The sequence below is a fragment of the Ceratotherium simum genome, chromosome 32, assembly GCF_057802395.1.
Source record: "Ceratotherium simum simum isolate JZ-2026a chromosome 32, ASM5780239v1, whole genome shotgun sequence".
NCBI classification, from domain to species: Eukaryota; Metazoa; Chordata; class Mammalia; order Perissodactyla; family Rhinocerotidae; genus Ceratotherium; species Ceratotherium simum.
The window spans coordinates 20,861,693-20,933,781 of record NC_141931.1 but is presented as its reverse complement, the minus strand read 5'-3'; the positions used below and the strand labels follow the sequence as shown (position 1 = coordinate 20,933,781).

At 40.9% G+C, this 72,089-nt stretch overlaps 1 pseudogene; it reads right to left on the bottom strand.

Moving 5' to 3' along the window:
• Positions 1-39,092: 39,092 nt before the first annotated feature.
• Positions 39,093-66,967, bottom strand: LOC147912978 (phytanoyl-CoA dioxygenase, peroxisomal-like; annotated as a pseudogene).
• Positions 66,968-72,089: the final 5,122 nt, after the last annotated feature.

The window sequence follows — 72,089 nt, the reverse complement described above, 5'->3', positions numbered from 1 at the left end:
TAACATTTCTAAAACCTTTCTGGTTTTTTATTTGCCTGTGAAAGACATTCACTTCTCTAAGCACCTAGCCAGAGTGTCATGGAGCTTCTTTATAGCTTTTTTCCACCACATGCCACAGGAATATTATCAGTCCCTACGAAATTGGTGTCTAGAAGTCGCCCCGTGAAATTAAGTTTTCACGGGCGATGTCTCCATTCACAGAGAATCAGCATCACTAGTCTCATGTTCTATTCCCAGCTTGACCAACAACTTCCTTGAGTTCATAGATGAAGTTATAAACCTTTCTCTGTGCCCTACTTTCCCCATGTGAAAGGAGGCCAAGATATATGTGTCTTCCACCAAGAGCACTAGAATATATAGCTAGTTAGCTGAGAAAAGCCTTGAAAAAGGCATAGAACCGTCTGCAGCTGCATAGAGTACTGCCATGAGATCACCCATATCTGGGTTCATATTCAGCAGGCAAGCATTGTTATGACTATACAAGTTACTAAAATTAAAATACTTACTTATCAGAGGGTAAATAGCCACTTTACTGAGCCATCTTCCCGATGCCCTCTCCTGCCCCAGGTGCCCCATCCTCTCCCCCAGGTCCCTCACTTTCCATAATCCATTATCTAAAGGGGTGATGCTTGGCCCAGTGGGGGAACTTCCAGAACCCTGCTCTACTCCCATAGCTAGCTTTATTCTGATTGGTCATTGTCTGTCCTGTGCCAGCTAAACATATTTAATATCACTCTGAATTCAGGGGTTTCTTATTACTCACTGATCCTCTGAACTTGCCTTATATTTTTCCACCTCTTTGCTGCCTCTTCTGTTTCCCATATGACATACTATCCCCAATCCCCTTTAAAAATCTCATACCTATTACAAGATTCATGTGCAAGGAGGTTTAAAGTACCTTCATTTACAAAAGTGAAAAATTGTATTTCAAATCCAAACAAAACAGCAGGGCACACATTATGGTATATGTGTGAGAGAAGAGTATGTATCTATTGAAAATGTTTTCAAAGACATGGAACATGATGATGTCATAATGGTTGTTGACAAGAAGAAGCACAACAGTGTAGGCAGCCGAATGCTCTACCAGAGTGGGGTCCTACTGTAACAGGTTCTCTTGGTTTGCTGAAGAATCACTTTAGAGTAGGGTAGCGTAGAGTAAGTTAGTGATGTAAGGGAAGAGTAAGTTGGCCCCATTTTTCTGGAAGAAGATCACCTGGAATGGATAGATCTTCATTGTTCTGAAAATGAATCACTTTGGCTGGTCTTGGGAAAAGTGTGTGAAAAGATCTTTACTGCTCTGCATGACCAAAACCAGCCTCACCCTTTTTAGGAGGCGGAGGGTGAGGAGGGGTTGAGGAGGAAGATGAGGGGATGGAGAGGTGGTTCCAGTCACTGAGGGAGGCCTTGGGGAGGTCCTGACCCAGCATTCCTTGGATTTCTTATCTGTGGAACCAGAAAGAGCTGATCACTTAGGTTTCTGAGATTCATCATGCTTTGAGCTTAAGACCCTAGACTGAGAGAGTCTTTTTTTTTTTTTTTAATTTTTTGTTTATTGCAGTAACATTGGTTTATAACATTGTATAAATTTCAGGTGTACATCATTGTACTTCTATTTCTGCATAGATTACATCATGTTCACCACCAAAATACTAATTACAACCCATCACCACACACATGTACCGAATTATCCCTTTCACCCTCCTGCCTCCCCCCTTCCCCTCTGGTAACCGCCAATCCAATCTCTGTCTCTATGTGTTTGTTTATTGTTGTTATTATCTATTACTTAATGAAGGAAATCATGCGGTATTTGACCTTCTCCCTCTGACTTATTTCACTTGGCATAATACCCTCAATGTCCATCCGTGTTGTCACAAATGGCTGGATTTCATCGTTTCTTATGGCTGAGCAGTATTTTTCTCTAAAGAAATTAGGTAAAGGACCTTTGCTCTACTACCTGTGGTAGCAACTAGAGCAGAGCACTTGGCTACCACCATCCAGCCTCTACCTCTGGGGTCTGCTGTGCTAACATGGCAGACTGTGCCCCTCTCTCTAGGAACCTGAGTCTTCTGATCAAGACTCACTTGTTCACACCTTCCTCAGCAGCCTCTTGCCTCTTGACGCGTGAGACTGAACCACTGCCCATCTCCTGAGCTGCCCCAGGCTTTGGGAGTGGCACTTTGGTGCCCAGGTTTATTGGTGCACCATAGCCCTAATCTCCACCGCTGGGAAGTTGACCAGTCAGGGATCTAAAGAGTGGCTCAAAGCCTTTCTCCAGAAAATGCCACTTGAGGGGGAGAAGCCCACTCTTATGGATTCACTGCTCTAGGAGATGACAACAGCTTAACAATTGGAGCCACTTTAGGAACTGAAGTCTTGACCCAGCTTGCTGACTTGGACATGAAACAGCACATAAAGCATTGACCAGTTTAAACTAGTTTTGCTTCCTTTGCACATGTGCCAGGTGGGAACCCATGGCCACAGGATGACCCTGGCCTTCAATAAGGAAAATCTGGCTTCCAGCAGCCCAAGTAGCTTGATTAGCCGTATATGGACTAATTCAAGACTAGCCCATCAGCTTGCATGGGCCCAGCTTCAGCTTAGTAGTCCCTAACTCCTTAAATTTTGCCCCAAACCTTGGATCAGAGAGACAGATTTAAAAGCTTTGCCTCCTGTCTCCTTGCCAGTCGACCTCGCAGTAAAGCTCTTTCTTTTCTCGAAAGCCAGTGCCATAGTATTTGCTTCTGGGTGCATCAGCTAGCAAGCCCTTGCTTCATAACAGACACAGCTCACCGAGGCCAGGTTCCAGTGCAGAGCTCAGTCTTACCAGGCCACGGTCCCAAGACCAACCTCCCAAGATGCAACCAAGGTGGATTGTACTGCTGCCCACACAATCCCTGACGTATAGCAGGGGTGAGACTGAACTTCTGGACTCTTTGATATTGTTATCAGATGGGGGAACTCAAACGTTCTCACTCTTGAGATGGATGCAGGTGCACTGGCTTTACTCTAGAGGGTCTAGAGATATAGTTCTCAGACTTGACTGCCAATTCAGATCTCCTTGGTGCTTTAGAATTCCAATGCCTGGGCCTCAACCTTTAAGATTCTGTGTGTGTGTGTGTGTGTGTGTGTATAATTTGAAAAATTCATATCTGCTGATTAAAAAGTTCCTGAATCCTTTTATTTTTTTCCAGCTTTATGAAGGTAAAATTGACAAATAGAAATTGTATATATTTAAGCTGTACAACTTGATGCTTTGATGGATGTATACAATGTCAAATAATCACCACAATCAAGCTAATTAACCTATCTAGCATCACCCCAACCTCTAAGGTTCTTATTCAGTTTCTCTGGGCTCTGGGCATCAGTATTTTTTCACAAATATTTGAAGTTATTGTAATGAACAGGTAAGGTTGAGAACCACTGGTACAAGTATGTATATACTGATTGTGCATATTTACATTTGCATGTGTGTGTATATACATGTATTTGCATGTGTGTATATATATATATTCACAGACTCATCCAAGTTTTTATTACAAAATACATATATGTGCATTGAAAAAAAATAGGGGCAGCCTTTATTTTCTTCCTTTAGTTTTTTTTTGTGTGTTGTTTTGTTTTTTGTATTTTTCAAGTTTTGTACAGTGATCATGCAGTCATTTTATAATCAGGTGGAAACAAGCCAAAAGTGCTATTTTTTTAAAGTAACTTTACCAATCCTTCTAGATCCAGCTCAGCTCTCTATGAGCCATTCCGTAGCCACTCCAACACCCAGCTGTCTTCTCTCTTCTGAATTCCTCCTGGCCTGTGATCATTTCAGTGCATCTAGTGCTTCGTGGAGACTAGCAGATGCTTGCTCTTTGTTCCATGGTGGTATCTGCCTCCCTGCTAGCCGAGGAGTGCCTTGAGGGCAGGGTCTGGCACATCTTTGCAGGGACAGAGGTATTATTGATAACCTGGGCCTGAGCTGGTGCCTGGAGAGTTGGCCATTTCTCTGAACAAAGGCGCTCTCTTTCTCTCTGGAGATGAAACACAGAGCTGCTTTCTGGTTTCAGGATGGGTTGTCTAGGGGAATGGAAAGGAAAGGATGCATTGGCAAGGCCTGTGGAAGAGTATATAAATGAGGTCTGTGGGATAAGAAGAAGTGAGAGCCAAGCTGGCTGGGGGCCCTGGCCATCCAGGAATCTGGTGAAGGTATGGCCTATATTCTGAGTTCTCCGGAGTTCTGAGCTGCTGGGCATGGCTTGAGGTGGGCCCAGGGAGGAGAGGAGCTGAGTCACCTCAGGAAGCCTGGGCAGGGGCTGAGCTGTGCCAAAGGAAAACAGGCACACAGACCCCTGTCTTGGCCTTCTCATGGCGATGGCTTTGAAGGCAAGCCTATGTGGGGACTCTGCTAGGCTAAGTCCTACACGACAGGCCTCGGGAACCAAAAGGACTGGGAAATGGCAGGTATGACCCCTGGCCCTCTTCATCCTAGTAGATGCCAAAATGTGTCTTACTGGAGGGAAAGATCGTCATCCTGTGTGCCTCTCCAGTTGCACCCCAGCACTGGGGAGTATATTAGGGTGTAGGTTTCCTAAAGTCTAGACACACTAGTACTACAAGATGCTCCAAGATCAAAGGGTTCCAGGGTCAAATAAATTTGGGAAATACTACAAACTATTTCCCTCCTCCCCACCAGATTCACAATGCGCAGGAACATGTTAAAGGCTCTGACAGGTCCTGCAGCTGGGAAATCTGTTTTTGTTTAGTGTTTTCCAAAATAATTGACCATGCCATCTTTATTCATGGAGTATCTATTTACATCCCATGGCCTATTTTGAGGAGATCTGAATTGGTCATTTTATGGCAAGAGAGTCTATAGCTAGAATGGTATTTGTCAATAATCCAATTCCATTTTCAGGAAAAAGCATAATTTAATAAGTATTACCTATTTGGGCTGCTGCCCTCAAATAATATACAGTCCAACTGGGGAGATAGTACTCACTGGAAATAGTTTTTTTAAATGATGACATAATAAACTGTGAGAACCAAGGGCATTGACAGAGACAAGGAATTGTCTAGGAAAGAGAGTGGTCAGTGTAGGCAGGAAATGTTCTAAGAGAGCCCTGGTGTAAAGGAAGACTCGGGTTCCTGAAGGATGAACACAGTGTGCCTCGGGAGGGAGATCAGGGGAGACATTCTAAACTAGCGTTATTGGTCTTATCTTTTGATAAAGCAAAAAATCCAACAAAGGAAGGGTGAATATACATATGGACACATGAAAGAAAGAAAATCATGTCTCTCATGTGTCCAACTTTGGGCCAAATTGGAAACATTCTGGATTCAAGGTCATCTGTTCTGACTAGAGGGAACTTCAGGAAAATTGGTGTCTTGTGCTATGACCTAGTTAGACTCCGATTAGCATCATTTTGACAAACAACCCCTCTTAGGGCACGGAAGCTCAAAGGTCGTTCGCCATTTGCCTATAACCAAAGCCTAAGCATATAATAAATCTGTCCTAAAAACAGCAACCCTAGGCACCTCATTGCAGAAGCGCCATTCTTCACGTCATCAGTTCTCCTGACGTCCCTTAGGACTCAGGGCAAGTGGCAACCTCTGTTGCCAGGGCAGGCTCATGTGCCAGCTCCGTGTTGCTGCCTGCTGGACAATCTCCAAGAAAGGCTGGCTGCCTTCCAGCTCAGGAACTCAGCTCTTGTTTTGATTTGATTTGGTTTTGGTTTTCAATGAAGTAAAGCAAGGCAACGGTTACTCCAAGATCTTACAGTGCCTGAACAGCATGGGTTGTCAATTCTGGTGAAATTATTATAATTAAAAAAGAAAAAAGGCTCCCAAATGCTTGCCACTTGTACCTTCTGGCACAGCTAATTCCAGGGAGGGCAGCTAGTGATGGACAGGCAGAGAAGCAGCCATTGGAAGGCTGGGCAGGAGAGACGCTGATCTTTGAGTCTCTCCTCCTTCTGGAAATAGCTGGGGAGCAACAGAAGCAGGGACTGGCTGTCGTGTGGCATGAAAGGGGTGGACAGAACTTTCCAAGCATACGACCAACTGTCAAGGAAAAAGATGAGAGGGGATCTTGATTGTTTGAGATGTCCCAGGACCCGAATTACCACATCTGATTCTCAGTATAACCCCACGTGGGGATTATCACCATTTTAGAGATGAGGGAAGTGTTGGGGGGCCCTCTCTTCTCACTGGGGTCCAGGACAAATTAAAGAATAAAAGAGAGTAGAGGGTGAGGTTAAACTGTCATCTTTATGACTCAAAAGCTAGAGTGTGAGGAGCCAGCACTGTATAAACAGAGTTCCAGTGGCTCTACACCTTCACCAGCATCTGGTGGTGGTAGGGTGTTTAATCTAGCTGTTGAGTGGGTATTATTAGTATTACGTTAGGGTTTTAGTTTGCGTTTCTGCATCTGACGACTAAGGATATCAAACACTTTTTCCTGTTCTTATTGCTCATTTGTATGCATTCCTTTGTAAAGTTTCTGTTCAAGTCTTTTGCCCATTTTTTATTGGTTTGTCTTTTTTTTTTTTTTGTGAGGAAGATCAGCCCTGAGCTAACATCCGTGCTAATCCTCCTCTTTTTGCTGAGGAAGACTGGCTCTGAGCTAACATCTATAGCCAATCCTCCTCCTTTTTTTCCCCCAAAGCCCCAGTAGGTAGTTGTATGTCATAGTTGCACGTCCTGCTAGTTGCTGTATGTGGGACGTGGCCTCAGCATGGCCGGAGAAGCGGTGTGTCGGTGCGCGCCCGGGATCCAAACCCGGGCCGCCAGTAGCGGAGCGCACGCACTTAACCGCTAAGCCACGGGGCCGGCCCTGGTTTGTCTTTTTATTATAGGTTTTCTATGTTCTCAGTATAATGCTTTGTGAGATATAGAAATTGTAAATATTTTCTCTAGGTCTGTGGCTTGCCTGCTCATTTTCATAACTACGTCGTTTGACGAGCAGCAGTTTTTAATTTTAATAAAGTATGATGAGTGGGATTTTTTAAATGATTTGTACTTGCTATGTTCTTTCTAGGAGCTCTTTACTCCAAAGTTTCAAAGATCTTCTCTATGTTCTTATACATGTTTTATTTTAGATCTATGATCCATCTTGAATTGATTTTTCTGTATGGTAGGAGATAGGAGTCAACATTCATTTCTTTTCCTTTTGGATATCCAATTGTTCCATTTGGTGAAAAAATTTTCTGCTTTGATGTCCTTGTCAAAAATCAGTTGACCTTGTCTCTGTGGGATTATTCTGTTCCATTGATCTGTTTGTCTCCCCTTATGTCAATACTGCCTTGATTTCTGTAGCTTTATGGTAAGTCTTAGAATCACATAGTGTCAGGCCTCCAACTTTGTTCTTCCTTTTGCTATTCTAGGTTCTTCCGTATTTCCACGTACATTTTAGAAACACTTCAGGAAGATGAATTTGGGGAGAATTGCCATGTTAACAACAGTAGGTCTTCCAGTCAATGGGCATGATCTCTCTCTCCATTTATTTTCTTCTTCTTTCATTTCTCTCAGCAATATTTTATCCTGTTCAGTTTTCATTAAATTTATCCCCAAGTATTTTATGGTTTTTCAAATGGAATTTAAAACTTTTATTTTCTAATTGTTTGCTGCTCATATATAGGAATGTTATTTATTGTTGTGTATTGACCTTTTATCCTGCAACCTGGCTAGATTCCCTTATTATGGTGGTTTTTGTAGCTTCTTTAGGATTTTCTATGTACACAGTCATGTCGTTTGTGAATAAAACAGTTTTCCTTCTTTCTTTCTAATCTGTATGCTTTTTATCTATCTTCCCTTATTGTAGCAGCTAAAGCCTATAACGCAACGTTTAATAGAAGTGGGAGAGAACCGTCTTAGGGAAAAGTGTTCAATCTTGCATCACTAAGTATGATGTTAGTGGTGGGTTTTTAGCAGATGTCCTTTATCAGAATGAGATAGTTTCCTTCTATTCCTAGTATGCTGAGAGGCCTGTTATTGTTATTGAATTTTGTCCAATGTTTTTACTACATCTATTGAGATAATCATACGATTTTTCTTTTATTCTGTTAATGTGATGAATTACGTTGATTGACTTTCAAATGTTAAACCAACCTTGTATTCCTGGAGTAAACCCTACTTGGTTATACTGAATTATCCTTATTATTTACTGCTGAATTCTACTGCTCATATTTTGTTTAGGAGTTTTGCATTTATGTTCAAGGATGTTGGTCTGAAGTTTTCATGTAATGTCTTTCACTGGTTTTGGTATCAAGGTGATGCTGGCCTCCTACAGTGAATCAGGGAGTGTTCTCTCCTTCTCTGTGTATTGAAAGAGTGTGTATAAGATTCATATTATTTCTTTAAACATTTGATAAAATTCACCAGGGAAGCCATCTTAGCCTGGAGTTTTCTCTGAGCCTGGGGTTTTATGGGAAGTTTTAAATTACAGTTTCAATTTCCTTAACAGATATAGGGCTATTCAGATTTCCTATTTATGCTTGTGTCAGTTTTGGAAATTTGTATTTTTCAAAGAATTTTTCCGTTTCATCTAAGCTGTCAAATTTACTAGCAGAAAGCTGTACATGATGTCCTGTTATTGACCTTTTCCTGTTTCTGTGATGTGTATTGATGGTTCCCTCTTTCATTCCTAACATTGCAAATTTGCATTTTCTCTGTTTTTCTTTCAGTCTTGCTAGGTGTTTATTGACGTTATTAATCTCTTAAAAGAACCAACTTTTGTTTTCATTGATTTTTTTCCTTTTGCTTGTCCATTTTCTATTTAATTGACTTATGCTCTTTATTATTTCTTTTCTTTTACTTATTTTTTATTTAATTTGTCTTGTTTTCTCTAGCTTCTTAAGAAGGAGGCTTAAATCACTGATCTCAGCTTACGTCTTTTTTTCTTTCTTCTTTTCCACTATAAACATTTAAAGTCATAGATTTTCCTCTCAGCGCTTCTTCAGTTGCATATCACAAATTTTGATATGTTGAGTTTTTACCGTCATTTGTTTCTAAATGTTTTCTAATTTCCCCTGTGATTTCGACCCATGCGTTTTTTTGTATTGTTTAATTTCCAAATAGTTGGGGATTTTCCAGATACCCCTGCTGATAAATTTTGTCAGAGAATGTTTCATATGATTTCAGTCCTTTGAAATTTATTGAGACTTTTTGACCAGCATATGGTGTATCTTAATAAAAGGTTGGGTTCACTTGTAAAGAAAAAGGGATTTCTGCATTTCTTGGGTGTGATGTTCTATAAATGTCGATTAGCCTCTAAAAGAACCTTGAAAAAGATTATTCTCCTCACACATTTTAAGTTGTATTAAGTTTTGTTACAAGTTTAAATAATTACAAATAATTTTAGGCATAAACACTTTTAAGTAAAATTGTTATATTCCTTTTTTAAATGTATCCAAGGGAATACAAAAACAGTAGTGATTTTAGAGCCACCATCATCCATTAAAAAAAAATACATGAACAGGCTCTTCTTTAACAGTTGGAAATTTGACGTATTTTCCTCTCCTTGAACTCTTATTTCCAGTCCGCTGGGATGAAATAGTGAGTGCCAAGGCTTTAGGGCCTTTCCACTCCACATCTTCACAAAATATTTTCCTAATGCAATATATCTTTAAGCTTAGAAGTCTTTCATTTATCACTCTGTCATACTTCTCTGCCAGTATATTTTTTTTCTGAAACCACAATTCCTAGTATTAAATTTTTTTCTTCTGGATTGAGCTGTCTGTAGAGTTAATATTAGTGCTTAACTGGTCAAACAACATAATCATTATCTATTAAATTATAAACAATAAATGATTATTTATAGATGTTAAATAGTCATTAAACATTTCTTCACGAAATGAGCGTACTTGTTCACAAATTAGATTATATATATGTGGATGACATTACTTCTTCAAGATTCAGCAACAATATTCTCACTATTTTTTCATTTTTTATGTAGAAGAGCTGATGAAACTTTTCTCATAAATAAATGGATGAGGCAAAGAATTTTAGTATAGCTTGTCACTCAATTCTTTGAAAGTTTTCCGAGTTATATGCCAAAAATCACTTAGTGATCTATCATCAAGTATTATTTATAGGGACATATCAGCTGACAGGTCTATTAGATCTTCTTTCAATTTTGATGAAAGCAAAGGATTGGAAACCACCAGAGCTGGAAAAGGATTTGTTACCTGTCATTAAAATCATCTGCTTTCCCAGCTTCTGGAAAATAGAATAAGAAGGATTTTATCAAGACTTCTAAAATTATTTATTATTAAACATTTGGTAATAAAATATTTTAACAAAAGTTTCATCACAAGCATGTCTTACATTAATTTTATCAAACACGGGAGCTGCATATTTTGCTCATTGCTTTAGGGGAAAGTCTGCCCAGATTGCAGAGTGCATTGTATCATCACCCCATCATAAAGTCAAACCAGCCCACACTGGCATTCTGTCATCAGTAGTCTGACTTTATTTTTCGGATTAAATAAATCTGCTAACACACTTCCTGGGACAACCATCTCACTTCTGAATTCTGCTTCTAAAATAAATAGGTAAGGCAGAGCCTTGCCTTGAGTTTGTCTCTGTGATGAAATCAAACCCCTTGCCTATGGCTTGTCTCTCTGACATTCTCTTTGCCTTATTCTCAGCAGACTTTCCTCAGAAGCAGATACCCCTGGAGTTTTTTACTTTCTGGAGCAATAAGGCTCAGAAAGGTTGGGGAAGGAGATGCTGGTCTTTTGTTAAAATGTGGGATGGGGAGAGGAGAACCCACACCTCCAGTCAGGCGCATTCTCGGGTGGAGCAGTTTTGGGAAGAGGACGTGTAGAAGTTGAGGAGCTGGGTCGTGATCCCTTGAAAACTCTTTGTGAGCCGCACACCAAGAAAGACCTCAGGCATCTCCGTCTGAAGTTCTCTGACTTCGAGAATGAGTAGCGAGAGAAGAGAAAAGGTCTGAGGAGCCTAAGGCAGGTACAGATTTAGAGATCAGGGACATGAAGAGGAACCAGCAAAGGAGATTGAGATGGAGCTGCTGGGGGCTTAGAAGATTCAAAAGACTGGTGTTACAGAACCAGGGAGGACGGTGTTCAGAGAAGGGAGGGGTCAGCCACAGGGTCAAGAGCTGCTGCTAATCTGGGAAGATGAGGTGATGGCAGAAGGAGCCACATACATCTAGGGAATGTGGGCGCTCATTCTCAGTGGGACCTCTAAGGGTTTGGAAAGCTCTTCTTTTGGAGAGTCCCGAAGTGGCTTTGCTGAGGTCTCTCAGGTGAATTTGGCAGAGGGGAGTGGGAGTGCCCCTGAGGGACCAGGGCTCACCTGGGCACCCCCCTCTCCCTCATCGTCGTATCTAGCTTCCATCACTTCCACGTCTTAAATACCATCCACTTTTGTCCCTGTTCCCCTGAATGCATTTGCCCTAATGGAGGCTATCATTTCAAACCCTCCGACACTAGTTTTCCCGCCTCTAGTCTCATTCTTCTCAATCTTATCCTGCAAACTGTTGTTAGATTCATCCTTCTACAGTGCCAATCTGATCATATTACACCACCACAAACCTTCCAGGGATGCATGGCACAGTGATGGCGCTTGCCACCCCCTTCTTTGCCAACAGAGCCCAGATTTTGTCCAGTTCTCTGTCAGCTGTGAGCTTCTGGGGCCCCTGGACTCCGTCTCCAGCCCCAGGGAATGGGTATTGATTGGTCAAGCTGATCAAGTAAATCTTCCTGCTAATCATGGACTTAGGAAAGGGCATGTGAGCTTGAGGGATGAGAGGAAGCCTGCTGGAGTGAGGGAGATTCTGGGAAAGGATTCTTAGTTTTAAACAAATAGACACAAGGAAAAGATTCTGAGTCCTGAAAAGGAACCAAAAAAAAAAAAAAAAAAAAAGGGAATTCTTTTCTGCCTCTGGATGTTGTTGCCTCTGGAGGATGCAGTGCCTGAGGCCACTGCAGCCATTTTGTGATCATGAGAAGAGCAAGCAACATGATGAGGATGGAATAGGAAACAGGTGAAAATAACTTGAGTTGTTGATGATACTGAGTGTATTGTGTCCTTACTCTGGGCTTCCAGTTATATGAATCCATTTTGTTTATTGATTAAACATCCAGAATCGCCTTTTTCTATCACTTACCACCAAAAGCATCCTGAGTGACTCACCACTGAATATTGAATAAATTCCACACTACTTTGCATGGCATAAAAGGATTTTCATCATCTGTCTCTGTTGACCTCTCCGACCCCATCTCCCACTGTCTTCCCCTCTGTGCTCTGGCATGTCACACCCTTGCCATGCCATGCAGATTCTCCCTTTCTTCACATTCTCTCTCTGGTAAACAACCCTGTCCTCCTTGCCCACCTGGCAATGTCTTTCTAATCCTTCAAGGTTATTCTCAACCATCCTCTTCTCTTCAATGTCTCTCTTCCCTGACCTTTCCAGGTAGGAGAGACCTTCTCTGCCTGTGTCCTCACTGCCCCTTCTCTCCCCTTTGTCCTCACTTTCCTTGTGCCCTACATCTATTTTAGGACTGGCCTCACCCCATGCATTTAAATTTTTACGTGGTTTCCCTCCCTCCCCAACCCCTTCTCTGGAAGACTCTGAGCTCCTTGAGAGCAAAGACCACATCTTATTCAGTTCTGTTGCTCCCAGGGGTCACGACAGTGCCTGGCACATCACGGTCGCTCAATAAATACTTGTTGAAGGGGATTTATGTGGAGAGCTTGGGTGAAAGCCGAGAGAAGCAGGAACGGTGGCCAGACAGATCTGAGAGAGCAAGGACTGGAAGGCTGGTGTGCGTGCGAGGCTGTGTGTACGTACACACGCGTTGGCTGGTGTCTGGGCTTTTCTGTTGAGGGAGGGCATGAAAGGGTGTGTGTGAACAGAACAAGTGTTGACAAGTGGGTGAATGTGGGCTTGTGTGAGTGAAGTCTTCTGTGTAAGGATGCATGAAAGAGAGCTTGTGTGACTGGGGGAGTCTGAGACTGTTTGGCGTGAAATTCTGAGGGCTGAGTCAGAAGTGTGGAAGGAATATATGTAAATTTTTCAGATCACTCAAAATTTTGGTAGGCTAAGATCTTTTCCTAAAGCTGTCTTTGCCATCTATTAAGTCCTGGTTTCCAACCCTCTAATTATTTCATTCTCACTCACCCTGCCCAAGTTTTCCACATCCCTTTCAAGGAACCTGAATTTAACCAGGCAAATGTCCTAATAATAAGCAGATCATCGCCTGTTATATATGTAAGCCTGGTGGCTTTTTTTTTTTTTAATTATGAGAAGTAAATGGGAACAATCAGAGGGCCTCCAGACACTAGAATGATGGAAAAAATGTGGGTGTGTTTGCTTTGTTGTTTTTGTTTTGGAGGAAAATGCCTGGTCGCATCAGAGCAAAGAGGGACCGATACAAAACCATGGGCCCGTCGGTCACCTTAGCTGACACTGGTCTGGAGCACCTCTGTTCCCTGCCAGGTTCTAGCAACATCCTAGGCATAGTTGTTACTGATACGGGGGTTTTCTTTGTTTTTATTGATACCATGGACCTCATTTTTAAGATCTTTACCAAGCCAAGTCTGAATAGGGTTCTCAACAAACGATAGGAATGGAAAAGAAATATACCCAACACTCATATTTAGTCTTCAACACCACCCCATGAAGCCCCACCTTATAAATGGAGAAACTGAGGTCTAGAGACGTTAAGTAACTTGCACAGTGAGTCAATAATGGAGCTGAGATTTCACGTCTGGCCGTCCGCAGGGGATCCTTAAGGGAGTCCCCGAGGAGAGCTGGGAACTGTGTTGTTTTTGTTTCTTTGGCTCTGTCGTTGGTCTGGGAAATGCCCAGAGACCAGGAAAACTTTAGACCAGGAGGAGATTCACAAGGCACCTGATGAGGAGAAAGCTCTGTTTCCTCAGAAGTGAACCACATCTCCAGTGACCGGACCCCCAGGGCCGAGTCACAAAGCCCCCGGACTCAGTGCTGAACTGTATGCAGGGAGGACTGACTTAACTCTCTGCTTGGGACTGACTTGAGCAGCCGTGGAGTTAACGCAGGGGCCCAGCCAAAGGTGGGTAGGATTCCATCTACGTGCCCCTTTCTAAATCTTTCCAGGTGGGGAGAAGCCTTTTCCGTCAGATTGCCAAGGTTAGGTATATACTTCTTTCCAGTGTCTTATGAAATTTGGATGTGCTATCTTTTTTCTAGATTAAAAAATTTTGTTTTACTTTTTAAAATTTTGGCAAAATACACATAACATAAAAGTTACCATCTTGGGGCCAGCCTCGTGGCCTAGTGGTTAAGTTTGGCATGCTCTGCTTTGGTGGCCCGGGTTTTGTTTCCAGGCATGGACCTACACCACTTGTTGGCAGCCATGCTGTGGTGGCAACCCACATACAAAATAGAGGAGGATTGGAAACAGATGTTAGCTCAGGGTGAATCTTCCTCAGCAAAAAAAAAAAAAAAAAAAGTTACCATCTTAACCAAAACTTTTTAAGTCCACAGATCAGTGGCATTAAGTACATTCACACTGTTGTGCAACTATCACCACCATCCAACTACAGAACTCTTTTTATCTTTCCAAAGTGAAACTCTGTCCCCATTAAACACTAACTCCCCATTCTCCATTCTCCCTCCCTCCTGCCTCTGGCAACCACCATTCTGCTTTCTGTCACTATGAATTTCACTATTCTAGGTACCTCATATGGTGGAATCATACAATATTTGTCCTTTTGTGACTGGCTTATTTCACTGAGCATAATGTCCTCACGGTTCATCCACACTGTAGCATGAATCATAATTTCCTTTCTTTTTAAGGCTGAATAATATTCCATTGTATGCACATACCATATTTTGTTTATCCATTCATCCCTTGATGAACACTTGGGTTGCTTCTGCCTTTTGACTCCTGTGAGTAATGCTGCGTGAACATGGGGGTACAGATATCTCTTTGAGACTCTGTTTTCAATTCTTTCAGATATTTATTCAGAAGTGGAGTTGCTGGATCGGATCCATGTATTTTTTTTTTCTTTTTTCTTTTAATTTTTTGTTTATTGCAGTAACATTGGTTTATAACATTGTATAAATTTCAGGTGTACATCATTATACTTCTATTTCTGCATAGATTACATCATGTTCACCACCCAAATACTAATTACAACCCATCACCACACACATGTGCCGAATTATCCCTTTCGCCACCCCCACTTCCCCCCTTCCCCTCTGGTAACCACCAATCCAATCTCTGTCTCTATGTGTTTGTTTATTGTTGTTATTATCTACTATTTAATGAAGGAAATCATACGATATTTGACCTTCTCCCTCTGACTTATTTCACTTTGCATAATACCCTCAATGTCCATCCATGTTGTCACAAATGGCTGGATTTCATCGTTTCTTATGGCTGAGTAGTATTCCATTGTGTATATATACCACATCTTCTTTATCCATTCGTCCCTTGATGGGCACTTAGGTTGCTTCCAAGTCTTGGCTATTGTGAATCATGCTGCTATGAACACAGGGTTGCATGTATCTTTACGTATTGGTGTTTTCAATTTCTTTGGATAAATACCCAGCAGTGGAATAGCTGGGTCATATGGTAGTTCTATCCTTGATTTTTTGAGGAATCTCCGTACTGTTTTCCATAGTGGCTGCACCAGTTTGCACTCCCACCAGCAGTGTATGAGAGTTCCCTTCTCTCCACATCCTCTCCAACACATGTTGTTTCCTGTCTTGTTAACTATAGCCATTCTGACGGGCATGAGGTGATATCTCATTGTAGTTTTGATTTGCATTTCCCTGATAGTTAACGATTTTGAACATCTTTTCATGTGTCTGTTGGCCATCTGTATATCTTCTTTGGAGAAATGTGTGTTCAGGTCTTTTACCCATTTTTTAATTGGGTTGTTAGTTTTTTGTTGTTGAGATGCATGAGTTCTTTATATATTTTGGAGATTAACCCCTTATCACATGTATGGTTTGCAAATATCTTCTCCCAATTGTTAGGTTGTCTTTTTGTTTTGTTGATGGTTTCCTTTGCTGTGCAGAAGCTTTTTAGTTTGATGCAGTCCCATTTGTTTAGTTTTTCTACTGTTTCTCTTGCCCGGTCAGACATGGTGCTTGAAAATATGTTGCTAAGACCCGTGTCGAAGAGAGTACTGCCTATGTTTTCTTCTAGAAGTTTCATAGTTTCAGGTCTTACATTCAAGTATTTAATCCATTTGGAGTTAATTTTTGTGTATGGTGTAAGGTAAGAGTCTACTTTCATTTTTTTGCATGTGGCTATCCAGTTTTCCCAACACCATTTGTTGAAGAGACTTTCTTTTCTCCATTGTATGTTCTTGACTCCTTTGTCAAAGATTAGCTGTCCATAGATGTGTGGGTTTATTTCTGGGCTTTCGATTCTATTCCATTGATCTGTGTGTCTGTTTTTGTGCCAGTACCATGCTGTTTTGGTTACTATAGCTTTGTAGTGTATTTTGAAATCAGAGAGTGTGACACCTCCATCTTTGTTCTTTTTTCTCCGGATTCCTTAAGCTATTTGGGGTCTTTTGTTGTTCCATTTAAATTTTAGGATTCTTTGTTCTATTTCTGTGAAATAGAATAGAATGTTGTTGGAACTTTGATAGAGATTGCATTGGATCCGTAGATTGCTTTAGGAAGTATGGACATCTTAACTATGTTAATTCTTCCGATCCAAGAGCGTGGGATATCTTTCCATTTCTTTGTGTATTCTTCAATTTCTTTCAGCAATGTTTTACAGTTTTCGGTGTACAGATCTTTCACCTCTTCAGTTAAGTTTATTCCTAGGTATTTTATTCTTTTTGTTGCAATTGTAAATGGGATGGTATTCTTAATTTCTCTTTCTGCTACTTCGTTGTTAGTGTATAGAAATGCAACTGATGTTTGTATGTTGATTTTGTATCCTGCAACTTTACCATATTCGTTTATTACTTCTAAAAGTTTTCTGGTGGATTCTTTAGGGTTTTCTATATATAAAATCATGTCATCTGCAAATAGTGACAGTTTCACTTCTTCCTTTCCAATTTGGATCCTTTTTATTTCTTTTTCTTGCCTGATTGCTCTGGCTAGGACTTCCAGTACTATGTTAAATAGGAGTGGTGAGAGTGGGCATCCTTGTCTGGTTCCTGTTCTTAGAGGGATAGGTTTCAGTTTTTCACCATTGAGGATGATATTAGCTGAGGGTTTGTCATATATGGGCTTTATTATGTTGAGGTACTTTCCTTCTATCCCCATTTTATTCAGAGTTTTTTCATAAATGTATGCTGTATCTTGTCAAATGCTTTCTCTGCATCTATTGAGATGATCATGTGATTTTTATTCTTCATTTTTATTAATGTGGTGTATTACGTTGATTGATTTGCGAATGTAGAACCATCCCTGCATACCTGGAATAAATCCCACATGATCATGGTGTTTAATCTTTTTAACGTATTGTTGTATGCCATGTATTTTTAATAGAGATGTGTTGCCTAATATACAGACTGTCCTGGCCACAGTTACTTTTCTGGTCAGCTCTCTTCCCTGCCCTTGCCTCACCCAACACATACCCCTCTGACCCCCGACTTCCTCCCCCACACCCTGACACACACACTTGATTGAGACTACTGGGCACTGCTAGCATTAGTAAAGGGAGAAGCTGATAATGTTAAATAATCAGATCACAGCAGGGCATCTGATCTAAAGTGAGCCAGCGAGCTCCTGTCCTAGGAATCTGGAATTTTAATAAGAGATTTCATAGTCTGACTGCTCTGTTGGAAAGGGAGGTATAAGCTCAGAACTGTTGGAGAAGCCTATTTCCACGGTCACTTGGGAACCAGGAGAAGCTGATCTGTGGTGAGAGAGACAAGGCAGCTGCACAGAGAGGGGCAGAATTAGGAGCTGTAGCGGGGAATCCTGAGTTCGCAGAAGAACTCGTGTCCCTGGCGAGGAGGCCTGCGGTCTAGCTCTCTTAGATGTCGTGGAGTGGCCCAGTATCCTGATCGTAAATGTCCCATTGTGCTCAGGCTGATTCCTACAGCCAAGGTCCTAGCCAAGTACAGAGGTACACGCAGCGTCGACAGACACGCCCAACTTAAACAGACTTTCGACTTAATGACCTATTTCAGTAGTTGTATCTGCTATTTTCGTTAGGACCAAAAAAACTTCAAACCTCTTTGCTCAGCCTAGTGAAATAACATTGTGTTTTCACTACCAAGGGTAATTTGCATGAACTTTTAAAAATTAATTTTTAATTACAGTAATATATCAATACATTCTCTTTAAAGGAATTAAACAATCATAGATGTTTTAAGGTGAAGTATTGTTGGGTGTTTTTAATTCTGCTTTCCTGAGTAGCAATCAGTAAACTGCTGACACATGTAGCAGCCCAGAGGTCCCTTTGAGCTCAGGGCTCTTATAGCCTGGGGTTGAGTTCCTTGCAGTCAGAAAGAGTGTCCTAGTCATCTTTATGTGCTTCACACCCAGCATATGCCTGGCATGTGCAAAGAGTGTCAATAATGGAATGAATGAATGAATGAATGAAATTGAGGTTGGACCACATGGTCCGTAAGACCCTCTCCAACTCTTATGTTCTGTGTATAACCTGTCCATTTGCTGACAATTGTTTATTAGTGGATCACTGGACGCAAGTTTCTGTACATACAGCAGGATCCCTTTATATCACTGGCTTCCATAAACACAACCAATATCTGTGTTAAAGATTACTCTTACTGTCTGCCACTGTTACATTTCAAGAAATATAAGTTGAAATGTAGTATAGCTGAAATTTGGGAAAAATCTAAAGCTCTTAAATATTATACAGCTAAAAATATATAAACCATGTTATCTGTGATCGCTTAATGCATTATTCCAGTGAAGAAGTGGCAAGGACTCCGGAGCCCAACTGCTGGGGTTCAAATCCTGCTCCACCACTTGCTGGCTGTGTGACCTTAGGTAAGTTACTTAACCTCTCTGTGCCTGAGTTGTCTCATTTGTAAAATGGGGATAATGATTGTATTTACCCTGTAGAGTGTAATGAGAATTAAAAGCATCAGTACAAGTTAAGGGCTTACATTAGTGCTTGGCACGTAGTAAGGCGTAATACAAGTGTTAGCTGCTACTGCTACTATTAGTTGAAGGAGAAATTGATATTATTCAAAAATAATTGACTGCCAAGGTGCCCCCATCTATGGTGCTGACTGGCCAGAGTGGACCCTTGGAGGTACTGACTTTCTCAGAAAATGCCTGGAGGGCCATAACACAACCCAGAGGGGCAAGGTGTCGATGGCAGAGGAGAAGGGGAAGAGCCCGCAGTTAAATTGCTGGAATGCTCGCCCTTCCTCTTCCAGAAGTGATCCGTGGGCCTCCCTGTGAAGGTCCCTGTGACTAAGCCCGGGCTGTTCTGTTGCAAAGCCGTGGCTAGTTCAGTACACACCAGCTGCCTGACGTTTGCCGCCTCCCCTTCCGTGGCTCACTTTCCATCCCTCTCTCCTGTCTCCTGGCATCGCATTCCCCAATGAAGAGTTAGTACATAAGCTTTTGCCTCCACCTCTGATGTTTAAGGAACTGGGGCTAAGATAGACATTTCCTGCCACATATCCTCTAAGTTCTACCAAGGAAAATAAACCACAACCCACAATTTTCTTTGTGATTATGAGTGAAGAGCATCAGCAGGTAATCTGAATGTGGTGTGATAGAAAGCGCCTGGCCCAGGAATCAGAACTCTTGGTTTGACAGGCTCATCTCTTGCACAAATGAACAAAATAACTCTTCTGAGAGTGAATTACCTTAAGATGGAGCAACACATATCTACTCTCCCTACCTCACATTTGGGAGGATTAAGAAGCATTATAACTAGCACTTATTGAATGCCTGCTATGCTATATGATCTCTTTTGATATTCTACCAACAAGCTAGATATTTTTACTTTCAAAGACAGGTCTTATTACTTCTGTTTTTCAAATGAGCACTCTGAGACCCAGAGCGGTTAATTTACCCAAGCTGACACAGCTAGTTAGTATCAGAGCAGGCATTAAATGCAGGTTTCTCTGACCTCCAAGCTCATCGTCTTTCCACTGTAGTATTCTGCTTGTCCAATGAGGAAATGCACATGATAAGATGTTAAACTCCATAAAGCATAGTAACAATGTGCTCTGGGAGTTGAAGACGCTGCTAACCACATTTATTCTAACAAAGGCTGTGTTCTTTGAGGCCTTTTATTCTGGAAATGAGACATAAAAATCAATGACTCAGAGAGACAAAAGTTAGGCTCTTTCATTTATATCCTATTGGCCCTTAACTCCTTCTTTCCATCCTTGCCACAATTTTTAAAAAATTGTCTCAGGCCAATAACAAAGATTGGCTCTCTCTAATCTATAAGAGGTATAAATTATACCAAGAAATACCAATTTTACCAAGAAATAAAAGGACCAGGACGTTGGGAAAATGAACAATATTAATAAAACCATAATCGTGTTTGGAACTAAGTTATCAAAGATCCGAAGCTTCATCGGATGCTTGAAAGCTCCAAAGTGTGTGTTATGGGCTGAATCGTGTTCCCCAAATTCCTAACCCCCAGCATCTCAGAATGTGACTATATTTGGAGATAGAGTCATTAAAGAGGTAATTAAGGTTAAATAAGGTCATTGGGACGGGCCCTAATCCAACGGGACTGGTGTCCTTATAAGAAGACATGAGAACACAGATGCAGAGGGAAGACCATGTGAAGACACAACCAGAAGATGGCCATCTGCAAGCCAAGGAGAGAAGCTGCAGGAGAAACCAGCCCTGCCTACAGCTTGATCTCGGACTTCCAGCCTCCAGAACTGGAAGGCTGTTGTTTACGCCGCTCAATGGGGTATTTGTTATGGCAGCCCAAGGACACTAATACATTATGTGTGTCATGAACTATGCTAGTGGACTTCATACTTTGTGACCCCACTCAACAGTAAGAAATCCATTTTGCATCCTGACCCAAAATATGCATGTGCATTTAAAACCGACCACATGTGGTGCTCTCTGAGCATCTCCATCTTTTTCATTCTATTCTATTATTTAGAAATTGAGGGTGTGGCCTACTAAATTACTACCAGTGACTCCATAATGGGTCACCTCTGCAGCTTGAAGAATGCTGTATCAGGCCAGAGCTCCTGAGGGCCGTGGTGTGAGTGGAGGGACCGGCGGCTGCAGTGCGTTTCCCAGAGGTGGACCTGAGGCCAGGTGATAGGCCTGTCATGTGAGGGCCAGACAGGGCATCTGGGACATGACTGAGTCAGTCAGGACACAGATGAGGTGTCCTATGTCACAGCCCTTCCCTTTATCATGCTCGGAATGGGTTTTCCCCTCCTCCTTCAGGCAGACTATGAAATTCAGATGTGTGGATCAATGCTAGATGGGTTTTATAGGGGCCAATTACATTTTGGCCTGTCCTCTTTCTCTTTGTAATCTGATCTTGCTTTGGGGCAATCCCCGCCCCACTGTGATATGTGGTCTTGGGGGAGGTGGTGACATCCAAGAGCACAGACACAGAAGGGCCCAAGTCATTTCAATCTCCACCTCTGCTGCAGCCAGTGGGTGGCATGTGGCTCATGCTCTACCCCCAGAGCCTGTCCTCAGGAGCCCAAGGGACAGGGGTGGGGGTCACACTCATCACCACAGCCACTGGCCCAACCTGTCCCTTTGCACTGAGCTCTTGCCCACTGCACGCCTGGCCCCTCAGGCGCACATCATTTCTCTGAACCCCGGAGAGCCTGCTAACACAGTCCATTTTCTGTTTCCTATGGTCAGCGTCAGTTTCTGTTGTTTGCCACCAAGATTTCTCACGGATACTGATCTGTACGTTTAAGTGGAACCCATGAATATATCAACATCTCCACTGCACCCCGGAGCAGCTCCTTTCTGGGCTACAAGTTACACCAGAGTTCTCAGTGGGCGAGTATTCACATGGTGTCCCAGACTTAATCTAGATTAACAGTCAGCCACATCAAGAACAAGAAAAAATGCACAGCTGCATGTCACCTCCAGAAGCAAGCTGTACTTTACTCTGGGCTGGGCCAGGCTCACGGCACCTTCCTGTTTGTCCCAAAGAAACAGCCAGGTGTGCGGCCCTAAAGCACTGCTCCCACTGTGCCAAGTGCTTCTTGCCAAGGTACAAGGCACTCGTTCGCTTTACTGGACACGTGCGTTCATCTACAACAGGGTGGGCAGATGAGAGCCCCTGGGCCAGATCTGGCAGGCTGCCTGTTTTTGTAAATAGAGTTTTATTGGGTCACAGCCACACCTGTTCTTTTATGTGTGGGCTCTGGCTGCTTCCCTGCTGAGTAGTTGCAACAGAGACAGTACAGCCTGCAAACCGAAGATGTTTACTATCTGGCTCTTGACGGAAAGAGATCACCGACTCCTGAACTAGGGCAGAAATCCCCAAACAGGCCAAGAGACAGTTTGCTTGTACTCCAGAGGGTCCAGTCTCTAGCTCGCTGGCAGCGTCTTCCTCTTCATTTCTTTCATTTAAAATTTTTCTTTAGTTTCAGAATGGGTAATACATTCACGTGGTTGGAATCAAAATAAAATAAATGTGAGAAGTTCTGTTCCTTTTTCTCCCCACCAAACACCTTGTTCCAAGAAATGACAATTCTCAAGGAGAACCAATAAAAGTCTAAATTTTCAGAGGCCTGAGAAAGACTGCGGAGTCTCTGAGAACAAATATAAACCTCCAGACCAGAGCACTGATGCCCTTAGATGCTTGTCACCTTCCAGGATATGCTGGAGCAACTGGCTCTCCAGCTTTGGGGTGCATAAGAATCTCCCGACGAGCTTGTTAGCAATGCTCATTGTGAGCACACCCAGCACCCAGATCTTGGTTTCTGATACCATTCTCCAATAAAAGGAACCAGAACCCTCACAGAAATGGCTGATTCTAGTATGGGTGCAGGAAATATACATGATGAGCCTGGAGTACCTTGTAGTGCCGGAAAGTAAGGAAGTTCTAAAAAAACAAATACAAAACTGAGTAGGAAAAACTCAGTTCTCCTGTGTGTCTCTCCTTTACTACTCACACAGAACCCTTTACTTCTGATGCTTCTGGTCACCAAATGTATGGGGGTCTTCCCCCACCAAGCAATTGTCTACAATACCAGCTAGATGTCCTACAATTTAACTCAATTCTGGCACTATCTACCTGGAGCCAGTGTCAGATCCCACAGGTTCAGGGCTCCATCCCAGGAGACTGCCCCCTCCCCACTTCAGATGCCAATCACAAGTAGTAGATCCCCAGGTTACCCATAACTTCTCTCCGACTTGGCTACAAATCAGAGGTTCCCGTGACTTCCCCCCAACTTGGATTCACTCATTTACTAGAACAGCTCACAGAACTCAGGGAAACACTTTCTTACGTTTACCAGTTTATTATATGATGAAGGATACAGATGAACAGCCAAATGAAGAGATACATAGGGTGAGGTCTGGAAGGGTCCCAAGTGCAGGAGCTTCTGTCCCTGTGGAGTTGGGTGCATCATCCTCCCAGCCCATAGATGTGTTCACCAACCCATAAGTTCTCCGAACCCTGTAGTTCAGGGATTTTTGTGGAGGCTTCATCATGTAGGCAAAATCAATCTTTGACTCAATCTCCAGCCCTTCTCCCCTCCCTGGAAGCGGGGTGCTGAAAAATTGAAGCTTCTAATCTTTCTAGTGGTCAGCCACCATCCAGGAGCCCACCAAGAATCGCCTCAATAGAACAAAAGACACTCCTATCACCCAGGAAATTCCAAGAGATTTAGGAGCTCTGTTTCAGGAACCAAGGACAGAGACCAATTTCTCATTATTTCACGTGCTAAACCTAATTGAGGAGGGTATGTTGAAAGGACCCATGAGTCAACTGAAAGAGCCCCAATGGCCAAAGCCAGAACAATTTGAGCAACAAAATAAAGTAGTGGTGGGTTGTTACGCCAAGAATAAAAAATATATATACATAAGTCCATATTGAAATAAATAAATGATTAAATAAATAATTGGGGGAGAAGGGACAAATCTCTTTTGCAGAAGAATTCCAAATATCATATGAAGATACTTCATCCTCAAGGAGGAGACATAAATTCCCACTCCTTAACTGTGGGCTGTTCATAATGATTTTCTTCCAAGGAGTACAGTATGGAAAAGCGTGAGGGGAAGAGTAGTTATACAGATCTTCCTTGACTTATGATGGGGATACATCCCAATAAACCCATCATAAGTTGAAAATATCATAAGTAGAAAATGCATTTAATACCTCTAACCTGCCAAACATCCTTGCTTGGCCTAGCCTACCTTAAATGTCCTCAGAACTCTTACATTAGCTTACAGTTGGGCAAAATCATCTCACACAGAGCCTATTTTATAATAAAGTATTGACTATCTCATGTACTTTATTGAATACTGTGCTGAAAGGGAAGAACAGAATGGTTGTAAGGCTCAGTTGTTCACCATCGTGATCGCAGGGCTGACTGGGAGCTGCTACTGCCTAGCATCACAGGAGAGTATCTACCACATATCGCTAGCCTGGGAAAAGATCAAAATTCAAAATTTGAAGTACAGTTTACTGAATGTGTATCACATTTGCACCATTGTATGGTATAAAAATCATAAGTTGAACCATCGTAAGTCGGGAACTGTGTGTATAGAAAAGAAAGCTGACAAACACTGCCTCAGCCAAGTGATGGAGGTCATAATAACTAAAAGGTGGAAACAACCCAATGTCCATCAACTGGAGAATGGATAAACAAAATGTGGTCTGTCCATACAATGGAATGTCATTCAGCCATAAAAAGGAATAAAGTACTAATTCGTGCTACAACATGGCCAAACCTTGAAAACATTGTGCTAAGTGAAAGAAGCCAGTCAAGATGGCCACATTTTATATGATTCCATTCATACGAAATGTGCAGAAGAGGCTAATCTGTAGAGACAGAAAATACATGAGTGGTTGCTTAGGCCTTGGGAGGAGGTGAGAGTGGGGGAGAAGAGATGATAGCTAAAGAGTATGGGCTTTTTTTTCAATTGTGGTAAAAAGCACATAACAAAATTTACCATTTTCCCATTTTTAAGCCTACAGTTCAGTGCATTAAGTACATTCACATTGTTGTGCAGCCATCACCACCATCCATCTCCAGGACTCTTTTCATCCTGCAAAACTGAAAGTCTGCACCCACTAACCAGTAACTCCCCATTCCTCTGGTAATCACCATTCTTCTTCCTAATCTATGAACTTAACTACTTTCAGTACCTCATATAAGTGGAATCATACAGTATTGTCCTTTTATGACTGGCTTATTGCACTTAGAATAATATCTTCAAGATCCATCCAATTTGTAGCCTATGTGAGAATTTCCTTCCTTTTTTAAGGCTGAATACTATTCCATTGTATGTATACAGGCTTTCTTTTTGAGGTGACAGAAATGTTCTAAAATTGACTGTGGTGATGGTTTGCATATTTGTGAATCTACTAAAAGCCATTGAAAAGTACATTTTAAATGGATGAGTTGTATGATATGTGAATTATATTTCAATGAAGCTGTTATTTAACAAAAAATAGTGCAGCATATGCATGCACGTTAGCTAAGTTTAATCTACACCCTAATAGTAATTAGGCAGTATTTGAAGCATCCCCATCAGGAACTCACATTCAAATGCTTTAAATGTCATTATCTAAATCTTCACCAGAGGGTTTGTAATTACCATGAAGGAAAATAGAAACAGTTTTTCATCTGTAATATGATTGTTAAGAAATGTGGTTGGCAAGAAAGAGTGTGTGGGCACAACTCTCCTTGCATACACAGCACAGAAGCAAACAGCCACCAAACCCTTACAGCATGGCATTTTAAGTCTGAGTCCCCCCATTTAACAAGAACTCTGTTGCCAGATCAAATGAAAAGACTGACTGACCTGCTGTCGGATCATCATTTCTGCCCAGATTGGCAAAGGATAGAGAGGGGAAATTCTTTGAGATTAACAGGCCAGATTAGATGACTGACTCAGCTGTCCATTTGCCAACAACTGTTTGAATATGCAGCAGAATTTATTCTGAGATTTGTTTTTATTGTTAACCTGACAATTGTTGGAAGCAGGTGATATTAAGATGTTGAATAACCAATCTGGCTTGGGGTGTCCGTAGTGCTGGGGCAGGTCCTGGAGGCTCCCGCCAAACATGGCATGACCCCTTTGGTTGCTGGGTTTGGGGCGAGGTGGGGAGGGGTCCCAGGAGAGAGCTTGGAGCAGCTGGAATGGAGAGGTGGCACTTGGCTTAGGGTGGGGGGGGGGTGGAAATGCTCAGGACAATGGCTATTTATCCACTGTTCTGAGAGTTTTCACTATTTTAACAGCAGATACAACTGCCCTGGCGCACACTGGCTCAGTGTCAGCTTTGGTGAAAGGCCAATTTTGGCTTATGTCCCTTTGTACCACTGTTACACACCACCTGTGATCCTCTTCCCTTTCGCTTTTCTGACCCATTTTTTCATCTTTCCTTTGTTCCCAAGTGCTGCTTCATTTCTCCCATTAGTGAAGAAGAAATGTCTTCACTAAGATGATGTTAGAATTTAATGCCAGGCTTCTTGTGGTACTTGAGTTTTAAAAGAGACCATCTAGAATGAGGCTTTGTCTTCAAACTCATGACTAGTGGTGGAATTTCAGACATGGATGGAACATGCTTTGGCATGGGAACCTTCTCAGCTCTCTTTCAAATACATGACAAAGGAGGTCAGCCTGTGTAGGGACCTGCCTTGTTCAGGATAATGGTGTTACCAACTAAAGCCTAAGAATGGCTTATGTTTATCTGGAATAATTTTGTCCCTGTGACCTCCCAGAACTAGCATATCCTTCTAAAGAAGATAGAATTGATAGTTCAAGGGGAAATGTTCTAACCAAACACCGAAGTATTGTGAGATGGAGAAGTTTCCAGGTTAGGACATGGAGGGAATTTACATAATAATAGAGATGTACACCACTTCCAGAAACTCTGTTTGAGTAAGGAAGGATGAAGTTGGGGGTGGGAGGAGATATGCCACCTGGGTCATCCCATACCATCTCAGCTGGGCTGGCTTGGGATATCAAAGCTGCCACTGATGGAAGTTAAATGCTGTGATCCTTATAAGGCTAATACAGTGTTTGATCTGTTTAGCTCTTCTGTCATATTCTCAGTCTATTACTCCCGACATTCTGGAGTCCCTTCTGTAGAGATCTGCATGGATCTTAGCCCATAAACTCCAGGGTACAAGAGATACAGCAGTTCTTTATTTCCCTTAAAGCAACTTAATTTTTATTCCAAGACTCCATCCCTTTGGATGGTGAAAAATTCAACCCCAGTCATTCCTGTGCCTCCAGTACCAACTTACCTTGTGAAAAGATTCCTAAATGTTACTCAGAGTTGAGGCACCAGGGAAGGAGAGCAGGGCGTGTGTTGTCCTGGAAATGGCTCATGTCCTGCAGACACAAACTGAGCCAGCCTGCAGGATCCAGGACCGACCTGTCACACTTGGGGACTGGCGTCTTGGTTGAGGCAGGGAGTCCAGTGCCTGAGACCCAGCCTTCTTCAATGCCCTTCTGGAGTTTGACCACTTTCCCAGGGTGCTTCCAGGGAACTGGATGAGGTGCTCGCTTCTCAGGGAATTCACAAAACATCAGGACGTGGGAACACACTGTATCCATGGTGTCTGATTAAGGGTGCCCTTGTTACATATTTTGAACATCACCCCTGCACAAACCATTGTCCCTGCTCTCCCCACCCCTCCCTTCCAGGACACATAACAGTGCCCTTCAGTGAGTTTAGAACTTGACATCATGTTGCCTCTGCTTTCTGTTAAAACTCCAAGCCTAGCAATTAGAACACCTGGGTCAGGCTTGAAATGAACGAGAGGGAAAACTAAGTTTAATCTCTTAAGACATTCCAGCCAAAAGTGGCTATTTGAAAGCTTTTCTATGGCATTTCTAGAATAAAGTATACTCTTGGGCCTAAGAAGAGACGAGCATTCAGCAGGTCAGTCACAGCCTAAAAAGATAAGAAAAACCCTTGATCTCATTATTATCAAATAAACGCAAATTCTAATAATCACTTATATATCACCTGTCTATTAGAAGGTCAAAAATTAAAAAGATTAAGACCATCTGTGTTGGCAAAGTGTAGAGAAATAGGCACCCCTGAGAGACATTCTGAAGATGAGATGACCCTTTACAGTGTCCTCAGTTGGGCTGAGATGGCTAAGACTTCATACCCCGACATAGGACCAGCTACTGGATGTGGGGAAGGGACGTGACCTTGGCCCAGGCAGCTCTGCAGCTGAGTCCATCCCTGAAGGGGCTGATAGCTGAAGGATGTCTGCTGACAGCACTTCCAACAGCTGGGTATATATTCTTTATTTATGAAAGGAGTTTGGGAAGGCTAGGGGTGCCCACCACAGTATATTATTCTGTTTATTCCCTATGATCACCCTAGAAAGCAGTCATAATTGTTGCTACTTTAGAGATGAGGAAGCAGGCATAGAGAGGTGGGAAATGGTGGAGCCAGAATCCCAATGCTCTCCCACTTCCCATGAAACTCCCCTCTTCCAAAGCATCCAGCTATGGAGGACCATCTGCCCTTCAGAGAGGAAGACAGTAGAATCATTGCCCCATTCATTTGCAAGGCATTTCTCTTTAGAGTCAACTAAAAATCCTGCTTTCTTTATTAGCATGATCCCCCATAAACATGGAAAACAGCTTTTTAATGTATCATCAACCCCTTCATAACACCAATTCATTTTTTTGGCTTGTCTAACCCTTTAGCTTAAATCTAACTTGCCTCAAAATGGGTTCAGTCACTGCGTCATTATGAAGTCATAGTCAACTTTCAGTTGTCCTTAGAAGTCTGAGCTAAGAATTTTACTTTGGTCAAAAATATCTAACTCAACACAATCTCTCACCCATTAGGATGGCTACAGTGAAAATACCAGAAAATAATAAGTGTTGACAAGAATGTGGAGAAATTGGAACCCTTTTGCTCTGTTGGTGGGAATGTAAAATGCTGTAGTTGCCATGGAAAACAGTATGGTACCTCCTAAAAAAATTAAAAATAGAATTACCATATGATCCAGCAATTCCACTTCTGGATATATACCCCAAAGGATTGAAAGCAAAGTCTCAAAGAGATATTTGTACACCACGTTCATGGCAGCTTTATTCACAATCAGCAAAAGGTGAAAGTAAACCAAGTGGCCACAGACTGATGAATGGATTAGAAAAATGTGGTATATCTATAAAATAGAATAGTATTCAGCCTTAAAAAGGAAGGAAACCAGAGGGGAAGGGGAGAGGGAGGAGGACAAAACGGGTAATAGGGCACATGTGTACAGTGATGGATGGTAATTAGTCTTTGGGTGGTGAACATGATGTAGTCTACACAGAATTCAAAATATAACGATGTACACCTGAAACCAATGTTACCTCAATAAAAAAAAATTTAAAGAAAAGGACGTACGTGGAGCAGCAGTGGCAATGGCCCCACCCACATGACTGTGAGTGGACAGGGTGAGAGTAGAAAAACAACCTCTGTCCCCCCTCCAGCAGTAGCAGGTGGAACCTGAAACCAGAGGCATCAGGAACCACAGCAGAACTGGTGACCCAGGTCCCAGTGGCAGCACCCCCAATACCAGCTCCACCAGCAGTGGGGGCTACATACAAGTCCCTGGGTCCTCGGGCCCCCAGCAGCTACAGCAACACCTGTGAATCCAGCACCCCTGGCAGCGGTACAACCAGCACCCTCAGACAACTGAGAACAGCAGCACAGCTGGTGCATGGGGCAGCAGCATCTGAGCCCGCAGAGAGCCAGTGGAGGAACATGACACCAAGGTGACCATGGAAGCAGCAGAAGTGCTCACAGCCTGGTGACCCCAGTAGTGTCACCTGAGACTGCAGTGACATCATAAGCAGCAAGGCACCAACAACCCCAGAGGCACAAATGGCACAAGGAGGGCATTGATGACACCTCAGGCAGAGGCAGTAGAGGTTGGAAAGTGCAGGCTTTCAAATACAATCACAAGCAGCTCAGAACCAAAGTACAAAAGCTGTACCCAAATAAGAAAAGGTGGTTACTACCACAAATGTGCAAGAAGAGGATCTATTCATCAAACACAATGAAGAACTACAGTAACATGGCAGAGCAGAAGGAAATGACAACTCTCCAGAAACCAAACCTGAAGTTACAGAAGATCTAACTGACAGAGAATTCAAAACAGGTGTCATAAAGAAACTCAGTGAGTTATAAGAAAACTCAGACAGTTCAGTGAGCTCAGGAATAAAATTAGTGAACAGAGGGAGTACTTCACCAAAGAGATTGAAACTCTGAAAAAAAAAAACAGAAATTCTGGCGATGAAGAGTCACAATTAATGAGATAGAAAGTAATGCAGAAAGCATTAAAAATAGAGCCGATGTTATGGAGGGGAGAATTAGTGAGCTCAAAGATAGAAACCTAGAAATGATTCAGGTGTAGGAGACAGAACTAAGATTTAAAAAAAAATGAAGAAATTCTTTGAGAAATATCTGACTCAATTAGGAAAAATAACATAAGGATATAGGTATCCCAGAAGGTGAAGAGAGGGATAAAGGGGCAGAGAGCTTATTCAAAGAAATAATAACTGAGAACTTCCCAAACCTAGAGAAGGAACTGGACATGCAAGTACATAAAGCAAATAGACTCCATAATTAGCTCAATGCAAAAAGACCTTCTCCAAGGCATATAATATTAAAACTGTCAAAAGTCAATGACAAAGTAAAAATATTAAGGGCAGGAAGAGAGAAGAAAATAACATACAAAGGAACCCCCATCAGGCTTTCAGCAGATTTCTCAGTAGAAACTCTACAGGCTAGGAGAGAGTGGAATGATACAGTCAAAATACTGAGAGACAAAAACGATCAGCCAAGCTGACAGAGAAATAAAAGCTTTCCCAGACAAACAAAAGCTGAGAGATTTCATCGTTACTAGACCTGCCTTACAGGAAATGTTGAGGGGAGCCCTCCTACTTGAAACAAAAAGGCAAAAGTTTACAAAGCTTTGAGCAAGGAGAGAAATAGACAAAATCAGAAAGTTGCATCTCTCTATCAGAATAGGTTAGCAAGCAATTATAAAGGGGAAAGAAAGCATCAAAAATAACTATAACCAGGGCCAGCCCTGTGGCTTAGTGGGTAAGTGTGTGCACTCTGCTACTGACGGCCCGGGTTTGGATCCCGGGCATGCACCGACGCACCGCTTCTCTGGCCATGCTGAGGCAGCATCCCACATACAGCAACTAGAAGGATGTGCATCTATGACATGCAACTATCTACTGGGGCTTTGAGGAAAAAAAGGAGGATTGGCAATAGATGTTAGCTCAGAGCAGGTCTTCCTCAGAAAAAAGAGGAGGATTGGCATGGATGTTGTTAGTTCAGGGCTGATCTTTCTCACAAAATAAATAAATAAATAAATAAAGTAAATAAATAAAAATAAAAAAATAAAAAATAACTATAATCACTTCAATTTGGTCACAAACTCACAACACAAAGACGAATAATTTGTGACAACAAAAACATGGAAGGGGAAAAGGAAAGGGATGGAACCTGTATAGGCTAATGGATATAAGAGGCTATCAGAAAAAGGACTATCTCATCTATGAGATCTTTTATACAAACGTCATGGTAACCACAAAACAAAAAATAAGAGCAGAGTCACAAATCACAAATAATGAGAAACCCATCACAGAAAACCACCAAACTGAAATGGCAGACAGAAATATAGGAAAAAGAAACAATGGAAATACAGAACAACTGAAAAACAAAAGATAAAATGGCAGTATTAAGTCTTCATATATCAATAATCACTCTAAATGTAAATGGATTGAATTCACCAATCAAAAGACAGAGAGTGCCTGGATGGATTAAAAACAAGACCCAACAATATGCTGCCTCCAGGAAACACATCTCAGCTCTAAAGACAAACTCAGAGTGAAGGGATGGAAGATGATACTCTAAGCAAATGGCAAGCAAAAGAGAATGAGTGTAGCCATACTTATACAGTCAAAGCAGATTTCAAGATAAAAAAGATAACAAGAGACAAAGATGGGCATTTATAATGATAAAAGGAACATTCCACCAAGAAGATGTAATGCTTATTAATGTCTATGCATTGAACACAGGAGCACCAAAGTATATAAGGCAACTATTAACAGACCTAAAGGGAGAAATTGACAGCAACACAATAATAGTGGGGGACCTTAACACCTCACTTACGTCAATGGATAGATCGTCCAGGCAGAAAGTCAACAAGGAAACAGTGGCCTTAATGAAACACTAGACTAGATGGACTTTATATATGTATAGGAATGTTTCTCAGCAGAAACTCTACAGGATAGGAGAGAGTGGATGGATATATACATATACAACATTCCATCCAAAAACAGCAGAATACACAGTCTTCTCAAGTGCACATGGAACATTATAAAAGATAGACTGTATGATGAGAAACAAAGCAAGTCTCAATAAATTTAAGAAGATTGAAATCATATCAAGCATCTTTTCTGACCACAATGCTATGAAACTAGAAATTTACAATAAAAAATCTAGGAAAGTCACAACTATGTGGAGACTAAACAACATGCTACTGAACAACTATTGGATCAATGAGGAAATCAAAGGAGAAATCAAAAAATACCTGGAGACAAATGAAAATGAAAATACAACATACCAAAACTTATGGGATGCAGCAACAGCAATGCTAAAAGGGAAATTTATAGTAATACAAGCCTACCTGAAGAAATAAGAAAGGTCTCAAATAAACAATCTTACACTATACCTAGAAGAACTAAAAAAAGAACAAACAAAGCCCAAAGTCAGTGGAAGGAAGGAAATAATAAAAATCAGAGCAGCAATAAGTGAAATAGAGACTAAAAGGACAGCAGAAAGTATCAATGAAACTAAGAACTGGTTCTTTGAGAAGATAAACAACATTGGCAACTCCCTAGCCAGACTCACTAAGAAAAAAAGAGAGAAGAGGGGCCGGCCCGGTGGCTTGGCTGTTAAGTGCGCACGCTCTGCTGCTGGCAGCCTGGGTTCAGATCCCGGGTGCACACTGATGCATCGCTTGTCAGGCCACGCTGAGGCAGCATCCCACATACAGCAACTAGAAGGATATGCAACTATGACATACAACTATCTACTGGGGCTTAGGGGGAAAAAAGGAGGAGGATTGGCAATAGATGTTAGCTCAGGGCCGGTCTTTCTCAGCAAAAAGAAGAGGATTGGCATGGATATTAGCTCAGGGCTGATCTTCCTCACAAGAAAAAGAAAAAAAGAAAAAAAGAGAGAGGACTCAAATCAGAAATGAAAAGGAGAAATTACAACGGACACCAGAGAAATACAAAGGATTTTAAGAGAATAGTATGAAAAGCTATATGCCAATGAACTGGATAACCTAGAAGAAATGGATAAATTCTTAGAATCATACAACATCCCAAAACTGAATTAGGAAGAAATAGAGAATCTGAAAAGACCAATCACAAGTAAAGAGATTGAAATAGTAATAACCACCCCCCCCCGCCCCCCAAAAAAGTCCAGGACCAGATGGCTTCTCTGGCGAATTCTACCAAACATTCAAAGAAGATTTCATTCCTATCCTTCTCAAACTATTCCAAAAATTGAAGAGGACAGTACGCTTCCTAACTCATTTTACAAGGCCAACATTACCCTGATACCAAAACCAGACGAGAACAACATAAAAAAGGAAAATTACAGGCCAATATTGCTGATGAACATAGATGCAAAAATCCTCAACAAAATATTAGCAATTCGAATACTACAGTACATTAAAAGGATCCTACAACATGATCAAGTGGGATTTATTCCAGGGATGCAGGGATAGTTCAACATCTGCAAATCAATCATTGTGATATACTGCATTAACAAAAAGAAGAATAAAAATCATGTGATCATCCCAATAGATGCAGAGAAAATACTTGACAAGATCCAGCATCCATTTATGATAAAAACTTTCAGTAAAATGGGTATAGGGGAAAGCATCTCAATATAAGAAAAGCCATATATGACAAATCCACAGCTAATATCATACTCAATGGTGAAAAACTGAAAGCCATTCCTCTGAGAACAGGAACAAGAAAAGGATGCCCACACTTGCCACTCTTATTTGACATCGTACTGGAAGTTTTGCCAGAGCAATTGGGCAAGAAAAAGAAATAAAAGGGATCCAAATTGAAAAGGAAGAAGTAAAAGTGTCAGTATTTGTGGATGACATGATTCTATAAATATAAAACCCCAAGAATCCACCAAAAAACTATTAGAAATAATCAACAAATAAAGTTGCAGGGTAAAAAATCAACATACAAAAATCAGTTGCATTTCTATACACTAATAAGGAACTAGCAGAAAGAGAAGTCAAGAATACAATCCCATTTAGAATCACAACAGAAAGAATAAAATACCTAGGAATAAGTTTAACCAAGGAGGTGAAAGACCTATAGACTTAAAACCATAAGACATTATTGAAAGAAATTGAGGAAGACATAAAGAAATGGAAAGATATTCCATGCTCATGAACTGGAAGAATAAACATAGTTAACAAACATACTTAAAATGTCCCTATTACCTAAAGCAATCTACAGATTAAATGCAATCCCAATCAGAAGCCCAATGACGTTCTTCACAGAAATAGAACAAAGAATCCTAAAATTTATATGGAACAACAAAACACCCCAAATAGCCAAAGCAATCCTGAGAAAAAAGAACAAAGTTGGAGGTATTATACTCCTTGATTTTAAAGTATACTACAAAGCTATAGTAACCAAAACATCATGGTACTGGCAGAAAAACAGAAAGAGAGATCAGTGGAACAGAATTGAGAGCCCAGAAATAAAATCATACATCTTATGGACAGCTCATATTTGACAAGGGAGCCAAGAACATTCCATAGAGGAAGGAAAGTATCTTCAATTAATGTTACTGAGCAAACTGGACAGCCACATGCAAAAGAATAAATGTAGACCATTATCTTACACCATATACAAAAATTAACTCAAAATGGATTAAAGACTTGAATGTATGACCTGAAACATAAAGCCTTTAGAAGAAAATATAGGCAGTACACTCTTGGACGTTGGTCTTAGCAGTATCTTTGAATACCATGCCTACTCAGGCAAGGGAAACAAAATTAAAAATAAACAGATACGGCTACATTAGACTAAAAATCTTCTGCACAGCAAGAGAAACGATCAATGAAATGAAAAGACAACCCACCAACTGGGAGAAAATATTTGCAAATCATATATCTGACAAGGGGTTCATTTCCAAAATATATAAAGAACTCATATAACTCAACAACAAAAAAATGAACAACCAAATCAAAAAATGGGCAGAGGATATGAACAGACATTTTTCCAAAGGAGATATACAGATGGCCAACAGGCACATGAAAAGATGTTCAACGTCACTAATTATTAGGGAAATGCAAATCAAAGTACACTAAGATATCACCTCACACCAATCAGAATGGCTATAATTAACAAGACAAGAAATAACAAGTGTTGGAGAAGATGTGGAGAAAAGAGAACCCTCATATACTGCTCGTGGGAACAAACTTGTGCAGCCACTATGGAAGACAGTAAGGAAAGTTCTCAAAAAATTAAAAATAAAAATACCATATGATCCAGCTATCTCACTACTGGGTTTCTTCAAAGAACATGAAATCAGCAATTAAAAAAGATTTATGCTGTATGATCTCACTCATATGTGGAATATAAACCAACACATGGACAGAGAAAACTGGACTGTGGTTACCAGGGGCAGTGGGGGTGGGGGGTGGGGAGGGGCACAAGGGGTGAAGGGAGTCATATATATGGTGATGGACAAACAAAAATGTACAACCCAAAATTTCACAATGTTAGAAACCATTAAAACATCAATTAAAAAAAAAAAGATTTATGTATCCCTATATTCACTGCAACATTATTCACAGTAGTCAAGAGGTGGAAGCAACCTCAGTGCCCATCAACTGATGAATGTGCAAAAAAGACATGGTAGATATATATACAATGAAATACTACTCAGCCATAAAAAAGACAAAATCATGCCACTTACAACAACATAGATGGACCTTGAGGGTATTATGCTAAGCAAAATAAGTCAGACAGAGAAAGACAAATGCCATATGATTTCACTCATATGTGGAAGATAAACACATATATAAGGAGAACAGATTAGTGGTTACCAGAGAAGGAGGTGGAGAGAGGACGAAAGGGGTAAAGGGGCACATATGTATGGTGACAGATGGAAACTAGACTATTGGTGGTAAGCACAAAGCAGTTTATACAGAAACTGAAATATAATAATGTACACCTGAAATTTACACAATTGTATAAGCCAATATGACTTCAGTAAAATAATTTTAAAAAACGGAAGGAAATTCTCACATGCTACAACATGGATGAACCTTGAGAACATTATGCTCAGTGAAATAAGCCAGTCACAAGTAGGCAAATACTGTATGATTCCACTTATATGAAGTTTCTAGAGTAGTCAAATTTATAGAGACCAAAGATAGAATAGTGTTTACGAGGGGTTGGGGAGAGGGGGAATTGGGGAGTTAGTGTTTAATGTGTGCAGAGTTTCAGTTTTGCAAGATGAATAATTCTAGAGATGGATGGCGGTGATGGTTGTACAACAATGTGAATGTACTTAATGCCACATATACACTTAAAATAGTTGAGATGGTAAATTTTATGTTATGTGCACTTTACTACAATTTAAACCAAAATTTTTAAAGAATATCAAACTAAAAAATGTGTATCAAACTCAACACAATCAAACATATTCTAGAGCTTCTGATGAGTAACCAAACTTCTCAGTCACAGAAACCTCATTTCCTAGCCTCCCCACCCCTCAACATGTATGGAAGAGGGATTGGTGAAACATGCAATGGAATTAGAAGTGACTGGAACAATAGTCCCATGTCTGGGACCCAAAATAGGTGCCAAGGCTGTACAGGCCAAGTATATAAATGTCCAGGAGGGCACTCTCTTATGTAAGAGGGAAAGCTACAAAAATGTGAAGTTTATTGTTCACATCGAACAAGCAATAAATAGCAAAGACCTCGCATGTGAAGGCACTGTAAGTGGTACGAGGGGCCCAAAAGGAATAGACAGGGGCTTACCATCTCTATTTGAGAAACCAGGATATTTACAAATGGGAAAAATTGTACTTTCATAAAATGTATCACTTGCCAAGTGGTGATGTGTACTTTACATACAGGATGGGTACAGGAGTGAAGTTGAAGGAGAGATTAATTCAGGCTGCACTGGGTTAGTAAGAAAAGATTTTGCACAGGTAGATTTGAGCTGGTTTGAACCATAGAGCTGTATTAGTAGAAGTGGCTTTGGGAAATGTTACCATATTTTGTTGATTCAATTAGAAGCTTTTCAAATTGGTTTAATCTGTGGCTTAAAAAGGGAGAGCTCCAAGCAGCTACCAGGAGCCAAGTTTTCTGGTTTTCCGAGGCTGTCTGTCTCAAATATCATAGAAAGGGGTCACTTGTTTTGTTCCATGTTTTAAGTACCTCGTATCCTCCTTTTAGATTAGTCTCTGGTGAAATAAACATAAGCCCAGGACAAATCCCCTGTCACTCACTGTGAAGCCAGGCTTTTCCTATTTCTGCCCAAATCTGGTGATATTCCTATCCCAGCTCTTAATTTTCCAGCTGACGTTGGCTCTCACCTTTCACAGGGGGATCCACACAGACAAATGAGCAGTCCTAGCTCATCCTGGTATTGTCTTCCTTTCACGTCCTTCCATCCACGGAATGGATGCTTGGATATTTATTAAATGAATTAATGGGCAAAAAGGACACCGATAAAAAAAAAAAAAAAAAAAAAAAGGACACCGATAAGATGGGAAATGAATTGTTTCCTGATTGACTAGTTGGCATTCACTCAAAAATGCACAACGGAACTAAATTGTGCTGTCTGGTTTTCCTATTGAAGTTTATTTTTTCAAATGTATTTTAAATTTGATATTAGTTTGAAAAGCTTATTGCAGAACAGTGCTCCATACATGCTGTTTACACTGGCATTGCTTATGTACATTTTATTTCCAATTATTCCATAATCCAGTTTCCTTTAACTGTCAGTGACAGTCTGGCCTTCCCCAGTTTCCAGCTGGAACTGAGCTTAAACTGGGTGTCCTCACAAAGAAACCAACGAAAACAGTAAAACTAGATTTAGGAAAACTTGTGCTTCGGAGAATGACAAGAAAGGGACTCTTTAATTCTTTCTTATTAAACTTTAACTGGAATTTTAAAAAATCAGGACTATGTCTCTTTGCTGCTCTCAGCTGGTACAGAAATATGGTGCTCTATTAAAATAAATTCCCCCAGTTCATGCTCATTAGAAATCCAAACCAAAAGTATGTAAAAATTGCCTTGCAAGAGGTTATATTTCATCCATAAATGCTGAAGGTTTTCAGCTGTCCTACTCAATAAGAAGTAGCAGATGAAGTACCTTTGTCTTCTTTCTTTACGACCAGAGAAGTAGACTAGGAAAGATCTAATCTATTTTTTTTTAAGGAGGATGGTTGGGTTAGAAAATTCATGGAAGGAATCCTGTGTCAGAGCATGAGTATCCACCCTTAATTTTACTCCATGAATGCCTTCATATGTCCTTCGTTAAATGTGTCTGCATTATACATTGTTCTGGATTTGAAAAGATGTCTCTCATGACAAGAAATTGGTAGGTGGTGGGTTTTCTAGGAGAGGGATGCAAAATTCAACACACCCTGAGTTTCAGAGCATTCATTTCTGCTTGGGTAAAGAGCTAATTGAATGAAAGAAATGGATTTAATATACTTCAGTTATGCATCAATCATCTTTATTAGCTGCAGCCCTAAGTTAGCTTTCCTTAAAACAATAATATTTCACTTTTACTGTTTTGAGATCCATAAAGCAACACCACTTCAATGCAGAATTACCAACGTGCAATTAAGTACCTGATACATGCGTTCTGATTATGTGAACAAGGGGTAGAAAAAGATAGAAAAGGGATAATTAAGAAAACATTTCCTTAGAACCTGGTTTCATTTTGATTTTCTTTAAAACAGGTATAGCAAAGGGGTGTTTAGAAGGTTGATCCTTTTTCCTTTCACCAGTTGTGCTCACAATGTCCAAAAATGCTGGAAATAATGCCAAAGAGAAAGAGTTTATGGAACACTTCAATTTTTCTATTCACCATAACATAGAGCAGATTTCTAGCATCTACAAATAGTTAAATAGAAAAAAAAATATCTCCACAACAGTCATATCAGTTAGTAAATAAACCATACTCTGAGACTCCAATTAATTTACTTGTCAACATCTAAATATTGTGCAGTAAACTACGACAGTGAGTTCCCAAACTGTCAGGCCTGTTTTATGGGGCATTCTTGTTGATCACAGGTATCCAACTGGCTGAGTGTGATGTTTGCTCACAATACAGACAGTTTACTGCCCAGTTTTCTGCTTTCCTTTGTGTTATTTGCTGGCCCCATCCTCACTGGTCCACTCTTGATGAGATCACATCATGAAAATGATGTTCTGGGTGACTGGTTTGTTTGTTTTCTTTGTTCTTTTTTTTTTTTTTGGCTGAGGAAGATTGGCCCCGGGCTAACATCTGTGCCCATCTTCCTCTACTTTATATGTGGGATGCCTGCCACAGCATGGCTTGATAAGCATTACATAGGTCCACGCCCGGGATCCGAACCTACAGACTCCGGGCCCTGAAATGGAGCGTGCGAACTTAACCACCACACCACTGGGCTGGCCCCTGTTTTCTTTGTTCTTAATAAAGCAATTCAGACTTTCTTATTTATTTCTGGCTTATTTTTGAGTAAACAGCAAGGCATGGTGGAAAGAAGGATTTTGGAATTTGACCTGACTCTGAAATCTAGCCCTGTCACTCACGTAACTCAGGCCAACCTCTTGGACTCTTTATTTTCTCAGTAATACCACAGAGCTATAAGGACTGCTCCATTGGGTTTTGGTGAAGGAAATATGAAAAGCGATATGAAAATGCTTTAGTACCTTACAAAGAGCTATACAGCAGAAGTTAGTATGTTGTTCTAACTAATGCTGAGAAAGTATAACCTAGAGAGTAACTAAAATGAATACCGGAGGTAATTCATTGAGTACAACCTTGACAAACCTCAAACAGAATGTATACAACTTTTTTCTGCCTTATAGTTTCAGGGTGTTGGAGAGAAGCCACAGTTGACAAAATATGTTGCCTTTGTAAGACATTTTAAGGACTGGACAAAGGGAGAAGGACAAGACTTTCTAGGATCTGCAAATGTGAAATCAGAGCATTTTCATGTATGGGATGTATTTATAGATCCTAAAGGGTGAAGGAGTAAAGGGTGAAGTAAGATTCTTGAGCTGGGAAGGTGTTTCAGAAGCTGACTCCCACCAGCATGGTAGCTGCCATTGGTGTGCAATGCTGTTCAAAGTACTGGAAGGGCCAGAGTCATCACTCCACTCAGTCTATCTGGGGGGGGGAGGTCATGTCATTCCCATGGGAAATGCATTCATGGATGGTTATCTAATGCAAATTAAAAACACAGAATCAGCTTCTTGGTTCAGAGCATAAGATGTAAATAGTCTGCAAAGGAACTTTGTGTATTTATTTGCCTTGATTGGTATTTGTGTATTGATCATCATAAGCATCGAATATCCACTACTGAGAAACAAATAGTTTATAAGCAATGTGTGTTTATTAGGAAAGCATATGGAATATTGTCTCATGCCCCCTGTTGATAAGCAGCAGTGATCTTTAATCTCTGCTACATGCAAGCTACGCCTCTCGTTAAATGCCAGATGCAAACTGACCCCCAAAAAACTTGCTTGAGATTTGCTTTCTGGGAGTCTTATTGGATTTTCAAATGCATAAATACTCTATTCTATACAAATAAGGGAGACCTATGTTTGATAGCCCAAACCTTTAGGTTTCCTTCTGTGCATTCAGCAAGTAGTCTTTTGTCCTTCAGTTCCTCTACTCTAAATCTGTTTTCTATTGCCTTCTTTCCCTGTCCATCTTGGAACAGGATAGCCCACATTCCACAGGACAGCCCAAAGACATAAAGAGAAGCATGCAGTTCTCAGGGTCCCCACACTGGGGAAGCAAGTAAAACCAGAAATTCCACTGTCATTCCTAGTGGGTCTCAGCAGCATTTCTGCAATGAGCTCTAAACCAAGCACTTTATAATTTCAAGTTGTCAGGTATGAGAATTATTAAGCATATGAAGAAAAGAAAAAACCAAGATCTTTACCTTGTCATTTCACACAAATGTACTTTCTGGTTGATGTCTTGTTTAACTTGAAACAATTTATCTTGAAACCCTACAAGTTTCTTCTCAATGACTTTTTGACTGGTGCCCTTCACATTGATGTAGTGGCAGTTGGCAGTGGCGAAATGGCAGGAAATTGACTGTGCAAAGTTAACCAATTAATATGAGAAAAAACATCCCATTAACACCACCACCCAAGCATGAAGCTGTCTTTTAGAAAGTCAGTTATTTCACTCAGCATTTGATTTCTAGATTGAAAGCTGTTCCACTGTGTCCTAAATCAGTCTCTTTGTGTCTCAGTCTCTTTTTTTTTGTCAAATAGGCTGAGAAATTAAAAGAAGTTTTTAACTAGCTGTGATATTTATGTTCAAAAGGTATATATGGGGCAGGGAACATAATTACATAAGTAAGCAGTCTTTAACTTTTAGCATTTGATTTTTCTTGTTCATTTTGGTGAGGAAGATTGGCCCTGAGCTAACATTTGTTGCCAATCCTCCTCTTTTTTCTTGAGGAAGATTATTGCTGAGATAACACCTGTGCCAACCTTCTTCTATTTTGTATCTGGGATGCCATCACAGCATGGCTTGATGAGCAGTGTGTAGGTCCATGTCCAGGATCCCAACCCGTCAACCTCGGGCCGCTGAAGCAGAGATCACGAACTTAACCACTATGCCACTGGGCCAGCCCCCAGAATTTGATTTTTCTAATGAGTGGATAACTGCAAGTCCTAAAAAGGGATGTATTCCTGGGTTTTTCATCATCTTCTTAGTCACAGAAGTTAGTTACTCAATCCAGTTTGTGATGGGTTGTTATTTCAATGGCCACAGATCATGAAAAAAAAACTGGAAATACCTTGCAAAGGAAAATAATATACATACACACCCCCCTCCCAAATCAGAAGGACATTTAGAGTCCAGTAGCATCACATATGATATCTGTCTCGTTTCCTTCTGAAGGTAAGAGGGAAGTTACTTGGTTCTCCCCATTACTGAAAAAGCTATAAACAGACCTAAGCTGCAAGGCAGTACTTAAAACTCACCTTCCTCATCACAAGTTAGTTACATTAAGGTGACCACACTTGTCAGAAGGACTTTCTACCTTGTCCAAAACATCAGCTTTCTAGGTAGTGGAGTCATAAACTCCATTTCCCATGTAAGCCTCAGTGTCTTGCCAAGCCATATTGGAGCCTGAGACAAAAGGGAAAATGAGCACTCCTATAAAGATGTTTTTATGTATTTTTTAATGGTTAAAATTTTTCCAAACACAAAGTAGTTGGAAAAAATATGGAAAAATTGCAGTCAGCATATTAACATTCACATTATTTCTATCATTGTGCCGTGTACACCCCACAGCACGGTTCTGAGGGTCATGCTGGTGGAGAGTCTGATCTTGTCTTTATTTAACATTTTGGCATTGTGCTCATCATGGATTTTTTTGGGCATACAATTTTTATTTTTTAAAATACTGCATTAAAATATCACTTAACTTGATTGCTGAGTTTTTTGGACACCCCCAACCCCCTTAAATTTTGCCCTGAGGAGAATGCCTTCTCACCTCACCCTCATCCCTGTCCTGTTGAGCCTGGTGGAAATACGAATGAATAGAAGATAAAATCTGGCAACTAAGCCTGGGTCTCGGGGAGACAACAGGGGTTAATGTGACAAACTGGAAAGCCTCACTCAGCCCCAAATAAGCCCCCAAATTTAGTATCAACAACTATGCTACCATGAGGAAATGTGAGCCCACAGTACTGTCAAATATACTGAATTGTAGAGAAGTAAGAAATCTGGGTTTATGAGAAAGTTTGTCCATTTTTAATGTAAGCAATGAAATCATTAAGTTTTAAACACTCTGAAGCTAAGGGGTGAAAAACATGGCTGCCTGCTAAATCTTATTTCTGGGCAGTCAGGTAAGAATCTTTGTTCACATCAATAATATTTTTCCCAATAGCAATAATACTATAAACTTTCCTTTTCTAGGGTTACTATGAGCTATATACATTCTAAGTTTTATTATTTTAGTCTCTCAGCCATTGTTTTTGTCCCCAAAATCACGAGCTGTCAGCTATGAATTAAGCTCTTGGTCTGAAGCAATTCCATGAATGTTCGTGATTTAGTATCAATAGGGTTGGGATCCTGAGGTCACCTGGCTTCTTAGTGATATGAGCAAAAATGCATGACATAGGCAAATATATTTCCTGGTGAATAAACCAGGCTAAAGGCCAGTTTAGTTAAAAGTCACAACTTTTTAAAATATTGATATATCTTGACACTTCTGTTTTAACCCATTCATCTTTGGAAAGTGCAGTGACGTTAATGCATACATTCTGAAATCCTTGAGTTTTATTCTGACCAGATCCTTGGATGAGCAAAGGATGAAACAACACAGTGTCTCCCTTCTCCATCATGAGGTGCACTTGGGTGTTGTTTTCATCATAGTCCTAGATTCCACGACATTATGTTAACTCCCCCCTAGAACATGTAAGAGAAGCCAAGCCTGCATTTGAGGAAGCACAATAATTCGAAACTTTATCAATGACTCATCAGGAAGAACAAAGTTTCTCTAAGTTCTTCCAAGAGAAAAAGATAAATAAATTAGATTGTTTAAAAAATTGAATAGAGTGACGTCAGCATCATGGCAGAGTGAGCTTTCCCATAAACTCTTCCCTCGATAAGATACAAAAAAGGAATAGTCACAGACCAACAATGGACTCCTAGACAGTGAAAAAGAAGATTGGAAAGATCCACACTGCTGCACATCTGAGAGTGGAACATGCTGGGGCCCTCGGAGGAAGTGGGGAGAGGTAAGGAAAACTCCTCTCCCTCCCCATCCGATCAGTGATCCCAGTCTGCATGGCTCCCAGAGAGGGGGGAGGGGTGGACCTCTGCGGGGAAACCGTAGCTCTTTGGGCTCTCTCAGCCAGTGGGAAACTCCCACACAGAGGACTCAGAACTGCTACAGGGATACCATTAACATCTGAGCACCCCAGGAGAGCAGATAACAAGGGGTGAGTGAGAAGCCCCCCATGCCAGGGACCCAGCGGGCAAAAGAGAGAACCTCCTCCCCCCGCATGCTGGACACTGAAGCTCAGCTGACCAGACCAGACCAAGCAGCCGGCCGATCACAGCCAGCAGCCGGGGAAGAGTGCAGGGGGCTCAGATTACACAGCCCTTAACTCCCACATGGTGGCAGTGGGTGGAAATTGCAACCAGATATTTCCAGGATGAGGAAAAACAAAGCCAATACAGGAACCACAATGCAAAGGTACATGAAATCACCAGACCAGAAGGAAAATGACAAGCACCCAGAAACCAACCCTGAAGACACAGAAATCAATAATCTAAATGACAGAGATTTCAAAATAGCTATCATAAAAAAACTCAACAAAATACAAGATAACACAGACAAACAATTCAATGAGATTAGGAGTTTCTTCACAAAAGAGATTGAAATCATAAAGAAAAACCAATCAGTAGTGATGGAGATGAAGAACACAATGGAGGAGATAAAGAAGAATCTGGAATCTTTAAAGAACAGAGCTGACAATATGGAGGAAAGAATTAGCATTATAGAGGATAGGAATACAGATATGCTCCAGATGGAAGAGGAGAGAGAACTAAGACTAAAAAGAAATGAAGAAAGTCTCCAAGATATCTGACTCTATGAGGAAATGTAACATAAGAATTATAGGTATTCCTGAGGGAGAAGAGAGGGAAAGAGGAACAGAGAGCCTCTTCAAGGAAATAATATCTGAGAACTTCCCAAATCTGGGGAAGGAGCAGGAAATACCAGTAAGTGAAGCCAATAGGTTGCCTAAATACGTCAACAGGCAAAGGCCCACTCCATGACAGATAGTGGTAAGGCTGGCTAAAGTCAATGACAAAGAAACAATATTAAGGGCAGCTAGACAAAAACAAAAAGTAACGTACAAATAACTCCCATCAGGCTCTCAGTGGATTTCTCAACAGAAACTTTACAGGCTGGGAGAGACTGGAATGATATATTCAAAATACTGAAAGACAAAAACTTTCAGCCAAGAATACTCTATCCAGCAAAAATATCCTTCAAATATGATGGAGAAATAGTAACTTTCCCAGATAAACAAAAGCTAAGGGAGTTCATGGCCATGAGACCCCCACTACAAGAAATACTCAAAAAGGCCCTCAGGTCTGAAAAAAAGAAGAGAAAGGGAATACAAAGCTTGGAGCAAGGAGAAAAATAGGTAGACAAAACCAGAAAAATAGTAGATCTTTACCGGACTAGGTTAGCAACCACTTAAATACCAAAATCAAAGATCAAAGGAAGGAATTCACCAAAAATAAATGTAACCTCATCACTGTAAACACACATGCACAACACAAGATAGAATAAGGTGTAACAAGAACGACTTAGACAGGGAAGAGGAAAGAGATTGAATTGACTTAGTAAAAGGAAATAAGAGGCCATCAGATAATGGACTATCTCATACACAAGATTTTTTATACAAACCTCAAGGTAACCACTAAACAAATAACCAAAAAAAAATCACATGATAAACAAAGAGAAAACTAGAAGAGTCATAAGACAGAAGAACCAAACTGAATTGGCATTCCGAAACAAATGGGACAAGAAACAAAGGAAATGCAAAAGAACCAGAAAATAGGTGACAAAACAGCAACATTAAGCCCTTATATATCAATAATTACCCTAAATGTAAATGGATTGAACTCTCCAATCAAAAGATACGGAGTGGCATGATGGATTAAAAAGCAAGACCCAACAATATGCTGCCTCCAGGAAACACATCTTAGCTCTAAAGACAAGCACAGGCTCAGAGTGAAAGTATGGAAGACAATACTCCAAGCTAATGGCAAACAAAAGAAAGCAGGTGTTGCCATATTCATATCAGACAAAGTAGACTTCAAGATAAAACAGGTTAAGAAAGACAAAGAAGGGAAATATATGGTGATAAAAGGGACACTCCACCAAGAAGACATATCACTTATAAATATATATGCACCCAACATAGGAGCATCAAAGTACATAAAGCAACTATTAACAAACCAAAAAGGAGACATTAACAACAACACAATAATAGTAGGGGATCTTAATACCCCACTTACATCAATGGATAGATCATCCAGACAAAAAGTCAATAAAGAAACAGTGCACTTAAATGAAAAACTGGATGAGATGGACCTAGTAGACATATAGAGAGCACTCCATCCAAAAACAGCTGACTACACATTCTTCTCAAGCGCACATGGAACATTCTCAAGGATAGACCATGTGTTGGGAAACAAAGGGCCTCAACATATTTAAGAAGATTGAAATCACAGCAGGCATCTTTTCAGACCATAATGCTATGAAACTGGAAATCAACCACGAAAGAAACCTGGGAAAGTGACAAAAATGTGGAGATTAAACAACATGTTACTGAACAACCAATGGATCATTGATGAAACTAAAGGAGAAATCAAAAAATATCTGGAAACAAACAAAAATGAAAATATGCCATACCAAATCACATGGGATGCGGCAAAAGCAGTCCTGAGAGGGAAACGCATAGCGATACAAGCCCACCTTAACAAACAAGAAAAAGCCCAAATAAGCAACCTTAAATTACACCTAACAGAACTAGAAAAAGAAGAACAAAGCCCAAAGTCAGCAGAAGGAGAGAAATAATAAAAATCAGAGCAGAAATAAATGAAATTGAGACCAAAAAAACAGTAGAAAGGATTAATGAAACAAACAGTTGGTTCTTTGAGAAGATAAACAAAATTGACAAAACCTTAGCGAGACATACTAAGAAAAAAAGGGAAAAGGCTCAAGTAAATAAGATTAGAAATGAAAGAGGAGAAATTACAATGGATATCATGGAAATACAAAGGATTATAAGAGAATACTATGAGACATTACATGCCAACAAATTGGAGAATCTAGAAGAAATGGATAAATTCTTAGACTCATACAACCTCCCAAAACTGAACCAAGAAGAAATGGAGAATCTGAATAGACCAATCACAAGTAAAGAGATTGAAATAGTAATCAAAACCTCCCAAAAAATAAAAGTCCAGGACCAGATGGTTTCTCTAGTGAATTTTACCAAACATTCAAAGAAGATTTAATACCCATCCTTCTCAAACTATTCCAAAAAATAGAGGAAGATGGAACACTTCCTCAATCATTCTACGAGGCCAACATCATCCTGATACCAAAGCCAGCCAAAGATAATACAAAGAAGGAAAATTACAGGCCACTATCGCTGATGAACATAGATGCAAAAATCCTCAACAAAATATTGGCAAACCAAATACAGCAATACATGAAAAAGATCATACACCATGATCAAGTGGGATTTATACCAGGGACGCAGGGACGGTTCAACATCCGCAAATCAATCAACATGATACACCACATCAACAAAACAAAGAATAAAACCACATGGTCATCTCAATAGACGCAGAGAAGGCATTTGACAAGATATAACATCCATTTATGATAAAAACTCTCAACAAAATGGGTATAGAAGGAAAGTACCTCAACATAATAAAGTCTATTTATGACAAACCCACAGCCAACATCATACTCAATGGGGAAGGCTGAAAGCCATTCCTTTGAGAACAGGAATGAGGCAGGGCTGCCCACTCTCACCACTCTTATTCAACATAGTACTGGAGGTTTTGGTCAAAGCAATTGGCAAGAAAAAGGAATAAAAGGAATCCCAATAGGCAACGAAGAAGTGAAACTCTCACTATTTGCAGACGACGTGATTTTATATATAGAAAACCCTAAAAAATCCATTGGAAAACTATTAGAAATAATCAACAACTACAGGAAAGTCGCAGGGTACAAAATCAATCTATAAAAATCAGTTGCATTTCTGTATGCCAATAACGAACTAACAGAAAGAGAGCTCAAAAAGATAATACCATTTACAATTGCATCAAAAAGAATAAAGTATCTAGGAATAAATCTTACCAAGGAGGTGAAAGACCTATACAATGAAAACTAAAAGACATTATGGAAAGAAATTGATGATGACATAAAGAAATGCAAAGACATCCCATGCACATGCATTGGAAGAAAAAACATAGTTAAAATGTCTATATTACCTAAAACAATCTACAGATTCAACGCAACCCCAATCGGAATCCCAGTGACATTCTTCACAGAAATAGGAAAAAGAATACTAAAATTCATATGGGGCGACAAAAGACCCGAAATAGTTAAAACAATCCTAAGAAAAAAGAACAAAGCAGGAGGCATCACAATCCCTGACTTCAAAACATACTACAAAGCAATAGTAATCAAAATACCATGGTACTGGTACAAAAACAGACACGCAGATCAATGGAACAGAATTGAAAGCCCAGAAATAAAACCACACATATACAGACAGCTAATTTTTTACAAAGGAGCTAAGAACATACAATGGAGAAAGGAAAGTCTCTTCAATAAGTGGTGTTGGGAAAACTGGACAGCCACTTGGAAAAGAATGAAAGTGGACCATCTGCTATCGCCATTCACAAAAATTAACTCAAAATGGATCAAAGACCTGAACGTGAGACCTGAAACTATAAAACTCATAGAAGAAAATATAGGCAACACACTATTTGACATTGGTCATAAAGGAATCTTTTTGGATGACATGCCTACCCAGACTAGAGAAACTAAAGAAAATTAAGCAAGTGGGACTTTATCAGATTAAAGAGCTTCTACAAGACAAATGAAACCAGAATCAAGATGAACAGACAACCCAGCAGCTGGGAGAAAATATTTGCAAAACATATATCTGACAAGGGGTTAATCTCCGTAATATATAAAGAACTCACACACTGAACAACAAAAAGACAAACAACCTGATCAAACAATGGGCAGAGGAAATGAACAGACACTTCTCCAAAGGAGATATACAGATGGCCAATAGGCACATGAAAAGATGCTCAACATCACTAATCATCAGGGAAATGCAAATCAAAACAACATTAAGATATCACCTCATGCCCGTTAGAATGGCTATAATCACCAAGACAAAAAAAAAAAACAAATGTTTGAGAGGATGTGGAGAAACAGGAACCCTCATACACAGCTGGTGGGAATGCAAACTGGTGCAACCTCTATGGAAAACGGTATGGAGATTCCTCGAAGAATTAAAAATAGAAATACTCTATGATCCAGCTATCCCACAACTGGGAATCTATCCAACGAACCCGAAATCAACAATCCAAAGAGGCTTATGCACCCCTATGTTCACTGCAGCATTATTCACTATAGCCAAGAAGTGGAAGCAACCCAAGTGTCCCTCGACTGATGATTGGATCTGGAAGATGTGGTATATATATACAGTGGAATACTACTCAGCCATAAAAAAAAAGACAAAACTGTCCCATTTGCAACAACATGGATGGTCCTCGAGGGTATTATGTTAAGCGAAATAAGCCATAAAGAGAAAGACAAACAGTGTATGATCTCACTCATATGTGGAATATAAACCAACAGATGGACAGAGAAAACTGTATTCTGGTTGCCAGGAGCAATGGGGGTGCGGGGTGGACACAAGGGGTGAAGGGAGACATATATATGGTGATGGACAAACAAAAATGTACAACCCAAAATTTCACAATGTTATAAACTATTAAAACATAAATAAAAAATGGAATATACCAAGTCTTGGAGGTCTGTTTTTAGACAGTCGCATGTTGATATTAAAATCATGGATTTCATGGACCAAATGAAAAATTTGGAATTTTCCACCTACCCTTCATTACTGAATAATAAATGAAGATCTAGATCACCTTTACATTTTGCGGACACACTGGAGACCACCGTCCCAGCCTGAAACTGTAATCATTCTTTCCCAACATGATATTCTCCTCACCTGGAACTTTGCATAAATTATTCTTCTATTACTCAGGTGTATCTCTGAGAAGCTAATATGCTCCCAAACTCGGGGAGAGAAAATGCTCAATTTTTCTGAGCTCAAAAACCACTCATGTAACATCCAGAGTAAAGAAAGAATAGTAAATTAAAACATTGTGATTGTTTATAACTATTTCTAGAATTAGTTATTGCTTTAGGTATGGTTTTGTCTTTATTAAAGAAACTAAAGGGAGAAGTGAGTTAAAGTTTACAAGCCTTTGTTGGGGGGTTGTTGTTTTTTTGTTGGAAGAGGGGCAGCACCCCATTCCCCTTCCTGAGACTGTCTCGAATTCCTTTGGGGAGTGACTCCTTCCTTACTGGACTGTGTTGGCACTTTGATCCAGTGTGCTTCTCTCCTGGCCAGAGTGGTTAGGTGAAACAGGCTAAACCAATCTGACCTCCCACTGGGGCACCTTCAAATCTGAGCAGAGGATCAGAGATAGACATAGTCAGGGTTCAAGTGCCCAGGCCAGGCATCCCTCCCTGACTGGCCTGCCAAGCAAGGACTCCTGCTTTCCTGCCCTCTAGAGCTAGCCAGCCTTTCCACGGACTCAGCATGTGCCTGCCACCCTTTGGCTTAAGTCAGTGAGAGCCTGCTTCTGCTGTTTGCACCAAACCTTTCTAAAACTCAACTTAATTGATGAATCTCACAATTTCAGAGTTTGTATCACAATCCAGACTCAAATATTTTCACTTGGCACTAATCATCAGTGCAGAATTCTAACTAATTGAGACAGAAGTTCTTAAAGCCATAGTCTTTACTTCCTACAGAACCACATTCATTGTTCCTGCCTTAACAACAGGTGCTCTTCCCATTCCAACCATCATTATGGGGTTTCAGGACCTTATGGTCTTATACCTAAAATGCTAATAGCCTCCTCTCTGGTTTCTCTGTCTCTGGACTCCTGCCCCTCCAAAACATCTTGCCCAGACCCTAAGATTATCATTCTTGAAGAGTCAATTTGATCTCATCATTCATAGGCTTGAAAGCATTTAATAGTCCTCTAGCATCAGCACCTGAATCGATAAACTGTGAACAGCAATGCAATGGAGGACCAGAGCCTTCTCTGGTCTCTCCAGCTGGTAGAAGAGGAGTCCTTCCTCTTCCTTATTCCAAGAGCCATCAGTCAGATGTAAGACTTACTTGGCACTTGTCATGTGCATCTGGTGTGGCCATGTTTATGTCTTACCTCTGCAGTCGACTTTATAATCTCAGGTCCTACACAGCACCTACCAAAGTTCTTCACAATGGTTGGCTTTCAAACACTTGTTGAAAGAACAAAATGATGATTTTATCTGACATCCTGGAATTTTCCCTGATCCTAGGTGGAAATCCTAGAACAACATTTTGCTGAGAAAGGAAATACCATCACATTGGTAAATCTCTGTATGTATACTGACTGAAATTGAAACAATATAAGAGTCTGATCAAAACTCAGCCCCTAGGCCAAACTACCTCCCACTGGGGATAATCGTCTGGGTTCGGGGAGACTTTGTGTGTGCCTGGGAGCACAGCCAGACAGCCATAGTTCTGGTCGATGTGCTCCATGGCCGTCCAAGCACAAACAATGTTATTGCTGGGCCTGAAGGGGAACTAGTGCAGATCCTGGTGCAAGGGATGATGGGATGTCTTCTTGCCTGAAGCAGAACCTGCTGTTAAAACATGCTCAAGTCTCAGAATTCTGCTCCTCTGCCTGAAAAACTGGAATGGTGACCTATCCCAGCCAAAGCCAAACAAATGAACTAACACTTAGAAAATAAGCCTTGAGTAATAAGCACCAAACTGGAACATCAAATCAACATGGCGATCCAGATCCTGTACTTTTTTCTGTGTTTCTGGTAGCTGAGAACTTACACACAGTATTTTATAGCAAGTCGTATGTAAGTCATCAGTTCTATTGTTATATATTTCTTTGTAACTCTGGTTTGGGCACAGAGCCTAGTATTCAAAAAAAGTTTGAGTAATTAAAATAAAAAAGTGGTCATTTGAGGTCCCCTCATAGCATTCTAAGTGGCTGATGCAAAAAATATTAATTAATTAACTAACTAAATAAAAGGCTTCTCAGTGGTTTTCCCACCAAGCTAGAGGCATTTGGTGTACAATCACTGTGAAGAATGAGAGACACCATGACCACGTTTACATTTTCCCTGGTTTTGCTCTCTGAACTTGGTTCCCTGGGCCACCTGATGTCTCCAGACAAGACATCCAGGGAGGGATATGCCTGGTGACGTTAAGCTACAGGCCTGTCACAGAAACCTCTCCTGGCATCCAGAGGAAGAAAAGGTAGAAAAGGAGGAAGGATCTCTAAGGGCCGATTTACTACTGTGGGTAGAGCAGAATTTCTCAGCATGGCCCAAGAGCCACCTGCATTCAAGTCTCTGGGGAAGGTTCAAAAAATGCAGATTCCTAGACTGAATCGGTCTCTCTGGGAGTGAGGTCTTAGAAGCTCCACGTTAGCAAGCACAGGAAACTTAAGAACAATTGTATTATGTGATTTATAAGAATAGTTTTAACTTTGATAGTACTAATAATATCTTTTGATCAGGAAGGCAGAATACAGACTATCCCAGGTGATAATGGTTAACGAAGCTCAGAGATGTTGAAAAACAGGAGCTTCTGGTGCATGAACATTTGTCTTTAATAAAATGCATTTTTGAGAAGCCAGTCATCTGAAATTCCAGCAATAACCCTAAAGTGAACATCTAAAATCACTATTAAACTTCAATGTGGTTAGTATGTAAACTATTTTAAGACTTCAATAAACATAAACATTTTCATTTACACAAAGTTTAGCATTCATTATTTTATTTTTATTTTTTTGTTTATTGCAGTAACATTGATTTATAACTGCATAAATTTCAGGTGTACATCATTATAATCTATTTCTGCATAGATTACATCATGTTCACCACCCAAATACTAATTACAACCCATCACCACACACATGTGCCGAATTATCCCTTTCACCCTCCTCCCTCCCCCCTTCCCCTCTGGTAACCACCAATCCAATCTCTGTCTCTATGTGTTTGTTTATTGCTGTTATTATCTACTACTTAATGAAGGAAATCATATGGTATTTGACCTTCTCCCTCTGACTTATTTCACTTTGCATAATACCCTCAATGTCCATCCATGTTGTCACAAATGGCTGGATTTCATCGTTTCTTATGGCTGAGTAGTATTCCATTGTGTATATATACCACATCTTCTTCATCCATTAGTCACTTGATGGGCACTTAGGTTGCTTCCAAGTCTTGGCTATTGTGAATAACGCTGCAATGAACACAGGGGGTGCATGTATCTTTATGCATTGGTGTTTTCAAGGTCTTTGAATAAATACCTAGCAGTGGAATAGCTGGATCATACGGTAGTTCTATCCTTGATTTTTTGAGGAATCTCCATACTGTTTTCCATAGTGGCTGCACCAGTTTGCACTCCCACCAGCAGTGTATGAGAGTTCCCTTCTCTCCACATCCTCTCTAACACTTGTTGTTTCCTGTCTTGTTAATTATAGCCATTCTGATGGGCGTGAGGTGATATCTCATTGTAGTTTTGATTTGCATTTCCCTGATAGTTAACGATTTTGAACATCTTTTCATGTGTCTGTTGGCCATCTGTATATCCTCTTTGGAGAAATGTCTGTTCAGGTCTTTTGCCCATTTTTTAATTGGGTTGTTAGTTTTTTTGTTGTTGAGATGCATGAGTTCTTTATTTATTTTGGAGATTAACCCCTTATCACATGTATGGTTTGCAAATATCTTCTCCCAATTGTTAGGTTGTCTTTTCGTTTTGTTGATGGTTTCCTTTGCTGTGCAGAAGGTTTTTAGTTTGATGCAGTCCCATTTGTTTATTTTTTCTATTGTTTCTCTTGCCTGGTCAGACATGGTGCTTGAAAATATGTTGCTAAGACTGACGTCAAAGAGCGTACTGCCTATGTTTTCTTCTAGAAGTTTCATAGTTTCAGGTCTTACATTCAAGTCTTTAATCCATTTGGAGTTAATTTTTGTGTATGGTGTAAGGTAAGGGTCTACTTTCATTTTTTTGCATGTGGCTGTCCAGTTTTCCCAACACCATTTGTTGAAGAGACTTTCTTTTCTCCATTGTATGTTCTTGGCTCCTTTGTCAAATATTAGCTGTCCATAGATGTGCGGGTTTATTTCTGGGCTTTCGATTCTATTCCATTGATCTGTGTGTCTGTTTTTGTGCCAGTACCATGCTGTTTTGGTTACTATAGCTTTGTATTATATTTTGGAATCAGGGAGTGTGACACCTCCATCTTTGTTCTTTTTTCTCAGGATTCCTTTAGCTATTTGGGGTCTTTTGTTGTTCCATATAAATTTTAGGATTCTTTGTTCTATTTCTGTGAAAAATGTTGTTGGAACTTTGATAGGGATTGCATTGAATCTATAGATTGCTTTAGGGAGTATGGACATGTTAACTATGTTAATTTTTCCAATCCAAGAGCATGGAATATCTTTCCATTTCTTTGTGTCTCCTTCAATTTCTTTCAGCAATGTTTTATAGTTTTCTGTGTACAGATCTTTCACCTCTTTGGTTAAGTTTAGTCCTACGTATTTTATTCTTTTTGTTGCAATTGTAAATGGGATGGTATTCTTAATTTCTCTTTCTGCTACTTCGTGGTTAGTGTATAGAAATGCAACTGATTTTTGTATGTTGATTTTGTATCCTGCAACTTTACCATATTCGTTTATTACTTCTAAAAGTTTTCTGGTGGATTCTTTAGGGTTTTCTATATATAAAATCATGTCATCTGCAAATAGTGAGAGTTTCACTTCTTCCTTTCCAATTTGGATCCCTTTTATTTCTTTCTCTTGCCTGATTGCTCTGGCTAGGACTTCCAGTACTATGTTAAATAGGAGTGGTGACAGTGGGCATTCTTGTCTGGTTCCTGTTCTTAGAGGGATAGCTTTCAGTTTTTCACCATTGAGAATGATATTAGCTGTGGGTTTCTCATATGTGGCCTTTATTATGGTGAGGTACTTTCCTTCTATCCCCATTTTATTCAGAGTTTTTATCATAAATGTATGCTGTATCTTGTCAAATGCTTTCTCTGCATCTATTGACATGATCATGTGATTTTTATTCTTCATTTTATTAATGTGGTGTATTACGTTGATTGATTTGCGAATGTTAAACCACCCCTGCATACCTGGAATAAATCCCACTTGATCATGGTGTATAATCTTTTTAACGTATTGTTGTATGCGATTTGCTAGTATTATGTTGAGGATTTTTGCATCGATGTTCATCCGTGATATTGGCCTGTAATTTTCTTTTTTTGTGTTGTCCTTGTCTGGTTTTGGTATCAGGGTAATGTCGGCTTTGTAGAATGAGTTAGGGAGCTTCCCCACCTCCTCAATGTTTTGGAAGAGTTTGAGGATAGGTATTAAGTCTTCTGTGAATGTTTGGTAGAATTCACCAGGGAAGCCATCTGGTCCTGGACTTTTTTTGGGGGGGGAGGTTTTTGATTACTGTTTCGATCTCCTTACTGCTGATTGGTCTATTCAAATTCTCTACTTCTTCTTGATCCAGTTTTGGAAGGTTGTATGATTCTAAGAATTTATCTATTTCTTCCAGATTGTCGAATTGGTTGGCATATAGCTTTTCATAGTATTCTCTTATAATCTTTTGTATTTCTGAGGCGTCTATTGTAATTTCTCCTCTTTCATTTCTGATTTTACTTATTTGTGCCTTCTCTCTTTTTTTCTTGGTGAGTCTAGCTAAAGGTTTGTCAATTTTGTTGATCTTTTTAAATAACCGTCTCTTGGTCTTATTAATTGTTTCTATTGTTTTTTTGATCTCTATTTCATTTATTTCTGCTCTGATTTTTATTATTTCCCTTCTTATACTGATTTTGGGCTTTGTTTGTTCTTCTTTTTCCAGTTCCTTTAGGTGCATTGTTAGATTGTTTATTTGAGATTTTTCTTGTTTGTTGAGATAAGCCTGTATTGCTATAAAATTCCCTCTTAGAACCACTTCTGCTGTATCCCATAAATTCTGGCATGTCATATTTTCATTTTCATTCGTCTCCAGGTATTTTTTGATTTCTTCTTTGATTTCTTCATTGACCCAGTCGTTGTTCAGTAGCATTTTGTTTAATCTCCACGTATTTGTGGCTTTTCTGATTTTCTTCCTATAGTTGATTTCTAGTTTCATACCATTTTGGTCAGAAAAGATGCTTGGTATTACTTCAATCTTCTTAAATTTATGGAGACTTGTTTTGTGGCCTAATATGTGATCAATCCTGGAGAATGTTCCATGTGCATTTGAAAAGAACGTGTATTCTTCAGTTTTTGGATGGAATGCTCTGTATATATCTACTAGGTCCATCTGCTCTAGTGTGTCATTTAAGGCCAATGTTTCCTTATTGATCTTCTGTTTGGATGATCTATCCGTTGGTGTAAGTGGAGTGTTAAAGTCCCCTACTATTATTGTGTTACTGTCTATTTCTCTTTTTATGTCTGTTAATAATTGCTTTATATATTTAGGTGCACCTACACTGGGTGCGTAGATATTTACAAGTGTTATATTCTCTTGTTGGATTGTTCCCTTCTTAATTATGTAATGCCCTTCTTTGTCTCTTTTTACAGTTTTTATTTTAAAGTCTATTTTGTCTGATATGAGTACTGCTACCCCAGCTTTCTTTTTATTGCCATTTGCGTGGAGTATCTTTTTCCATCCCTTCACTTTCAGTTTGTGAGTGTCTTTAGGTCCGAAGTGTGTCTCTTGTATGCAGCATATATATGGGTCCTGTTGTTTTATCCAATCCGCCACCCTATGCCTTTTAATTGGAGCATTTAGTCCATTGACGTTTAAAGTAGCTATTGATAAGTATGTACTTACTGCCATTTTTTAACTTTTTTTTTCTCAGTGTTTTAGTAGTCCTTCTCTGTTCCTTTCTTCTTCTATACAGAATTGATGGTCTTTAGTTTGACCTCTGTCTGAAAGCTCTACTCTTTAACTCCCCTCCTCCCTCCTTTTATGTTTTTGATATCATATCTAGCCTCTTTTTTGTGCATTTGTATCCATTACCATGGAAATAGATAATTTTTCCTATTTGTGGTCTTCTCTTTTCCCCTTAAATCAGTCCTTATAACATTTCTTGTAGCACTGATTTCTTGGTGACAAACTCCTTTAATTTTTGCTTGTCTGGGTAATTTTTGATCTCTCCTTCCATTTTGAACGATAACCTTGCTGGCTAGAGTATTCTTGGCTGTAAATTTTTTCCTTTTAGCACTTTAAATATAGCGTGCCACTCTCTTCTATCCTTTAAGGTTTCTGCTGAGAAGTCATCTGATAGCATTATGGGGTTTCCTTTGTATGTAAGTTGTCTTTCTCTTGTGGCTTTTAGGATTCTCTCTTTATCTTTAATTCTGGAGGTTTTGATTATGATGTGTCTTGGTGTGGGCCTCTTTGGGTTTATCTTTTTTGGGGCTCTCTGTGCTCCCTGTACCTGGATGTCTGTTTCCTTTCTTAGGGAAGTTTTCATCTATTATTTCTTGAAATAGATTCCCCACCCCTTTGTCTCGCTCTTATCCTTCCGGGACACCTATAACACGGATGTTAGTGCACTTGATGTTGTCCCAGAGGTCCCTTAGACTGTCCTCACTCTTTTTAATTCTTTTCTCTTTTACCTGTTCAGCTTGGGTAATTTCTTCCAGTCTTTCATCTAGCTCGCAGATCCATTCTTTTGTATCCTCTACTCTGCTTTTGAGTCCTGCTAGTGAATTTTCATTTCCAATATTGTATTCTTCATTTTTGATTGGTTCTTTTTTATATTTTCCATTTCTTTGTTGACATTCTCACTGAGTTCATCTATTCTTCTCCCCAGATCAGTGAGCATCCTTAACACTCTTTGTTTGAACTCTCTGTCGGGTAGGTTGCTCATTTCTGTTTCACTTAGGTCCTTTTCTGGGGTTCTGTCCTGTTCCCTTACTTGGAATGTATTCTTTTGCCTCCTCATTTTGCCTCTTTCCCTGTGCTTGTGTCTATGTATTAGGTAGGTCAGCTACATCTCCTGCTCTTGGATAGGTGACCTTATGTAAGTGATGCCTTAGGAGGCCTGCAGTGTGCTTCCCTCAGTTCTCAACATTCCAGGGGTGACCCCTATGTGGGCTACGTGTGTCCTTCTGTTGTGGCCTGTTTGCTCTCCCTGTAGGCACCCAGGGAGGCTGAGTTATGCTCCTGGCCAGCTGTTGTAATGCTCAGCTGCTTATAGTTGTTGTGGGCCCTTCAGTCTCTTGATCAGGTGTGGCGAGCCCCAGCACAATTGGCTGCAAGTTCCAATACCACATTTGTGTTGCAGTATTTCTTTTAAGTGAGTAGGCCCCCAGCATGGCAGGCTGTTAGGCTCAGGGTCTTACAATTGCTATAAGCCTCCAGCCTTTAGGTCTCTTATCAGCTCTCTGAGGGTTGCAGCTGGTGGGGCTGGCCTCAGGCACGGTAGCACCCAATTGTTTCAATCTTTGGAAGGTGGGGCAAACCCCACCTATGTGGGTCTTTGAGAAGCACAAGTCTTCTGCAGCTGACAAGCCCTGCTGCCCACAGGTCCACACACACAGTCAACACAGTCCTGCCCCACGTGCACGCCCTGACCTCCCGAAGCGGACCCAGTCTCTCCACGGTGGGAGCCCCACATGCTCCACCACTGCCCCACACTCTCCACCCGCTCCTTGTGCCTGCCCTGCCCCACTGAAGTTGGCTCAGTTGCCAGGCTGCAGAGAATCCAGTCACCAATCTATGCAGGCCCACAAGTTGCCTGAGGTTTTTTGTTGGGTGGGGCCAGTCTCTAGGGTGGGCTGCCTGCCCTGGCTGAGCTGGATTAAATCAGTGCTCTAGTGGGGGGGGCAGACCCTGGGCTAGCAGGCCTCAGGGAGAACTCCAATGGTGTCTGTGTCAGCACGCCCACACCAGGCCACAACAACCGCCGCAGCCAATGTCCCAGTCCCTGGAGAGGTCTCAACCCTCACCGTGATGCACTCAGGGCCTATTAGGTGAGTCTCTTTTCACCAAAGCACTGTGCCCCTTTCTTTCTGGTGATTTGAGGTTGCTTTCTGAAACTGGTGAGTTTGCGCTTGGGCCCTTTAAGAGCTGGTTTTAATTTCTTTGTGAACCAGGTTTTCTGGGGGTGCTCCCCAATGTTCTAGTAGCAGGCAAAGTCAGATATTATGCCACTTGTCTCGATTGTGCTGGGTCCACAAAATGCCCACAGCAGGGGTGCTCCCCGGCCTAGGGCCCCGTGCCTCCAGGGAGGCTGTGTACCTTTGGGCGGCTCCTGGGCGGCCGTGACGCTGGTGGCTTGTGAAGGCGGTGTTTTTCCTCTCCAGAAGTGAGTTTCTGCCTCTTCCACCTCAATTAGGATTGTCCGTTGTTGCAGGAGTTCCTCTTATCCAGTTTTCAGTTCTATCTCAGGGGTAATTTTTCCATGAGTAGTTGTAAATTGGCTGTGTCTGTGGGAGGAGGTGAGTTCAGAGTCTGCCTTCGCCACCATCTTGACTTCTCCAGCCCACAGTTTAGCATTTATACACAGGGCTATGGTTAGAACATCAACCTTATGTACAGTAATTAACATGTTTTCTCTCCTTAAAAAATAAGAGTCCTTCGAATGGATAAAGAAGATGTGGTATATATACACAATGGAATACTACTCAGCCATAAGAAACAATGAAATCTAGCCATTTGTGACAACATGGATGGATGGATTGGATGGACACTGAGGGTATTATGAAAAGTGAAATAAGTCAGAGGGAGAAGGTCAAATACCGTGTGATTTCCTTCATTAAGTAGTACATAATAACAGCAATAAACAAACACATAGAGACAGAGATTGGATTGGTGGTTACCAGAGGGGAAGGCAGGAGGGAGGAGGGCGAAAGGGATAATTCGGTATATGTGTGTGGTGATGGGTTGTAATTAGTATTTGGGTGGTGAACATGATGTAATCTATGTAGAAAGAAGTATAATGATGTACACCTGAAATTTATACAATGTTATAAACCAATGTTACTGCAATAAACAAAAAATTAAACAAAAAATATAAGAGTCCTTTACCAGAATCTGAAGGTTTGTTTATCAGTGTTGTATGCATGGCCATAATATTGGGTCCAGTGAAGTACTCCACATTTTTCACAATCTAAGGGAAAAGGGGGAAGAAAAGTTCATGGGAAATCAGATGCATAGACATGTGGCACAAAGTCCAACTATCTACACAGGAATCAAGGTGCAATAGCTAAAAAACAAATCAGTATTTCTCAACATTGCAAATAAAGCCTGAAAATGTCAGCAACTGGAAATCTACAACACTCTGATTTAAACAGGCCTTCTGGAGTCAGTGAGAAACCTAACCACTTTTTCTACAAGAAAGATAAGAGTTTCTGTGAGATATCAACTGGGAGGGACAGGAATACCCTTCTTTCAATCAAAGCTGTGGACAGTTGTCCAGGGAGAAGGCAGCTTCCTCTCCTTCAGGAGACTGGTCATAAGAAGGGACCGTGGAAGGACCCAACACCTTTGCAGCTGTCATGAGGAGCCCAGAGGAGAGCAGAGCAGCGGCTCAGAGGACACTTCACAATCAGTGCGGCCACTCACTCAACAACTCTTGACTGAGGTCTAGGAACCAGGCAGAGTGATGGGAAATGGGGACACAACAGTGAGCAGGATAAGCCGGTCCCTGCCCCTTGCAGCGTATGTTCTGGTGGGAAGATGACGTTACACAGATAATGACATGCGCAATTGGGGTGAGACACATACTGACCAGATTTATAAAACAAACAAACAAAAAGTGAATGGATTTACAATGAATAGCCTCAGCAATTTCATCCCTGTTGATATGCCTCTATGGAGTTTGAGAAAGTCTCCCTCTCTCTTTAACACAGAATTCCTGCCCTTCTTAACCAAAGATAATTTGCAAAGTCTAGAGCAGAGTTTCTCAATCCCAGCACTACTGACATTGTGGTGGATAAGTCATCATTTGAGGAGGGGGCTGTTCTCTGCATTACAGGATCCCTGGGCCCCATTAGCAGCATCCTTGACCCCTACCACTAGAAGCCAGTAGCACAGCATCCAACCTGTGTGCCAACCAAACATGTCTCCAGGCATCACAAATGTCCACCTCCAACTGAGAACCACTGCTCCAGGGCCACAGCAGAAAGGAGATAGATCAAGTAAAAACAGCCAATTTCTGAGGCAGGCATGCAGATGGGCTATAACTTAAAGAGAAAGAAAACACAGGAAGGTCTTGAACCTCAGGGAGGGTGCAGTATCTGAAGAGTTCCTCATCTTCTTGGAAATCTTGGACCTTTGTAATCGTTTGTTCACTTGGAACATACTCTGATTTTGCAATGGTCACATCTCTCATTACCATTAATCCCATTGGTTTCACCTCCTCTCTGCAGATTCTTTCAAACTCATTCCTAGAAAATTAAGTGGGCAAATGATGTCATTACTATTGGAAAGATGTGAAGACTTAGGGGTAGTTTCTCTGCTCTAAGTTGGCCTCCAGCCCCAGGTTGAATAGTTGTGATGAGGAGGAGAAAATGGCCAACTCAGAAGTCCTCGGCTCCCAACTGTGAGGCTGCAGTTCACCACCAGAATTCAGATATTCCTTAGCTTAGCAGATGAGTGGGGTGATAGTTGGGATTTGGTTAGATCTGAAAATCATAGCAAACACTTCCACAGCACTTTCCATCTGCCCTGCCCTTTTCAAGTTCTCTATTTTACCTTATTTAGTTCTAATGACAACCCTAGGACAGAAGTCCTGTCATATCCCCATTTTACAGATGAGCAAACAGAGGCAGGAACAGGTTCAGTAAATTGCCCAGGACACACAACGTTCAGTGGTGGGGGTCAAATTGAAGCCAGCCAGTCTGGCTCCAGAGCCCACGTTCCCAACCACTTCCTAATGAACCAAATCACTGAAAAATATCTGAACTTGCACAGGCTAGTCTTTCTCCTGTTCCCATTATGTACATAAAACACCTATTTCTGTAAAATAACCAATAGTCTTACTGTACCTAAAGTGTTCAATATCAGCATCAGATACCAGAGTTTTAATGACAAGAAACCCATTTTCTTCATAAAAATTTCTCCGTTCTAGACTTAGAACAGTATTATCCTGAGTATATCTAAAGGAAAAAAAAAAAAGGAATACCAAGTCCAATTAAAAAACCACAACCATGGGGCCGGCCCGATGGCACAGCGGTTAAGTTCATGTGCTCTGCTTTGGCTCCCGAGGGTTCGCAGGTTTGGATCCCGCTTGTCAAGCCATGCTGTGGCAGCGTCCCATATAAAGTAGAGGAACATAGGCACGGATGTTAGCCCAGGGCCAGTCTTCCTCAGCAAAAAGAGGAGGATTGGCATCGGATGTTGGCTCAGGGCTGATCTTCCTCACAAAAAAAAAAAAAAATCACAACCTAACAATATGTATCAAAAACCTGAGAAATGTTCATACTCTTCCACCCTGCATTTCTATTTCTAAAACTTTACTCTCAGGACATAATCTGAAAATTTAAAAAGCTTTAAATCCTAAGCATTATCGACTATCCTCCAAAGTGGAAGAATAATTAGCTAATTATATTATATCCACTTAATGGTATATGACTGAGCATTTAATAGGATGGACAATGCTTATTATAGTAAAATACGATTACAATTATGTAAAACCAGACATTATTCGTCAAAAAAAAATACTGCAAAGAAATACAAAAATTTTTTTTAACAGTGATTGCCTTATGTAGTGGAATCATGGATGATTGTTTTTTACTGAGGAAGATTAGCCCTGAGCTAGCATCCATTGCCAATCTTCCTCTTTTTTTGCTTGAGGAAGATTAGCCCTGAGCTAACATCTGTGCCCATCTTCCTCAGTTTTTTAGAAGTGGGTTGCCAGCACAGCATTGCTGATGAGGGGTGTAGGTCCATGTCTGGGATCCGAACCCTCGAACCCAGGCTGCTGAAGTGGAGCATGCCGAACTTAACCACTGGACCATGGGTCCGGCCCCCATTGATGATTTTTAAAGATATCTTCTATTGGTCTGATTTTAAATTTTTTTCTGTGATGAATATGTATGGTTTTTCAGATGGGAAACAAATTCAATAAATTTTATATTCTTAGTTGTCTAGTTCATGCATTTGCAGAAGAAATCAAAGTAACAAAATCCAAAGAAGTGTACAGCATCTGCACAAATTCAAATACTCAGTCTATTCTTCTAGATGGGAATTATGACTCTATGAGAACATTCCATGGAGATCAAGGTCTTTCCCTTCAAAGGTAGTTTAAGGAAAACCAAAGATGCTGGCTAATGTATCAATATGATTAAACTACAGGCTAATTTAAATGAGATAACTACCATGCCTGATTTTTAAAAAATCACCTTATGCACTTTCTGATATTTTTTCCTCCTTTCTGAATTTTAAAATACATAAAGAAAATTAAAGTCAGGGTCTTCAAAATTTTCCACAATTGTTCTAACTATTGTCTTGGAAATGGAGAATTTCTATAATGAATTCTCATCAGGCAACATGTTATGTTGTACTTTATGTCCTAGTTACCACCAGAAAAACCTTTATATACATTGTATGGATAAAAATTAAAATTAGATCTACTTACTGGAATTGCTGAGGATGGAAACTGGCAGAAGGAACAGTCCCTGAAGTGGGGTGAGCTATCTGGGATGTGAATTAAGGCAAATAAGGTAAAATTTAGGAGTCAGTCTTCTCCAGAAACAACAGTCTGCCCTGGATTGGCTCTCACAAGGGAAGACGGGTCCTAAATGGACATCAAGCAGACTGCGTACACACATAACCCCTGACAGTTCTGCACTGCTGCTGACATGGCTCCATTTCATTTTCACAGAAGCCTGAGGAGGTGGCTGGAAGCCAAGAGCTTTGTTATCATTCCTGCTGCACAGAGCAGGGAACCTAGTCTTGGAAGGCTCAGCAACTGGTCCAAGGTCACCCAGCAGAAAATGGCTGATGCCACACTTGACCAGCACTCTTTACTTCATAGCTCCCATCTCTTCTTTTCCATACGAGTATTCCTTCCACTAAACTGCTGAATGAATAACAATGGAAAGGTTCCATTCTAGAAGTAAGGAGAAACATTTGCTATTCAAAAGAGGCATTTAATTTAGGGGGAGTCCAGTCCAACATATTGTAAACAGTTTGGCTGCTCACTTAAAAAAATGTTTAAAATTGACGTCTCCAAGAAATGTGTGATCCACACAGTTGAGTATCTTAAAGAACCAGAAATTCTTTCTAATTTTCTTTCCTATGCAGTAACCACAGATTAGTGTCTTCGCATCTCATGTCTTTTTTTCCTTCTCGCCTTTTCATTGTTTTTTTTAGCTTAAAGAGCTACTTTCAGAATGTCACTTCGCATTAACACATTATCACTTTTTAAATGGTGTCTTTATATAATTGGGGACAATATAATAGTCAAGGAGAGAGACAGGCCAGGAGGCAGAATTACTAGCTAGCTACTCTCTGCTTTCCCCAAGGCAGAGAGGTTAACGATCTTCTTCAACTATTCTCAGCACAATGTGGTCCATAATGGACACTGGCCTTCCAGTCCAAAGTTCTTTTCTCCTCTCTACCACTCCTGCATTAAGGTTTTTGTTTTTGTTGTTCCTGGAGAATTTCCTTAATGATGAGGAAATCTTTACTATATAAAGTTAGTAAATGTTTATAATGTTAGTAAACATGAAAAAGTGGATGCAAAATGCTGCACATACAGTATGGTCCTATTTATGTAATTACGTAAATGCATAGGAAAAACCACACCAAAAGATTTACAAATAATGAACTGAGAGTGGTGGAATACGGGTCATTTTATTTTCTTCTTTATGCTTATCTATATTTAAAAACTGCATTATGTTTTGTACTTCAAGAGTTATTCCTTATGCTAGGACCCACATTTCTTTAGAACCAGTTGAGGCTGGGAAGACTGTCCCAAATTTTCCAGTAGTCTATTTAAGCCTGAACCACACACACATTCACTGAAAATCAAGGCAGAGCTGTCCACACCAGAGCCACTGGCCACATCTACTTAAATTGAAATGAATTGAATGAAACTCTAGTCCCTGAGTGGCGCTCCTCATATTTAAAGAGCTCTAAGGCACAAGAGGCTAGTAGCTACCATATTGTACAGTGCTGATACAGAAGATTTCCACCATCACAGAAAATTGTATTGGATAGTGTTGTTCTAGAAAATACAGATGAAAAAACTAAGTTCTGACCTCCATACTGTTCTAACAAGAAACAGTAGGATCAGATATCAAATTTAAAAGTAGTAACAGCCTGGACCAGGAAACCTTAATTTCTAGTTCCAGTTATATCTAGTCCCAGTATATTGCCGCTTCCACAACTGAACAGATATCAAAAACAAGTGAAAACAGATTGCCAGCCCCTCCCCCAGGCGTGTGGATTCCTGAGGTCTGAGATGAGCCTGAGAATCTGCATTTCTCACAAGTTCCCAGGTGATATTGATGATACTGGTCTGGGGACCACACTCTGACAACCACTGCTTTAGTTAAATGACCTTGGTCCAGAGTTGTCATGTCTCCTTGCCTCAGCTTCTGATTCCTCACCTGGAAATGAGATTCCCTAATCACCTGGGTTCCCTTTATCAGTCTATGGACAGGATTTAAACTCACAATGGTTCTGATACATCGCTGCTTGGAATTAGCCGGGAGAGCAACGGTGAAAGTAAAAGAAAAAGCTGTATAATAACCTTAGGAGAGATTTCAGGATCCTACACAGAGCAGGAGAGAGGCTAATCAGGTCGCTTATGGAAAAATCCCAGGCAGAGTTTTCTATGGAGCTTCGAAAAGTCCGCCCTGAAGGAGACATTTCCTCCGAGCAGCAAAAACAATTCTACAAAGCATTCTGATTTCCGTGCCGTCTCTCTGGATCCAACACCAGCAGCACCACATTCCCTCGGGATTCACTTCTCAAGGATAAATCGGGAGGCGGACACAGGGCACCAAGTCCTTTCGCAGAGACGGTGTCAACTCCCGTGGGGTCCGCAGGCGCCCGGGGGCCCCTCACACGGAGCGCCCTTGGAGAAGGGAAGACGGGGGCGCGGGTGGAGCCCGGCTCCCCCTGCAGAGCCGGCCCCGTGTCCCCCCCAGAGGACCCTGCTGCCCGCCCGCCTGCCGTGGCTCCTGCGGGCAGCTCCGCGCTCCGGCGTCCAGCGCGACTCGGCTTTGACATTTCCAGACATTTCTAGGTCTCCTGGCTGCCGCGGAAGTCACATGCGCCCGAGTGCCGAAAATGACACGGTAGCTGAGGGCAGACCCTGCTGGTAAAGACTCCCCAGCCTCCCCTCACAAAGCCGGGGAGCAGAGGCCCTAAGAGGACCCGGAGTGTGGAGGGACGCCCCTTCAGCCACTGCGGCCAGCCTAGTCACGTGCCCACCTAGTGGTTAGGTCCCCCGGGCGCCTGGGGGCCATGGGCGCCTGGGGATGCAGCTTCCTCTCCTGTTCCCTGCGGCCCCCGGGAAGAGATGAAACCGCCAACGGGACAGGAGGCGCGGAGGAAGGGGAAGAGAGGTCATGGCGGCTGTTCGATGCACCCCATAGGCCACTACCCCACCCAGGGTCACCAGGGGCCCTGCGGAGCCCCTTCCAGCCCAAGCCCCTCACAGGCCAAAGGATATAAGGGCCCTAAAAGAGCAGCGGCCAAGGTGGCCCAGCAGGATGCGCAGGCGGGAGGCAGCGTGGGCCATGTCCATGACTGCGGCAAGGAGATGAGGGGCCATGGCCTCCGCACCACTTCACTCTGTGGGAGGCCCTGCCCCAAAGGGCGGGAGGGGCGACCAGCAGATGTGGCCTGGCCAAAGTCGTAGGGCTCTAGAGAAGTGCCGCCGGCCTGCCAGTCTTCAGGGGTGGGTGGATGTGCCCCTCAGCCGGGAGTGCACTCGCTGGCCACTGTACCGTGCCAACTTCCCTCCCCAACACCCTGCTTACAAAGGATCACAGAGATCATCCTTGCCTCACAGAGCAGGAAACCTAGTCTTGAAGGGCTCACTAACAGGGTCAAGGTCACCCAACAAGAAATTGAGCCAAAATGTGACCCACAGTCCTAACTGCTGAGTTTCCATCTATTTTGTTCCACATGGCTGTTCCTTCCACTGAGCTGCTGAAGGAAAAAAAAATTAAAATGTTCAGCCATGGAAGGAACACGTGCTGTTCAAAAGAGGGGTTTAGTTTAGGGTGAGTCCAGTTGGAAATATTAGAAACAATTTGGCAGGTCATTAAAAAAAGTGTATTAAATAAACAACTCTTTAAAAAAATCTTATCCCTACACTCTAGTATAATTTTAATTTTTCTCAAGAGCTAGAAATTCTTTTTTTTAAAAATTTGATGGGTATACACCCATGAAATCATCAACACCATCAAGGCCATAAACATCCAAAACCTCACAAAGTTTCCTCCCATACCCTTTATCTCATTATGTTGTGTGTGTATGGTAATAACACAACATAAGATCTACTTTCTTAGCAAATTTTAAGCATACAATGCAGGTTAGCTATAGGCACTATGCTGTATTTTATATACCCAGAACATATTTATCTTGAGTAACTGAAACTTTGTACCCTTGGACAAAATCTCCCTATTTCCCCCCCTCTCAGCACCAGGCAACCACCACTCTTCTCTCTGCTTGAATGGGTCTCACTTTTTTAGATTCCATGTATAAGTGGTATCATGTAGTATTTGTCCTTCTGTGACTAGCTTATTTCACTTAGCACAGAGTCCTCAAGGTTCATTCTTGTTGTTGCAAAGGCAGGATTTCCTTCATTATTAAGGCTGAATAATATTCCATTGTATGTATTTACCACATTTTCTTTATCCATTCATTTGTCAATGGATATTTAGGTTGTTTCCATGTCTTGGCTGTAATAATGCTGCAATGATCATGGGAGTGCAGATATCTCTTTGAGATCCTGATTTCAATTCATTTGGATAAACACCCAGAAATAGGATTGCTGGATCATACGGTAGTTCTATTTTTAATTTTTTGAGAAATGTTCACGCTGTTTTTCATGATGGCTGTACAAACTAGAAATTCTTTCTGTAAGATCTCTTTTCCATCCATTATCTACAGATTGATGGAAAATCCATCATTTTCCTCTCTCATTTTTTTCACTGTTTCTTTGGCTTCACGAGTTATTTCCAGAATGTGCTCCTCATAAACATGCTATCATTTCTGCAGTGATGACTTTCTATCATGTGGCGAAACTGCCTGAGTCACGGAGAGAAGCTGGCCGGGACTCAGGGTGGCAGAGAGGAGAAAGTCAGCGTCCAGAGCAAGGCCTGCCCTTGCGCCTTCTGCTCTGTGTTCTTTCTTCTTTTTCCATGATCCTCTTCACCCAGACTCCCAGATTCTTTTAGATTAACAGAAGGGCCCTGGCCCTTCCTTCATTAACTCTCTTCCCCTACCCTGGTCATCCCAGGGCTGGAAACTGACCCTGAACTTGTCTATTGAATCCCACAAGGGTTTTCAGGAGAAGCACTTCTGTTTAAAATGAAGTATCTGGCCATTGGCAGGTACAGGAAAGGGAATCATTTTTCTGTTTCTGAGAAAAGCCCTACTGTAATGGGAACAGACAACTAGGTGGCTCCTGACAGCTCTAGCCTGGTGAAAAGTGGGGACTTCTGGGAGGAGGAAAAAGAAAGAAACTGGAAATGTGAATTCAGTTCACCTCCACCCAAATTATTTAATGATCAGGACCTTTACCTTCAAAGGGCCTGAAAGTTATTGGCTTTCCTGACCAATGAGAAAGACAAAGGAGATGAGGCTAGCTGCACTTGTATTTCAAATGTTCCCCCAAAATACCTTCATTTTACAAGTGTGTGAAAATCCCTCCCTATCTACAATAAGGCATTATTCAAACCATATGTTTAAGTTTATGATTATTACAAGAGATGAAGAAAATGCTTCCAATTGTTAACTGCCTTTTAGAATTTCAGGGGTGCTGGGTTTTAAATTTTCCATTTATGTTCCCATGGAGAATTTAAAGAAAAATTTCTCCTAGGTAATGAGGTCATTTGATGAATGCTGCTAGTTTTTAAAAATAGCAATTTGGACTATTTAGAAATTTCCTAAGTAGACATCTTTAGTAATTGTGTTATTAAAATAAAAAAATTTAGAACTATGGAAAGAACATTAATGAAAAGTAAACATTGTTACAAGAATGACAATTTCTTTCTCCTTCAGTGTTTAGTATTTATTCATTTCTTATTAAAGTTGGAATTTTGAATATTACTTCAAAACTGTCTTGGGGGCTGGCCCCGTGGCTTAGTGGTTAAGTGCACATGCTCTGCTACTGGTGGCCCGGATTTGGATCCCCGGTGCGCACCGTCGGGGTGCGCCATGCTGAGGGGGTGTCTCACATACAGCAACTAGAAGAATGTGCAGCTATGACATACAACTATCTACTGGGGCTTTGGGGAGAAAAAGGGAAAAAAAGGAGGAAGATTGGCAATAGATGTTAGCTAAGGGCCAGTCTTCCTCAGTAAAAAGAGGAGGATTAGCATGGATGTTAGCTCAAGGCTGATCTTCCTCACAAAAAAAACCCCAGAAAAACAAAAAAACTATCTTTTCCTTTCTCTTCAAGCAATGTACTTGGTTTACCCAAATATTGAAAGTTACCTTGAAGGCAAATATTGAAACACAACAATTTTCATATTCATCTAAGGAAGAGGTTTCCCCAAATGTATAAGAAGTTAAAGAAAATGATTTTTCAATAATTGCCATATTTGAGCAGCTAAAGAAAAATAGTGTGACCTAAGAAAACCTTGCAGTAAATTCTTCAAGTGTTGCAGACACTTAAGAACATTTCAGGGGCCGGCCCCCGTGGCTTAGCGGTTAAGTGCGCATGCTCCGCTACTGGCGGCCCGGGTTCGGATCCGGGTGCGCACCGCTGCACTGCTTCTCCGGCCATGCTGAGGCCGCATCCCACATACAGCAACTAGAAGGATGTGCAACTATGACCTACAACTATCTACTGGGGCTTCGGGGAAAAAAAAAAAAGGAGGAGGATTGGCAATAGATGTTAGCTCAGAGCCGGTCTTCCTCAGCAAAAAGAGGAGGATTAGCACGGATGTTAGCTCAGGGCTGATCCTCCTCACAAAAAAAAAAAAAAAAAAAAGAACATTTCATCATATGAATGAGAAATTGTAATCAATTCCAGATTCAAAAATGCCAATCCCTGCTGAGAACAGATATCACTGTAGGCCAGGGAATTTGGCAGAAAGTTTAAAGTTCATTTAATTCATTCATGCGCCAAACAGAAGCAAACACATTTGCCATCTACCAGTAGCTCTGCCCATTCTCACCTTTCTCTTTGACTATAAGACTGTTCAGTGTTCCCAGCAAAAACCAGCCCCTCCTTCTGCATTAACTATTCTAGAATCTTGTTCCAGTGATTCTCCTCTCCTTCTCCATATTTGTTGGATCTTTTCCCCCCATCAACATACGAGAATGCTGATATTTCCTCTATCTTATAAAAGCCCCCCATTGATGCCACTTCTCCTTCCAGTTATCACTCACAAATTTCTCCATCTGTTTGCAGCAAAACTTGAAAAAAATTGTATAAATTCACTGTCTCCAATTTTCCTCCTCTTATTTTCTTAGGAAGCCAGTCAATCTTTTACTCTCATCATTTCACTGACACCACTCTTAGTAAAACAGTAGGATTCTGCAGCTGGTGGGTCAGGGAGAAACACTACGAACCAGGGGAAGGAAGGGTCCTTACAAGATCTGTCATGTCCACAATTTCACTGCTGTTTTATGAATGAAGTGTTTGGGGAGTAGACATTTCTCTAAAATATTTCTCACAATCTGCAAGCTTATTCTTGCACCACAGAAAAGCAGAATATGCCACAATCCACCTGGAGGCCCAGGCTTGCTGTGTGCAAAGGGCTGGGCAGTAGGCGGTGGAGACCTCTTCCTCCCTGCTGGCCCCACTTGGCAGGACCACATAAGGAATTCCTGTGAATAGGTGTAAAAAGCACTGTGTCTGAGCCAACACCTGTTGCCTCAAAAGGAAATGAACTCGGGCAGACTGCCATGAAGGGCTATGTAAACAGCTACTTTAGAGAATCCTCAAATCTTATTAGCTAGGTTCTGGAAGTACAACTTTTAGGTTTCCAACATTTCAAGGACCAGCCGTCAACAAAACTTAAGGAGAGAGAACTGCAGACAATCTGAAATATCTTCCCTATCTATCTACATTTCAGTGACTGAGTATCCTACAGCCATACAATGGAATACTACCTAAGTGTGAAAATGAATGGGGCCATTTCTGTCATAAAACATGATAGGAAATCATGTCCAGGATATATAAAGTGAAAAGAAACAAGTTATACAACCATATGTGTAGCATATACCAATTTTTAAAAAGTCCTTCTCTCACATGGTACTTCTGTTAGTTTTCCTCAACCTTGATTATATTATACTCTGGAAATTCTCTTTCATTCTTCCCTTAAAACTATAAAATCTTCCATGAAAACACTATGGCTACATGCAAGGCAACCGGTCACCTGAGGAAAGTGTATGCTGGTACAATGTAGATGTCCTCCACCTGCCACCTGACAGTGTCACAGTGTCTGCAATTTCCTTCTGTGAGTGACTCGGCCAAACAGAAAAAGACTGTGTATATGTGTCTGGATGCTGCATATGTTGTATGTGGAGAGAAAGGAAGTGTGGTAGATATCAACAACTTCACGTTGCTAGGAGGATCCAATCTGTTATTTCTTCAAGTTTCTGTGTTTAAAATTTTTCAAAATAAAAAGTTAGGAAAAGAAATAAATGTCGCCTGGATTTTAAGCACCTCAAAACTTCTTAACGTA